The following is a 72089-nucleotide window of genomic DNA, read 5'->3' on the forward strand; positions in this document are numbered from 1 at the left end:
AGGATAGACGGGTGATGATTTATACCACCCAATTTCACAGATTGAAAAAGTTTGCGTATCCTTGTTGTATGATGGTCAAATAAAGAGTCTATTAGATGTATTACATGTGCCATCCATCACAAAGAATTTAGTGTTGGTCAAATGGTAGAGCAAGGGCTGCAGGTTTGATTTAATGTAAAAGGTTGCTTTGTGGAAAATTTCAATGATAAGTGCAGGTTGGTCACAAAAGAAAGTAGAGTTGGCCATATGTTTATTTTAAATATTATAATTCCTACTATGAATGCTACTATGTATGTTAAAGGAAAAGGAATGGTTATAGACATTGAAAGATATCACAAACGTATTAGACATGCAAATATGCAAAATTTGAAATTAATGCAATCTAAAGGGTTAGTTATAGGGTTAGCTACTTTTAGAGTTGCGGAATTTCATAAATCGTGTGAAGCATATCAGTTTGGTAAGTAAGTAAGACAATCTTTTTTGCATGATAGAAATGTAAGCAAAAATATACTTGATGTTGTACATATAGACATTTGAAGATCTACATATCTCATGGTGATAGCAAATATTTAATCACACTTATTGATGATCGTTCAAGAGAGATGTGGGTATATTTCATGAAGGAAAAGAGTGATGTATGCACTGCAAAACTTTCAAGGTTGCTATTGAAATAGAAGCGGGCTTGAAAGTTAAGTGATTGAGATCAAATGGATGGAGAGAGTACCTCTCTAATGAGTTCAATGACTTCTTGAGGTCTCATGGGGTAAAGAGATAGCTTACTTGCAAGTATACCCCATAGCAGAATGAGGTTGCAAAAACAAAAAATAAGCATATTGTAGAAGTTGCATGGGCATTGATAGCTAAAAAGAATATACCAAAATATTTTTTGTCTAAATCTATTCATAGTGCTATCTATATTATGAACAAAACTCTCATAGCTAGAGTGCATGGGATGATCCCCAAATAATGCTTTACAAGCAAGAAGCTCGATGTATCACACTTGAAAGTGTTTGGTTGTAGCATATGTTTATGTGCCAAATGAGCTATGAAAGAAGCTTGATTCAAAGGCTAAAAAATGTATTACTCTTTAGAATAAAAAAGATGCCATTATTATAGCCCTATCATCATAAGTGAGTTCAGAGTGAGCAGGAATGTTATTTTTTATGAGATGAGCAATTGGTATACATCTAGTGGTGATGAATGGATGAAGATAATCATGATAGTTATATGTAAAAAGAGTAGCAAGAATCACAAAGTCTTAGTGGACTATAAACATCATGTGGTACTACATCCATAGTTAGCCCTTTGTCTAAGAGACTAAGGAGCAGTCACACATCTTCAGGTGCATCTACTAGTATTGCAAGTAAAGACAAGGAAAGAAGAAGTGTTAAATTGTAATGATGCATCTGCTACTCATTTCGGGTTTGATAGAGACTCTATTGATTCAAAGAGTTTGGATAATGAGCTTGGTATTCCTTTAGTCAAGATATTAGGTTTACAAAGATCACATGGTAATGTAAAGGCTCCATTGAGTGATCCAATAGTATGCAGTTCTAGCATGGTTAGATACCCTATTAAAAATTTTGGTTTTGAAGGTTATGCAACTCACCATGATGTTTATATGATAAAGGTGGTTGAGGATATTGAACCCACTTGTTTTGAGGATGTTGTTGGTCATGCTAATTAGGATGCAGCAATGGATGAGAATATGGTGGCATTAGAGGCCAATAAGACTTGGGATCTAGTATCATTGCCTAAGGGCAAGAAAGCTATTGGATAATAAAGTGGATCTACAAAAATAATCATAATGCATATTGTTCTATTAGCAAGTATAAGACTAGGCTAGTTATAAAAGGCCATGCTCAGAGATATTCAGTCTAGTTGTTACTATGATGGCAACTATTAGATATGTAATTGCTTTGGCAATAGGCCAAAGGTTGGAATTTATAACAACAAATGGATGTAAAGAATACCTTTTTGCATGGTAAAGTGCAAGAAGTTGTATATATGGAGCAGCCACTAGTAGATTATGAGGATTTAGAGCATACCACATATGTGTGCAAGTTAAAGAAGGTGCTCTATGGGTTGAAGTAAGCACCTAGAGCATGGTATGACAAGATTTGAGAGTATCTTATCAACATTGGCTTTTATGTTTCTGATACTAATCACTCACTTTATGTGAGAAATGGAGATGTAGGTCTGGTCATCATAGTCATCTATGTGGATGACTTGATTATTATAGGTGATAGTGACAATGGGATTACTAAAGTTAAGGACCTTTTGAAAAATAAGTTTGAGATGAAGGATTTGGGCTAAGGTACTTTCTTAGTACTGAGGTGATCAAATGTAATGATGGTATATGGCTATACCAAAGACACTATAGCCTGGATATGTTGTGTGAGTATGGTATGATAGCATATAAGCCACTTTTAGTACCATTGGAGCAAAATATAAAGTTGAGTACTAATGTTGGGAATGAGATAGAAGACCCTTCTATATTCAAGAGGATAGTAGGGAGTCTAATCTACGTGATTATCACGACACTAGACTTGATTTATGCCATTGGTCTTATCAATCAATTTATGTAGATACCCAAAAAGCCCCATTTGGATGCAATTAGATGTATATTGAGGTATGTGAAGTCCACATTGCACTATTGAATTTTTATGAGGCAAATAAGAATATACATGTGTTTGGATACACAGATGCAGATTGGACTCGTAGCATGTCTGATAGAAGTTCTACCAATGGATTCATGTTTTCCCTTGGTAGTGCAGTAGTTATGTGGAGTAGCAAAAAATAACCTATAGTTACTTTATCGAGTAGAGAGGCTGAGTATGGAGGTGTTGCTATAGCAACATGTGAAATGGTATGACTATAGAAGTTATTAAGTGATTTAGATGTGTAGGAAAATGGTCCAATTGTCATTTTGTGACAACATGAGTAGTATACAATTAGCTAAGAACCTAATGTTCCATACTAGGATAAAATACATTGAGATGCATTACCACTTTATGAGACAAAAGGTACTTGCAGGAGAGATTGACTTGGTATATGTCAACACACAAGATCAAATAGCTGACAGTTTCACAAAGGCATTGGGTGCAAAGAAGCTTTGAAAAATTTGAAGCTTACTTGGAGTTGCAAAGATATAGTTGAGCTTGAGGGGGAGTGTTGACATAGCAAGCTCAACTTGTGGAGACATTGATGACGAACCTCCTAGTTAGATGGGTTTACACATCTACACTTAGCATCTCAATGGTCATTATAACTTTAACATGGCCAATAACTAATTACTTATTATATTTGGTTTATTACACCTATCTATAGTTAGCATAGTTATAGTGCCAATCAATTAGTATAGTCAATTATGCACTATTTTACTTAGTAAGCCGAGCTTGGATTTGAAACCTATAGCTCAAGATTTAACTATTAATTCTCAAGAATGTATGTATCAGTCCTATGCTTTATAGGCCTCTTCTTGGCTTGTATGGGCTCCTTCCTGGCAGCAAGTTGACCCGATTGAGCTTCAACAAGCACTCCATACTAACCAGCAATAGCACCAAAACCCTCAGTCCCATTAGCATGGGCTATTGTCTATTTTTGGGTAACACTCCCTATGCTCCATAGCAACCTACTCTCACATGTATCTTCACTTAGACACTTGGACAATCATTTGACAACTTCCCATGCATCTTTGGTTCCATTGAAGTACACTCTTGAGTAGTATATGCTCAGACATTTGTTGAATATTCAAACAAACATGTTGTCTACAGGTCTAGATAGCTTGTAACCCATTTTCACATACTTCTATGATGCTCTTGTGCTTGGTTTTAATGCTTGGATGCTTATCTAATGCTTGGGAGAATTTTTTGGATTGGATTGAGCTCAAATAGCTTAGTTTTAATAGAGATCTACTATTGTACATAGTTTTGGACAGTGAGCTTTGACAGGGAAAGCTTTATGCCTATCATGTATTGATGTCATTTGATTATGCTACTTACTTACAATGATGCTTAATGTTGAGCTCCATGCTCAGATGCAATTATGGTTTCCTTGGCATTTGGATTGAGATAGATTTTATTTATTTGAGCATTGGCCTTATGATTTGGGTGCTTCAGTAATTCAACTTACATGTATGCAGATGCCTTTTATGTCTACAACGAAGCAAATACCTGATACCTTACAAATTTGAAATCCATAATAATCACAATTTGCAATCTGTATGTAGATGCCTACTCTGTCTACAACCCAACAAACACCTAGCACCTTACAGATTCAAAATATATAACTTATACAACCATAAATGGCTAACACAATGAAAACTGTAGTATATCTAAAAATTGATGTCGAGACCACGCAGGTCTAGAATGGAGGCCAAAATGACCTCAAATGCCAAAAATCATAGTGAGAAAGTCCTAAAAGGATAATCTGTAGTATATACATTGTTCTTCCTACTCTCTAAGTTTCATTGCAATTAGAGATTGCAACCTTATCAACCTCAGGAGCCTCTTGCGGCTATAATCCTAGGCAAATTAAGCAAGGTGGAAGAGCTTCTTACCTATAATTTGGTTGCTTACTTTCTTGCTCCAATGCCTTCACCTCAGCCTTCAATTAAGCTCCATGCATCCATGGGACGACTCTAATACCATGAAAACAAGAGGGGAGAGAGATGAAGAACCCAAGAGTATACACACAAAATCAATGGAGACTTGAAAATATAGAGAGATAGGGATGAAATCTTCTTCCTCTTCTTTCTTCTTCTTCTACTAAAAAAGAATTGTCTATGATATAATAAAAGACTAATATGAAAGTATCATAGCGTATGTACATGAAATCACTAAGTGTGAACCCCCTAAGAAAAGAAGAGATGGCACAATAAATGTGCCATAACCAAGGGTGGCGGACTACGTGGGTATAGTCCACCAGCTATAGAATCACTAGTGTATCCTCATGTTGGTCACCTAATATGCCAGTAAGTAATATCTTATCACATCACCAAGGCACAAAGTGGATCCTAGCTCATGTCGAGCTCAACATCTTAACAATCTATAATAGCCTATTTGTCTTAGACTGTGCTTTTATTTATTGCATTATGGCTGATGGATCAAATGAAAGTGCCATCTTTAATATTGACAGACTAGATGGCACTAACTATAACTATTAGAAGGCACAAATATAGCATGTTTTGATACAAAAATTATAGATTAATCCATTGAGACATAAGGGTGTAAAGACTAAATGTTTCGTTATAGAATATTGAGTTGAACTAGATGAGATATGTAAATCTATGATCATTTTGTCACTCTATAAGCAAGTTTTCTGTAATGTTGTCTCTGAAAGGCAAACCGCATGGGAGTTATGGAATAAGATTTGTAATGTCTATGACAAGTAGAGCCCTATCTCTCAAATGTATGGCTAAAGAAACTCATGAACCTTTGTATGAAGGAGGGGACTTCCATATCTATCCACTTACATGAGTTTTCATTCTATTTCCAACCACGTTTTCACAGCAGGAGATTGAATTTAAAGATAATATTTCTCCCTTATTCTTGCTAGTTACATTGCATGAATCATGGAATACATTCTGTACTACTGTAATTGCAAATATACTTGTTGACATGCTAAAATTGCAAGATATAAAGGGTGCATTATTGAATGAAGAGGTTAACAAAAAGAATATATATGCTTTTTGCACCTCTCATGATTTGATAGCTCAAGGCAATAATGGTAAGAGCGGTAATGACTACCATGGGAGAGACTCTCAAAAGTTTTATTCTCAGTCACATGGATAGTCCCATAGTAAGTCTCCTAGCCAAAAGTCCACATTGACTTGTCATTATTGTGGAAAGAAATATCATATTCAACCATAGTGCTATAAAATATGTGATGACAAGCCCAAGGAAAAGGGAAAGGGCAATGTGTAGGAAAAGAATGATGATTGTAACATTGTCCGTAGCAAGTCCAACATCAAGTTTGAAGAGATTAATATCGTGCAGACTAATTTTGATGATGATTACATACTTGCACCTTCTTCTCTTGATGTTTCGTAGTTGACTAATGCCTCATCTGCATATGCTTACTATCGGCTAATTGATTCAGGGGCTTTATTTCATGTTACCCCTTATTGAGAGGAGTTTCACTCCTATCACAACATGACAAGATCTGTTTGACTTGGCATTGGATATTGTTGGTATTGGAGATGTACAGATGTAGTTTACTTCAAGTGATATGTCTACTTTGCATAATGTACGCCATGTCTTAGCTTTGACTAAAAGCCTACTTTCTAGTAGACAGTTGGATAATGCATGTTATGTTGTATCTTTTGGGGATTCTTCATGGAAGATTTCCCATGAGAATCTTATCATGGCATGAGGTGCCAAGTCTGGCATTCTTTATCCCATACTTATATTTAGGTCTATTGACCATGTTTTGGCAATGACTGCATTACCACATCTATCATTATAGCATCATCACCTTGGGCACATGTTATTAAAGGGAATGAAAATGCTTACCCATTTGTGGTATCTTTCACCCTTGACTATAAATGTTTTGATTCTTATGATCGTTATCTTTATGGTTGGCAAACATGTAGTTCATATAAAAAGTCTAGCATTATGTGCATGGGTGAGCCTATGGCTCTTGTTCACCCGGATGTTTGTGGATCTATGCCTTGCAAGTTGTTATGTGACATGAAGTATTTCGTTACTTTCATTTTGATGATTACTTACCTAAGGTCTAGGCATATCCCGTAAAGTAGATATTAGAAGTATTGGCTATATTTGAACATTAACTTATTTTATTGAGAACCAACCTAGCTATAGGCTAAAATGCATATGATTTGACAATGGGGGTGAGTATGTATCTAAAGCTTTTGAGCAGTTTTGTGATGAGGGAATATTAAGCATCAGTCGATTGCCTTGTACATCCCACCCCAAAATGGTATGGTTAAGTGCTTGAATAGGATGATTGAGGAGTGAGTCTAATATGCTTAGCCAAGCAAGCTTACTATAACACTTTTGGGATGAGGCAGTTACTACTGCTATACATTTGATTAATCGATCCCCATGCATTGCTCTTGATCGGATTGTAGAGGAGGTATGGTCTGGAAAACCTCCATCATGTGCTCGTTTGCATATCTTTGATTGTGAGGCTCTTTACTATGTTGCCAACAAGGATGAGCGCAATAATTTGGACCTTAAGTTTGTAAAATGTGTCTTTCTTAGTTATGGAGATATAGGTGAGATGAGCTATCGCCCACAGGATCCACATGCACTCAAAGGTTATCTACAGCAGCCATGATGTTGTTCTCCATGATGAGAAAATGCATAAGTAGCCTAAGCAAGTCATTAAGGTATGTAGGGTAATATTTCAAGAGGAGCCTCCTATTATTGTATAGCCAATTAGACAGTCTGCACCAATCAATGCTCTAGTGGCCTAAGACCATGATCTTAAACATGACATATAAGCCCACATCCTGTTTTTGAGGTGGTCTACTAGAGATACATATCAGCTTGAGTAGTTTGCACCCTTCATTGATTATTGTATAGTGATAGATGCTAGTGAACCTCTTACCTATGATGAGGCCATGCAAATAAGTGATAGTCACTCTTGGGAGAGGGCCATACAATCAAAGTAAGACTTATTGCAAAAAATTCATATGCGGAATTTAGTTCCTTTGCCTAGTGGAAAGCATGCTTTGCCATGCAACTAGGTGTACAAGTTGAAGAGTACCCCTAGACCCTAGCTAGCCTATAAGGTAGATTAGTTATTGAGGGTTTTAAGTAGGAGTATGGTGTTAAGTTTGATAAAGTCTTCTCTCATGAAGTCAAGATGACTACCCTATGCTTGGTGTTGGCTTTGGTTGCACAACTAGATCTGGATCTCTATCAAATAGATGTCAAGATAGCTTTCTTATATGAGAACTTGTATGATGAGATTTATATGCAGCAACCTAAGGGCTTTGAGAAAAAAGGTAGGAAACACCTAGTGTGCAAGTTGAGGAAAAGCCTTTATGACCTTAAGCAGGCACCTAGAAAATAGTACCATAAGTTTGATGCTTTCATGCATTCGTAGGGAATATACTTGTAGTGATATGGATCCATGTTTATACACAAAGAAGGCCCGTGATAGTAGTATTCTATGTGGATAATATGTTGATTGTTAGGAGCACTTATGATGAGCTGGATGTCTTGAAAAGTCAACTCAACAAGAGCTTTGAGATGAGAGACATGGCATAGGCCTCACATATTCTTAGAATGCACATCATGCATGATGGCTCTAAGGGACTCCTTTGCTTGTTGTAGAAGGAGTACATTTAGAACGTCCTTGAGCAGTTCCATATACAAGATGTGCCCCTTATGTATCCACAATGGACAGTTTGATGTATGCCATGATAGTGACTCATCTTGACATAACATTTGCAATGGGAGTTGTGGCACACTATATGGCTACAATTGGCAGGTGACATTTGGATGCCACAAAAGATATCATGAGGTAACTTAAAGGTACAATAGATATATGTATATGTTATGGCGGCTAGAATATAGGAGTCATGGGGTATACTAATTCTGATTATGTAGGACATGCAGACAGTATGAAGTCCACCTCTAGTTATGTCTTTGCCTTTACTAGAGGTGTTGTTTCTTGGATATCCAAGGTGTAGAAATGCACAACCCTATCTATTACTAGAGGTAGAGTACATTTCACCCACTAAGGCTTGCAAGGAGGCCCTCTAATTAGGCCATTTGGTTAGAGACCTTGGTATTACTGAGGTAGTCCCTACATTGCATTAGGATTCTATGAGTGCTATTCAATTGTCCAAGAAGCTAGTCTTCCATGCGAAGAGAAAGCACATTGAGGTGCATTACCACTTTATTAGAGAGGTTGCTGAAAAGAAGTCCATTGAGCTTGTCAAGATCTCAAATTGACCAAAATCTTGTAGATCTGCTCACAAAAAGTCTCTCAATAGAGGTTTTTTCCTTCCTTAGGAAGTTGATCGGCATTGGATGAGATGATGTCTTTTCTCATCTTGTTGTACTTTATGTACATTTGTACTTTGTCACTTTTTTCTTAATTCTCTCCTCACTAGAGACACATTTGCTGTTAAGTGGGAGGTTATTAGAGGTAAAGGTACTTATACCTACACCACCTATGTATTCATTACATTGATAGTATATATACACTTGTACAGTGCAAGTGGTAGGCACCCATAACTGCCCTTTCATTCTTTATTCTTTCAATGATTAATAGAATAAGGGAGGCAGGTTACACATTGTGATTATTGGAGTTTCCACATCTTGACTCTCTCCCTCCCCCCTCGCCCCCACCTCTCTCTCTCCATCTGCCATAGACCACATCTCTAGTGCTTCTGCTTGCTTGTGCTCTCACTTGGACTTCTTCCTTCACAAGCTACAATGTTAATCAAGTAACAAGAAAATTGCAATCTTACTAAGCTTAAGTTTAAGTCCTAGTCATTGTCATCTCATGTGGTGCTTGTCATCATTGTGTCATCTCTTATGTGTGCTACTTTAGTCCTTCAATGGAAAGGATCAAGGTACCAAGTACATGTAAACCTATTCATATCGTCTCTATGCATAATTTGTGGTGTGCTAGCTCGTGGAACATGAAGGAGAGGATATGAAGAGAAGGTAGGAAGGTGGGGTGATATGGAGAGAAGGCAAAGAGGTGGGGTTGTGTTTGCATCCTTTTTAAATAATTGTATCTTCATCAGTTTTTTGTTCGTTTTAAATGCCTATTTATGTTCTTGTCTAGGTGGTAAAAAAGAAGAGGATGTAGGGAGGAGGTAGGGAGATTGGGGACAAGGAAGCTAGCCAAAGAGACAAGAAGGGGAGGATATAGATAAGAGATAGGGAGGTGGTGAAGGAAGATAATAACATAGAGAGGAAGTATATTTAATAGTATTAACATGAAACATGTAGTTGATAGTGCTAGTAGAACATACTACTAGTATTTAGTACATTGTAGTAAACTAATATTGTGTAATTACTACGTTTAATAGGATTATGATATCTATGTTGTTGTATAGCAATAGTATGTGATCAATATGTCTAGGAGTATAGTTATATTGATACAATTTATATATAATATATCTAATATTTGAGTTATAATATTATGTTGGTTGTTAGTTTATTAGAACATAGTACCTGCTTCAAGTGGTTTTGAACATGAAGCTAATGAATTTTCTACTTAGAATTAATTAGGCTTGCTCATTCGGTTTTATCTCATCATTGCAAGGTTTACTTTAGCAAAGACAATTGCAATTTTCATAGGTACAGTCTTTCACAAGGTTAGAATCTACCTTCCTTTTTTTTAAATGATAGAGAATAGTAAAGCAAAATAAAGAAAAGCAAAGGAAATTGTATATTCTTGAAAGACAAAGGAATGATACCTTTCCCCATAATTATAAAATGACGAAGAGACTTGTGTTAGCTTTTCAATATGCTCCTTGTATACGATATCCATGTGTTTTTTTTTGTGTTAGTGTTATGTGTTTACAAAGTTATAAGTTAATTCTTTATGAAAAAATTGTGAAGTGTCACAACCATTACATCTCAGACTTTGACCGAGCAATTGCTTGGCTTTTGGTTTTATGTTTTACAAGGCACCTTTCATTGACAGAAAAGCTCAAGTTATATGACCATTTCCAAGCAAAGTCAATTAGCTTCAAAAACTTGTAAAGAGTATTCGTCATTGCATGCATAGTTTTAAAGACATGGAGGTGTGCTCATTTTGCCTAGACACGGTTTTGACTTAGGCCACCAAATCTTGTACATGTTTCAAATGATAAGCTATCCTAAACTTTTTTTTTTATAATGCACAGAGAATATCAATATTATGAATAAAAGGTATTTACATAGCCTACTAAGAGGCTTCTTCAAGATATAAGAAAGCTATCCTAAACTTGAGAGCGAAATATCTAAGAGCCTTCAACAACTTTGCTTCTTCTTGGACATCCATGAAAGAGAATTCCTTACCTTCGGTTGATTTTATATAGAGCTGCGTTTTGTCAAACATTGGAAAGAAAAGCAGATACCAAAACATCTATACTACATTATTATTTGAGCTACAGGTTCGGGAAAGTGTCGAACCACCACAATGCTCCCGAACCTGGCTCCCAAACCAAACCAAAGTGACCATTAATGTCACATGATTAGGAGCAGAATGAAAGGTAAGTGACCATTAATGTCACATGATTGGGAGCAGAATGGAACGTGGTCTCCTTCCACCACCTTCTCTTCTTCTCTCACTCTCACTCTCATTCTCACTTTCACTCTCACTCTCACTCTCACTCTCACTCTCACTCTCACTCTCACTCAGGAGGCAGCAAGTGCAAGCAGCAGGAGGCAGGCCAGCAACAAGCAGTAGGAGGTCAGTCCTCTCTCTCTCTCTCTCTCAGCATTTTTGTGTTCTCTCTCTCTCTCTCTCTCTCTCTCTCACGTTGACGTCTGATAGACGTCAGAGAGTCTGTCTCTCTCTGACGTGTGTGCCAGTCACGTCGTAGCGTCGAGATGCTCTGACGTGTGTGCCAGTCGCGTCGCAGCGTGGAGACGCCAAGAAACACATCAGAGGGTTGGGCGGGCCGGGGGGGAGGGCGGGGGGTGCGGGGAGGGATTATCCTGAGGCAGCCGCACGTCGTGCAAAGCGTCTCTCTCTCTCTGACGGGGGGGAGGGCGGGGGGTGCCGCACGTCGCACGAAGCGTCTCTCTCTCTCTGACGTCCGTCAGAGAGAGACTCTCTGACGTGTCGTAACACGTCAGAGCGTGAGAGAGAGACTCTCTGACGTGTCGTAACACGTCAGAGCTCGTAACACGTCAGAGAGTCTCTCTCTCACGCTCTGACGTGTTACGACACGTCAGAGAGTCTCTCTCTGACGGACGTCAGAGAGAGAGAGAGCGTCTCTCTCTCTCAGGGACTCTCTGACGTGTCGTAACACATCAAAGAGCTCTGACGTGTTACGACACGTCAGAGAGTCTCTCTCTGACGAACGTCAGAGAGAGAGACTCTTTGACGTGTCGTAACACGTCAGAGAGCTCTGACGTGTTACGACACATCAGAGAGTAGCGTCTCTCTCTCTGACGTATTGTAACACGCCAGAGGGTTACGACACGTCAGAGAGTCTCTCTCTGACGGACGTTAGAGAGAGAGAGAGCGTTCTCTCTGAAACGTCCGTCAGAGAGAGAGAGAGAGTAAAGCTGTGTTTACTCACCGTACAGTTATTGCTACTTTAAAATCATGAAAGAAGACTTCTCACAATGACCATATATTGAATGTATACTAATGGCTAGGTAACAAATGACAGATGTACAAACTAAACCAGTGCCTAGCTGGCCCCTCCTCCCCATCATCATCATCATCGTCTTCTACTACTTCCCCTCCCTCCCATCGGCTAGTGGCGTTGACAAGGGGAAAGTAAAAAAATATGAAATTATTTTAATTATTTTTAGGGGGGTGTCCTATGGGACGCGAGAGTAAACACAGCTTTACTCTCTCTCTCTCTCTCTGACGTCCGTCAGAGAGAGATTCTCTGACGTGTCGAGTCAGCTCTTCAATGATTATAAAGCGCAATTCTTTTTTTTAGATTATATTGGTTTGAACAAATTAAAGCGATGCAAATTAAATGGACCTTTGCTCTCTCTCTCTGACGTCCGTCAGTCAGAGACTCTCTGACGTGTCGCACGTGAGAGAGAGAGAGAGAAGCGCATTTATTGGTTTAGTTTGATGTATTTATTGGTTTAAATAGTTAGTTTAGTTAGTTAATTAGATTGTTGGTTAGTTAATTAGGTTATTGGTTTAAATAGTTAGTTTAGTTAGTTTTGGTTGTTTATTTTAGTTTTATTAGTTTGTTTTGTTAGTTAGTTAGTTTGTTTGTTTTGTTAGTTAATTTAGTTAGTTTTGGTTGTTTGTTTATTTAGTTAGTTTATTTAGTTTATTTGGTTTAGTTAGTTTATTTAGTTTATTTAGTTAGTTAGTTATTTAGTTTAGTTAGTTTGTTTAGTTAGTTGATTAGATAAGTTAGTTTGAATTATTTTTGTGTGTTAGTTACTTTGCATTTAGTTTAGGGTTAGTTTATTTTATTTAGTTTACTTGGTTAGTTTAGTTAGTTGTGTTAGTTTAGGGTTAGTTTATTTAGTTAGTTAGTTAAATAGGTTAGTTTGATTAGATTTGTGGTTAGTTGGTTTAGTTAGTTTTGGTTGTTTATTTAGTTTAGTTGTTTTATTTAGTTAGTTATTTAGTTTATTTAGTTTATCTCTGTTCGTCATCTTTGATTGAATCAACAATCCTGTTTAGTTAGTTGTCGAAATTAGTTAGTTTAGTTAGTTGTGTTGGTTTAGGGTTAGTTTATTTAGTTAGTTTAGTTAGTTAAATATAGTAAGTTAGTTAGTTAAATAGGTTGCTAGTTAGTTTCATTAGATTTGTGGTTAGTTGGTTTAGTTAGTTTTGATTGTTTATTTAGTTAGTTTATTTAGTAAGTTAGTTAGTTTGGTTAGATTTGTGGTTAGTTAGTTAGTTAGTTAGTTTAGTTAGTTTATTTAGTTAGTTGATTAGATAAGTTAATTTGAATTATTTTTGTGTGTTCGTTACTTTACATTTTGTTTAGGGTTAGTTTATTCTATTTAGTTTACTTGGTTAGTTTAGTTAGTTGTGTTAGTTTAGGGTTAGTTTATTTAGTTAAATATATAGTAAGTTAGTTAGTTAAATAGGTTGTTAGTTAGTTTAATTTATTTAGTTTAGTTAGTTATTTAGTTTACTTGGTTAGTTTAGTTAGTTGTGTTAGTTTAGGGTTAGTTTATTTAGTTAGTTAGTTAAATAGGTTGTTAGTTAGTTTGATTAGATTTGTGGTTAGTTGGTTTAGTTAGTGTTGGTTGTTTATTTAGTTTAGTTGTTTTATTTAGTTAGTTATTTAGTTTATTTAGTTCATCTCTGTTCGTCATCTTTGATTGAATCAACAATCCTGTTTAGTTAGTTGTCAAAATTAGTTAGTTTAGTTAGTTGTGTTGGTTTAGGGTTTGTTTATTTAGTTAGTTTAGTTAGTTAAATATAGTAAGTTAGTTAGTTTGATTAGATTTGTGGTTAGTTGGTTTATTTAGTTAGTTTAGTTAGTTTATTTAGTTAGTTAGTTAAATAAATATAGTAAGTTAGTTAGTTTGGTTAGATTTGTGGTTAGTTAGTTTAGTTAGTTTTGGTTGTTTATTTAGTTTAGTTGTTTTATTTAGTTAGTTATTTAGTTTATTTAGTTAATAGTTTAGGTTTAGTTTGTTTATTTTAGTTTTAGTTGAGAGAGAGAGAGAGAGAGAGAGAGAGAGAGAGAGAGAGAGGCCATTTGCATATGGTGCTTAAAAACATTTGCGTACGCTTTAGTGTAACATTGTTATTCCACGTACTTACTTATACCGTTGCATTGCCGATGTGATTACCAATGGAAACTATGGAAGCATTCCCGGCTTCGCCTTCTTATGTTTTTCTCAACGAGGAAGATTTTGTTAATGATTAGTCAAAAAGCTTTGTTTCTATTAGGCATCTTCGAGACACTATCTTTTTTTGTTGGCATCGGCCATTTGCCTATGGTGCTTAAAAACACTTGCGTACCTTATACTTGGCCTTTGTGGCTTCGTTTTTCAGTATTGTGCTGTTGTTTCTAATTATCGCATGTGCAAGCATATAATTTCTTACATTTATGTCGAGAGGAATGTTTGTAGGTATGGTGCATGGAATAGATTGTTTTTATGTTTGGCATTTTGTGTTACATTGGTTTGAAACTACTTTTAGTTTTAAGTTTGGTGTGTGTGTGTGAGACATAGAGAGGGTGCTTAGAGAGAATTGGAGAGAGAGAGAGAGAGTGTGTGTGTGTGTGATTGAGTGAGTGTGGATACAGAGGGGGGAGGTGTAAATGGAATCAAAGATAGAGGGGTTGTGAGTAGAGGAGAGTAAAGTATGTGATGTTTTTGTGATAGCATTTCCCACTGTGCGATAGGGAAGTGAAGCTGCCGTGCGATACTCGCACCGCGAAGCGGGATAGCGTTCCTTGCGCGCTTTTTGCGCGGAACGCTTGTTCAATATAAAGGACGAGCAACTGATGCAATAAAACTTGTTCTGGGTTCAAACCCTCAATCACTAATAATTAACTATCAGTGTTCTCCTCACCAGAGGACGATCGACTGGGCCGCAGTGCGAGGGGAGAAGGCGCAAGGTATTCGTCTGTCCTATCGATTGGCTTGCCAAAAAAGAAAAGAAAAAACCGAAACCCCTTTGATCATTGGACGACTGGTGGATCTAAACCTCTACTCTCATCTACGATAGGGAGTACTCTGTGATGAAACCCAAATTGTCATAGCATTGTCTGTATATGCAGTGTAGCTGGACTTGCCATGCATCATCGTTAGAGCTGTAGAAGACTAGCTGTCTAGTTATCGGTTGGACCCCCAAGTTCTCAAAATGTGACGTGCATGTATGTGGATTGTCTTTTTGCTGTGCTGTTGGTCCATAATGATCGTTCTTCTTAAGGGTTTTAGTGGAGTTAAGTGTAACTATTTTTGAACTTCAAATCTGTATAATTTTCTCTTTTGGGTGTTTGAGAAACCAATATTCTCATCATTTGACTGTACAAGGACTGCAAAGAATGAATCAGACACATTGTGAAAACATGGTAAGCTGAGTAGATTAGAGGTCCTGCAGACTAAGGCAGTCATGTCAAGACAGTTGCAGGGATAAGGCAAGTAGGACCCCCAAACAAAGCATGATGTTGGGACTTCCTACTTGTTCACACTGACTGTAACTTGTCTGTGAAAAACTGAGTATAATTAAGTGTTCTTCATATGATCACTTGGTCGTTGTTGTTGGTCCAATCTGAACCTGAATAGCCTTGTAAGGTAGTTTCTCTAGGTGCCAAATGTCAAGGGATGAAGTTGCAAGCTTTTTGCATGTAACCTCTCTCCTCATTTGACTCATTGATAGGCTGAATGTGAGTGCTTGCTATCTTAGAGATGCCAATATGGGTCTTCCTAGTGAACCCTATTAAACTTACTTCCAAGCAAACTTTAGAACATGTCGTGAATGAGAGTATAGGATAGAGACACACGCACATGTACACGGACAAGAACAACTAGGTGGGGATTGTCCAATACCTCCTTTGGTGATGGTGATATATAGGGCTTCAACCATGAGACGTGGAATACATATTGCATATAGTACATATGATTTGATTTGACTTGATTCACGATAGCCCTAGCTAGACATTTGAGGCTTGAGCATTTGTACTTTGTTGTATTTTCTTCCAAGTAATATCATTGGCCACAACTTTTTTCACCAAAAAAACGTAGTGTTACTTTGTGGTAGTTGAAGCTTCATGGAGACATTATTGATCTTGTTGATATGGGAAAACATTGGAAGTAGTGGAAAGATAACTTGGGGCATCTCTATCCCACCTTCTTTAATTTGTGCTCCATAATCTTGAGGAAAACCGAATCCCCTTTCTCGTAGATGGCATCTCTCTTGTTCTTGTTAGCCCTAGTGTAAGACCTTGAGTTGTTGCCAACCTATCCTTCACTAACTCCAAAATCAGCAATCTAACTAGCCTCTAGAATTGAAGACATTGACTGCATCATCATAAAAATGCTGTCCAAAAGCCACCTCATACGAACATTTAGAAGAAACAATCATTGGAAATGGATTGACTAAGGGGTAAATACGACTTTCACTCACTTTACTGGTCATGAACATAATGTTAGAGTGTAGTGAATAGAGAAGCGTATGGCCAGACTAAAAGAAAATAAACATGGAGAGAAGAGGGTGTGAAGAAATACCCTAACGCAAAAACATAACTGAAAGTGTACCACAAAGCATAAACTCAAAAGAACACAGTTAGAGTTAGGGTAACTCGGAGACAATGAACACATTGGAATTTGAATGAAGGACTAAATAAGAAGTATACAATGCTCTTACAGTAAAGTAACATGGAACGGGGGAAGGAAAACGGCTAAAAGTAGGGAACTAGGACAGGGGAGGGGACAACATACATAAATAGCATTTGAAAATGTATGCATGTGATATGGTGGATGGATGTGTGGGCATAGTAATAGGAGATGCCCATTTTGTAGCTTCCAGTCCCAGTCCCAGTGAAAAAAATATCCTAACATAGAAACACAAATAACACACAGACTGATAGAAGAACACAGTCAGGGTTAGGGTAACTCAGAGACAATGAACATAGAGAATGGATGAAATGATATGACTATTGAATATACAATACTTATGCCACAGACACACTATGCAGTGAATGAATACTGTATCTTGAACTTCCGTATCTCAAGGATCAGGGTAGGGGTAATGAGTTGGAGAGTGTGTCATACTCCGAATGGATCCTGAATCGCAGCAAGGTAACCTCTAGATGTCGAACACCAGCAAACGCAGCCAAGGAAATTTGGATTTGATGTGGACGGTAGTGCAAGAGAGAGAAAGACTAAAAACGCAGGTGAGGAGAGAGAAAGACTAAAAACATAGGTGAGGAGAGAGAAAACAGCAAACACAGGCTGTAGGAGAGAGAAAACAATAGTGACAGGTTGAGGAGATGATGGCGATGGTTGAAGGAGAGAGAAAATCTGTAGGGTGGCAGTTGGGGCCTGCAAACGTAGCAATATGCTAATGTGGCAAGCTGTACAATAGCTGGATGAAGGACAACAACAAGCGCTTGGCTAGAAACAACAGCAAAATGATAATGGAGGGCTGGAAATATGCGTCAAATGAGTGAAGACTACAATGGACAGCTTGAACTGCTATGCCCTTTGCGAATGGGTTGTGGGTAGCAAGCTGAAAATACTTGAGTCTCACACAAAGCCTAGGCTCCACAATCACCACAAGATACTCATGTGAAGATATGCTAGGGTTTGTATTGAGGAAACACAGCATGTACGACCAAGACTGAAACACAAAGACTCGGACATAGACAATCAAAACTTAGACCCTAAATGCAAAATGTAAAACTCAAAACTCAAACATAGAGAGAAACATAGAGAGATGAAACTTTGAAGTGAATGAATGCTGTAGATGAATGTAAGAGTGTACAAAATGTCCAAGGATAGAGCAAATGAAGTGTTGGAGAGTGACGTTCATTTGAGACAGATCCCAAGTGTTGTGACCACCAGTCGGAGTGCGGAGACAAGGAAAACACTGAACACTAATCACTAGAGGGTCAGATGATTGAGATGATGGCATGGAAGGTGCTTGAGACAGTAGGTCGCAATAAGAAGTAGCACATGCAGCTATAGGACGGTTGCTAATAGGTAGAAGATGGTTGGCAGTAGGTAGAAGATGGTTGCCAGTTACCGCCTTTAGGAAGAGAAGGCCAAATGCAGGTTGCAGGATTCATGCCTAATGCAGAGGGAGGGCTGTCACCTGTCACTTGGTTGCTGGAGAGTCGAATGCAGGAAGGAGGCAGTTTGTGGGCTGGCGATGGTAGATGGACTAAACATAGCAAAGGAGTGAGAACCTGTACAAAAGGGATGAGGCTGAATGGTAGGCAGCTTGTCTATTTATGGATGTTGAAGGGTGCCCCAAAATTAAGGTTTTGGGGGACCACTGAAACTCTCTCAAACCATATATCAATTTTGCGTTTTGCATTAATTAAGCGTGTTTTGGGGCTGTTTAAAGATGCTAATCAGTTGTAAAGAGTGTTTTAGCTCAACATCCTTAAATGTCTCTATGGAGACGATGTGGGCTTTTACAGTCCAATCAAACAAGCCTTTGGTGTTGAGAACGTTGTCAACTGTGATGGTTGACCGATGGCGGTGTAGGTTTGGCCTCGCCACTACCCTTATTGAGGGTTGTCACCACCCTACCTCCCTTATTGGGGGTTACTTGACTAAGGAGCGAGGGTCTGATTCTTAGCTTTTGGTGATGTGCCTCTTGCCTTTGAGTGAGACTCGTTGTCAAAATGACCAGCCTTCTGACAATGTTGACAATGCCAATTTTTCTTTGGTACGTTCTGCTACTTGGGGTTAAGAGATGATTGGGAGTTTTCTTTGGGTCTCATTAGATTGGTTTTGATTTTGATTTTGTTTACCCTTCCGTGGCTACCCCTTTTGAGAAGAAGTAATGAGAGTCCCCTCTATAGAGGTCAAAATATGAAATTGATCGAATAGCCAAGCATAATGCAATAGAGCTGACACTTAAATTCATAGAATGTGACATGGTGGGTTGTGAGATCAGTTGTTGCACAAAATGGAAGTATTTTCTTGGTAGCTTGTTCAGAAACAATGTGACTTGATCGTCCGAGGACTTAGGAGTCCCCTTGGTAGAGAACTTGGCAAGAAGGCGTTTATACTCAGCAAAATTGATTTTCAAGTCATCTCGATTAGTGATTTTAAAGTTTTAGAGCTTATGATCTAAATTGATGCGACGGGTCCTGTTGTGAGCCGCATAGCGATTAGTCAAGTGTGCCCAATGCTCGGATGCTAAGTCAAAATGCTAAAAGCTGTGAATGAAATTCAAGTTATAAAACTTGCATCAGCTCGACAATAGCGAAGGCATTTGTCATGAGGACGTGAAATTTTATTGCTTTGATTAGCATTTGATTAAAAATCAAATGTGCTAATGTCACTTGTACATATTTGAGATGCAAGTTAAATTGTTTCATAGTGTGGGACCTAGGATCCTGAGATATCAATTGGTGCCAAAGGCAAAAGTTGTAATAAGTCATGCTTGATAGGTACTAGGTGGAACCCGATGTCAGATTTGGACTTAGACAAATTTATTGGCCACTAATGCCAGTGCTGGGCATTAATTAAATAATCATTGCGACTCTAAGGGTCAACAGGTGCTCAGGGATACTTGGAAGATAAATTGATCTAGCCAATTTAATTATTAGTTGATGAAATTAATTTTTTGAGCACTAGAATAATTATTAAATTAATATTCAGTTTTGAAAGTTAATCTAATAAGCTGGATAATGCTAGAAAATGGGATTAGAAGGCTTGGTAAAACTTGTCCATGCAAGTGGTAAAAACCTTTTTAGGGGTTGGTGGAAGTCTATTCAAGCTATTGTGAGAGAGGAGGTGGTTGTTAGAGAGCAAGGAGAGGTTGTTGACATGATTTGTAGCCACTGGGGATCAATCCTATAGCATGTGACAACATTTTGGAGCTCTCTAGGAGCAGGTGGTAGCTACCCGAGGTCCTTTTGGTGCAGACGACAGCATACTAAAGGAGCGATAGTCTTTCAAGTGGTCCCAAGTTGTAGGTGACAGCTTCCATGGCAGTTTGAGCAAGGCAGTAATAGCTTTTCAGCATTTCTCGCGATGAAACTCTGAAATTTTTTTCTCTACGGCATTCTCTCGCATCCCCCAACCATCTCTCAAGTTCTCTCAACATTTTTCAGTAGTTTGGGCCATTAGAGGAAGAGATTTTAGTCACTCTTTGCTATAAGCCCTATTCGCAACAGAAATTAGAGTTTGACAGCCACCTCAAGATGCATACTCAGAATAGAGGGCCTAGGACTTGAATTTCAGCAGCAGCAGAAATTGAGGAATTTTAGGGAGATTCAAGAGGCCAGCTAGCCAATACCAGATTTGGGGCTTAATTTATCTTGAAGGAGCAAGGTGAAGGCCACTCCCGAAGCAAACCAAGGGAAAAATTGGTTTGGAGGCTTTGTGGCCAGTTTTGATAGCAAGAGGCACTTGGATTAGCAGGGGAGACTAGATGATCTCAATTATACTCCTTCCATATGCAATATAAGATAAAGAAATACCGCGAGGGGTTCTAGTTTTGGAGCCAATAGGGTGTCCAATGTCCAAGTTCAAAGTAGTAAAGTGTGCATTTTCAGTTTAGGTGAATTTTATGCTTGCAGTAGTTAGTGCTTAATCAGATTATTTACCACTCTATGTAAGTAAGAAGGTTGGTTTCACATTTCTAGCTTTCCATGAGCGGACAATCTTGTATGGAAAAGTGTGGGATCAGGTTGGGTGTCACGAGGACGTGAAAATTTGAAGCTTTGCTTATGTTTAATTGACATTTGATTAAAGGATTAATCAAATGTGCAATTAAAAGATGCACATATGTTGTACATGTGAGGTGCAAGCTACTTTTTCACAGTTGAAGGCCCAAGGACCCTGTGAAAAAGATGGGTGTCAAAGGCAAAAGTTTTACCAAGTTACACTTGTTAGATTCTAGGTAAATTCTGGTGTCAGTTTGCCCCTAGGACCATTAATTGGCCATTAAGTGTCAGTGGTGACACTAGGGAGTAGGCATTAATTAATGGATTAATGCTTGTCCAAGGGTCAATCAATGCATGGGACCACTCTGGGTTGCAAATGGCCTAGCCAATTAATTTTTGGATGGGCAAGATCAAATTTTCTGGCATGGATTAAGGGCTGAATTAATTAATTCTAAAAATTAATTAAATGGTTGAAAATTGTTGAAAATGGATTAAGAAAGCTGCCACTTGGCAAAACTTTCCCATGCAAGTGGGGGAAAGGCTAAATAGGGCTGAAGGGAGAGGGAAATCTCGTTTTTTCATTTTGGAGCTATTGGAAAGAGGTGTTGGACTGTTGCTGCCAGCTTTTGGGGCCATTTTCTAGCCATTGGAGACCATTTTGGTGGTGGAGATTGCATATTCTTGACCTTGGGAAGCTAGCAATTGCTGCTGATACACTTTCTCTTGAAGATCATAGTCTCTGATGCTCCTATTGTTGTTGGTGCATCCGTTTGGGGCTGGTACAGTAGGGCAGCAGCAGATTTTGATCAGTTCTTCGCGACAAATCTCAGAATTTTCTCTCTCTACAGCATTCTCTCATCTCCTTCAGCCTATGCTTAGCCATTCTTAGCAATTCTCAGCCATTTGGAGGAGATTTCAGCCATTTTTTGTGGGCTGATCTGTAATTTCTACAGTAAACCCTAATTTATAGAAGAAATTAGGGTTTAGCAGCCACCTTGGGATCCATGCCAGAGATTGAAGGCTCAAGGGACTGAAATCAGCAGTTGATAATGGAAGATTATCAAGGGATTTCAGGAGCCAGCCCATCTCGAAGATTTGGGGCAACATTTGGCCAACCAAGTGTCAAATTGAAGAAGAAGTCCTGGGTGAATCAAGGGGCAAATAACCCAAAAGGCTTGCGAGTCATTTATAATAGCAAGAGCAATTGGTTAGCAGGAGGAGATTGAAGAATCTCAAGTTGTACTCCTTCCAATTGAATGAAAGCTAAAGAAATACCGTAAGGGGCGCCAGTTTTGGGGCCAACAGGGAGTCTACTGTCCAAAAATGCTATGGTAAAGTGTGTATTTCATTTTATGTGCATTTATTTATTGCTGTAATTAACTCTTAAATCAGGTTATCACCACCCATTCCAAGAAGGAAGGTTGGTTTCATTGGGTTCCAACCCCTACACACGATCCATATGTTTTGGGAGTTAAGGACATGTCTCATCAGGTTTGACCAAGTAGTGAAGTTCGATCCATCAAAATGAACCTTATCATTAAAGGCATGTTTGGTTGATAAGGATGAAGAACCATGAGGTGTCGGATAAGTGGAATAGGAAGGAGGTGGGGGGGGGGAGGTGGGTAGGCAAAAATAGGCTAATAGTGTCCCATGTGTGCCGATTGATGTAGAGGCACTAGAATATGAATGTTTCCATAAAGTGCCGATGGAGGCGGAGGCATCGGGATACATAAGCCATGTCCAGTAAATGCTCAGGACACATCAAAATGACTAGAAGGCCCATTAGGTAATGCCATGGAGGCAAACTGTGGTACCAAATTGATCCACACTCCGGGGTGGTCAGATAGCATTTCCAAGCCATGAAAAACCCGAAAGTGAGGGGATGGAAGGATGAACCTCTATCATGGGGGCACCATGCGGTTGAAGAAAAAATGAGGTCCTAAGAGATGTGCCCATGGGCGAGGGACCCCTCGGTGTGATGTGAGAAGATGTGTGGTGCACTTAATGGAGGTTGAAAGGAAGGTGCGATGGAACTAATGGGTGGGAGATTAAATGGATTTGTTATTTGAGTTGTTGTGGAAAAAGTGTTAGGTTTTTTTTGTTCATTAAATGCAAATGAAGAAATAGATGAATCACAAAATCATCACAAAATCATATTGACCATGAGATGTAAAAGCTGAAGAAGGAGCACTCACCATAGATTATTGCAATTTTTGTTTGTCTTTTCTTGAGTGCAACCGAAAATACCTTTCCTCTTCAAGGCTAATGTACCAATACTTGGTATAAAGAGTTCTTGCATCATGAGCATCTCTGATATCTTGTGGAAAAGGAGTAGAATCTAAAGATTGAGAAGTAGCATATGTGCCTGACATGGGAGTGAATGAAGGTGAAGTAGAAAATGGCTTATACTCCATGCGTGTTTCCACATAAGGGTGATTAGTCCTTTGTGAAACTTTAGTCCTTGCAAAATCATTAGATCGATGCACCAGATCTAAAGGGGAAAACTCAAATTTACCTTCAATTTTCCATTGAGCTCGATACATGAGAATGAGGTTGTATTCGGCTCGTGAAATCTCATATGGTCCATGGACTTCATGGTAGTTTGACGTCTCTCGGGCCATGTCGGATAGAGGAGCAAGCTGTGAAGCCCACTTTGTTGCGTGACTTGATGTGCAAGGCTTGGGAGCATCACGATGATGTGGTGAATTTGAAGTCATCTTGCCCTCTTGTTGTTCTTGCTTCTTGCAAAGGGCTTTTAGATCAAAGACTGAGGCTTCGTGAAAGAGAACCTTGCTTTGATACCATGTGAAGAACCCTAACCTAGAAACATAAATGAAACTGTACGACAAACCATAACTCAAAAGAACATGTTAGAGTTAGGGTAACTCAGAGACAATGAACACAGTGGAATCTGAATGACTGACTGACTACGGAATATACAATGCTCATGTAGCAAACAAACTGTGCAGGAATGAAAATTGTACCCTGAACTCTTATGTCTCATTGACGAAGGTAGAGGTGCTAGGTAGGGGAGAGTGTCGTACTCCTAACGAATCCCGAAATGCAACAAAGGCAGCCTGTGAGAGTTGAACACCAGCAAATGGAGCCAAGGAGACCAGATTTGATGCAGATAGGGAGTAGATGAGAGAGAAAAGTGCAAATGCAAGATGAGAGAGAAAAGTGCAAATGCAAGTACCTAAAGGGTGTAAACAGCATGTGCGGCAGCAATAAGGACCAAATACAGCAGTGTGAAGTGTGCAGAGTATTGGGTGGCAGTCGGAAGGACCAAACGCAGGTGTAGGAGCAGTTGCCAGGCAGTTTGCAGCAGTAAACGCAAAGTGTACAGCTGCCGGATGATGAGTTGAGTCTAATGTCCAGCAGACTAGTTAGATATGTCCTTAAGAGTTGAGAACAATACTGGTTGTGATGGCTGAACAGTGGCAGTGTGAATTTGGCCTTGCCATTGGCCTTCATTTTGATTGCCACCACCCTATCTCCCTTGTTGGGGTTACCTGATTGAGGGGCAGGGGTTTGATTCTTTGATTTGGGTTGGATAAAACCAACGTTCCTCCTCGGATAGGGTTGTAAATAATCTTATTAAGCACTAATTATAGCAAGCACGAAATTCACGTAAATTGAAAATGCACACTTTACCACTTTAATTTTGGACATTGGACACCTTGTTGGCTCCCAAAGTGGTGCCCCTTGCGGTATTTCTTTATCTTATATTGTAAATGGAAGGAGTACAATTGAGATCCTTTGATCTTCTTCGTTAATCCAAGTGCCTCTTGCTCTCAAAACAAACTAGCAAGCCTCCAAACCAATTTGCCTCTTGGTTTGCTTGGGGTTTTGGCCTTCATTCACCTTGCTCCTTAAAAGACAAATTCAGCTCCAAATCTAATATTGGGTGGGTGGCCTCTTGAATCTCTTGAAATTCCTCAATTTCAGTTCTTGGAAGTCAAGTCCAAGGCTCTCAATTCTGAGCATGCATCCCGAGCTGACTATCAAACAGTAATTTCTTTTGTAAATTAGGGTTTACAGTTGAGATTGACTGAAATCTCTTCTCGTGATGACTCAAATTGCTGGAAAATGTTGAGATAACTTGATAGATGGCTAGCAGATGAGAGAGAATGTTGTAGGGAGAGAAATTTCAGAGTTTTATCGCAAGAAACGATGAAAAGCCATTGCTTCCTTGCTTAAACACCCATGGAAGTTGTCACTTATAGCTTAGGACCACCAAAAAGACAGGTGCCCCCCCTTGTACATTGTCACTTGCACCAAAAGGACCTTGGGTTGCTGTTACTTGCTCTTGGAGGGCCCCAAACTGCTTTCACAAGTTGTAGGACTAATCCCTGGTGGTTGCAACTCACATCAGTACCCTCTCCTTGCTCTCTAACAGTCTTCTTCTCTCTCACAATGGTTGGAAGAGACTTCCACCGGTTTCCTAACAGCGTTTTTTCCACTTGTATGGGCAAGTTTTGCCAAGTGGCAGCCTTCTAATTCCATTTTTCAGAATTATCCAGCTTATTAAATTAATTTTTAGAATATTAATTTTAAAAATTAATTTAATACTTATTCTAGTGCTCAAAAAAGTAATTCTACCAGCCAATAATTAAATTGGTTAGGCCAATTTGTCTTCCAAATATCCTTGACTAGTTATTGACCCTTAGATTGGCATTAATTAATTAATTAATGCCTAGTCTCTAATGTTACTACTACTAACATTAGTGGCCAATAAAGTGATCTAGGCCAAAATTTGACACCGAGTACTACCTAGTATCTGTCAGGCATACCTAATTACAACTTTTGCCTTTGGGACCAATTGATGTCTCAGGGTATCGAAGAATACACTTGACAGCCTCCCAATGTGCTTTGCTAGGATTTGACATAAACCTGCTAACAACTCCCACTGCATGAGCAATGTCTGGATGCGTAGCAACCATAGCATCATAGAAACAGGGAACGGCCATTCCGGCCTAGGAACGGCCTAACGCGTTCCAAACCCTCCAAGGAGGTGAAACGGCCAAGGGACGTTCCCTGCCGTTCCCCCTGCTGTTCCCTGTTTGGAACGGCCATTCTAGGCCTGTTGATTGAAAATTGACGTTTTTTCCCGTTTTTTTTTTTGCTTGGGTCACAGTCCTTCTACCTCATATTTACCCATCTCCATTGCCTAATGTGCACACACTAATCTCTCTCTCTCTCTCTCGGGTTGAAGATTCAAAGTGTCAAGACAATCCACAAGCTAATTAGGAGTCCATGCAAAGTTCAAATTTGATGCATTATGAACTCTTGCAAATCAGAATCAAATTTCAGTTGATCCTCAATTCCAAGGTATTCATCCATTTATATTGTCTAATTTCAAGGGAAATTGGGATAATTGGGGCAATTCAAGGCAATTTGGAGCTATGGGGGTAGTCGAGTCAATTTTGGGACATTTGGGTCAATTTCATGCATTGACGGGTATTGGGGCAATTTGGGTCATGCAGGGCATATTTGGGGCACTTAAGACATGTGCCGTTTCCCCCGTTCCCATTCCCCGACCTTGGACGTTTCCCCCGTTCCCGTTCCCCGTTCCAGGTAACTATGCATAGCATACATAAGAGAGCCACAAGCTGATGCATAAGGAACTCCCTTCATAGCATTTGCTTCCACTCCATCTTTTGGGCTGTTGGCTTTGCTAAGCTTGAGATAAGGAGATAAGGGTACCCCAAAAGGCTTAGCTTCAGCCATGTTAAATCTGTCTAGTACCTTTCCAATGTACTTTTCTTGAGATAAAAACAACAATTTCTTCATTCTATCTCTATGAATCCTCATGCCTAAAATATGCTCCGCATTTCCCAAATCTTTCATGGAGAAAGCTGATTTCAGTTGATTTTTGAGAGCATCCAAGCTAGTCTTTCTTTTCCCAGCTAACAACATATCATCCACTTACAAAACAAGTATGATGGGGCTGCCATCTGTATCCTTTTTCATGTACAAGCAATGATCTGTATGGTTGCATGTAAACTCATCAGATAGCATAAAAGTGTCAAACTTTTTGTACCACTGCCGTGGTGCTTGTTTCAGCCCATACAGATTGCATTTTAGATTACACACCATTTGCTCTTTTCCAGGAACTACAAAGCCCTCGGGCTGTTTCATGTAGATTTCCTCATCAATGTCACCATGCAAGAAAGTTGTTTTTACATCCATTTGATACAGCTCTAAATCCAAAACAACAGTAAGAGCAAAAAGCACACGTAAAGTGGTCATCTTCACAACAGGTGAGAAGACCTCTTGGAAGTTAATCCCTTCCTTTTGTGCATAACCTTTGGCAACTAGCTTTGCCTTGTACTTGGGTTTCCCATCAACTGTCTTGACTTTGTACACCCATTTGTTTGGAAGTGGCTTCCTTCCCTTTGGCAATGACACAAGATCGCAAGTAACATTTGCATACAGAGATTTAATCTCTTCCTGCATATCTAGCTCCCACTTACTACTGAACTCACATTATTTGGCCTCTTTGTATGTAACAGGCTCACCCTCATTTGTAAGCATCACATAATGCAAGGAGGGGTCAAACCTATGTGGTTGCCTTCTTACGCGTCTAAACTTGCGTACCCAGTGATCAACATTTTCAGGAATTGGGTCTATATCTGGAGGTATATTATTTTCAGCATTTATTTGACTGCTGTTAAGCATGCTGTTCATGCTGTACAGCACCTTCATTTTCATTTCCAGCACTTGCATTTTCATAATCAGTAAGCCTATCTTGCTGTCCATGACCTCCTTATGCTTCTATTTGCTGTCCATCAGCATTTGGCTCAAAAATAACCGGCTGATCATTAGTTTCAGCCTGTGGTACAGCATCTTGAGGCTCATTTTCTGAAGTAATGGGTGATTGCAAACTTTGAAATTTCACCTTTTTCAGATCTTCATTAGATGCTAAAGAGCCTTTCAGCGATTTTGCCTCATTAAACACAACATTACGGCTGCGAATAATTTTCTTGGACTGACGTAACCACACTTTGTAGCCAAATTCACCCTCATCACCATAGCCCATGAAAATGCCTTTGGTGGATTTTGGGTCAAGTTTGTTCGTCAGTTCATCCCTAACATGTACAAAAGCATCACAGCCAAATTTGCGTAAATGGTCATGTGAGGCTAATTTGCCAGACCAAACCTCCTCATGGATGCCATTATTTAAGGACATGTTTGGAGAGCGGTTGCAAATGTAAACCGCGGTTTTGAGTGCCTCTCCCCAAAATGCATGAGGGAGATTAGCAGTGGACAGCATGCGCCGCACTCTTTCACATAAAGTCCTATTATATCTTTCAGCCACCCCATTTGAAGAAGGGCTGTAAGCTCCCTCTTAATACCATGTAAGTCACAAAATGACTTGAATTCAATTGATGTGAACTCACCCCCATTATCAGTTCTCAAGTATTTCAGCTTTCTACCTATCTGAGTGGTCACAAATGCATGAAAAGTTTTAAAAACAGCAAACACTTCACTTTTCTTTTTCAGCAAGTACATCCAAATCTTCTTTGAACAATCATCAATAAAGAAGACAAAATATGCAGCACCACCCAATGATTTCACGGGCATACTACATACATCAGAATGCATTGAGTCCAAGACATTGGACTTACGAGAGACACCAGAGTAAAATGAATTTTTTATTTGCTTTCTAAACTGACACCATTACAAAAATCAAGTTTAGAGCCTTTTCCATCAACCCTCTTAAGAGAGGTAAGGACATCAAGTTCTTTTTGGCTCATATGGCCTAATCTCTTATGCCATAACTCCAATTGACTGCAAATTTCAGCAACTGCAAGAAACTTGCCATTCAAGGCTTTACAGTGCAAACAATACAATGTGCCCTTCTTGGTTCAAATAGATAGTAAACTCTTTTTAATGCCAGACACATATTTGACATCTTTTAACACAAGCTCTTGACCATTGTCTAAAGACAAGTGTACGGTACCAATCCCATCAATGTTGCAAGCATGCTTATTTCCAAGGTACACCTTTCCATAACTGCCTGCATTGAACATAGCAAAACACTCCAAGCAAGGAGTTACATGGAAAGAGGCACCAGAGTCTACAATCCAAGTCTGAGTGACACCATTATCAACTGACAAGAGTGCTTCAATCACATCAGCCTTGGTAATCTGCATATCCTGCATGTGACATACAAGGGCATCATAATCAACTGCACATAATACATCAGCCTCTGTATCTGAAAGCTCTTCTATGGCTAGAGGCCACATTGGCCTTCTCTTTGCCTTTGGTTGTCTCCGTTGCATTTGTCTTTTCTTCCTTCTTCTTTTTATCTCCTGTATTCTTCTCTCTCTCTTGTTCCTTCTTATAATACCTGCAATCAGGTCTCTTGCAGCCCTTCCGACCACAGTGATAGCAAATAATGTCACTCTTATCCTTTCCTTTGCTCTTGCTCTTGTTTCTGTGCCCTGCATTTGCATTTTTCTTTTCAGCTCTGCCTCTTACATTATAAGCTGAGTTGTTGCCTTCTCCACTAGATATACATCTAATTTCTTCATTCAAGATAGAACCCCTCACCCCATCATATGAGAGATGGAGTTATTGCTGAGTGAAACCACCAAGGTTTCCCAAGAGTCAAGCAGTGTCATGATCAAAAAGATCACCCTCAACTTATCATCAAAGTCCAAGTTTGCATTTTTGAGCTGATTTAGAATCTCTGTAAATACACTCAAGTGCTCAGCTACAGGCTTTGACTCATCCAGTCGCATATTCACCAACTTGTGCATTAAATGCACCTGATTAACATGTGTGGTGATCTCATAAGTAGTTTTCAGCTTCTCCCATATTGCATAACCTGTGTCTAAACTCTTAATATTTTGCCAAAATGTCATCAGTGACACCCATCTTTATGTAAGCCACAGCCTTTTTATTCACTCAGGCCCAATCTGCATCAGACATTAGTGCGGGTTTATCTTCCTGCAAAGCATCCTCACAATCCTTTAGGAACAAAAATGCCTTGCATACGGTCTTTCCAAAGGTCAAAGCCATGACCATCAAACCGTTTGATCTTCATCAAACTCTTGATGTCTGAACTAGAAGAAGTTGCATCCATTTTATCACGAACACAAGAGTAAATGCACCAATCTGCAAGAAACACAAGCTATACCAGCAAAATGCACTGCTGTTCTTTCTCAACCAGAAGTAAATTTCTGCTGTTTGTACATGAACCAGCCAACAAATGGGCAAAAGATGCAGAAATTTACAAAATTCTACACAAATCCCCAGACTTTCAAGTCCAAAATTGCATGAATGTCAGTCAATTTCACCCAGCTGAGTAAAGCTTTGCCAATACATGAAAAGCCCCAAATTTCTGGGATCCAATGTCAAGAAATTTTGCCTAGAAGAGCGAAAATCCGACAAATTTGGTAAAGTTCCCAAATTAATTTGGGTCACCTCTCACAATGTTTGCAATTTTTGACTCAGAATTTACTGTTAGGCCTAGATGGGATCAAATTTGGGAAAAGCCCCAAATTCTCTGGCCAAATTTGCACAGAATCTGAAACTGTGCCTCTGCCGTGTGAACACTCGCCAAGGCAAGTGGTAATTGAAGAGATTGAAGGAAAAGTTTTCGATTAAAAAAAAAACACTGATTGGGGGGAGGGGGGTTTCGTTGACCGTCGCATTAGTCATGCAATGTGGCCTGACCGATGGTGGCCTAGTTGGACCCATCACCACGTGTGCCTGTCGTAGCTTGCCCGTCGCTAGCCCGTGACTAACACTTGTCTCCTCGTTCGCGTCTGCTGGTCGTGACCGACTGGTCCACTCTAATGCCCAGTCGCCTGCCGCTTGGTCGCTACTCCCCTGCGCTTGACTATCCTGCATACAACTGCCTGTCGATTCCAGGTCGTCGACCTGCCACCACTGCCTGTTGGTTTCTCTGGCGCCTAGTCAGTTGGACCCCTCTGGCCTTCTGTCTCAAGCTGCCTCCACAACCTGTGAGCTGTGCCTTGGTCTCGGGAAGCATGCAGTACCTTGGGCTCTGATACCAGTTGTTGGAAGCGATAGGGACGCAGCTTGAGGAGTGAACGAGTGAGTGTGATGGCTTGAGAGAGTGTGAGCAAAGTGAAAGTACGAGATGATAAGAGTGTACCAACAATGTGTTGGTACACAAAGAATAAAATGTATTTATACTTAGGGCACGTAAAGCGTGTGTTCACATGTACAATGTGCGTGTACTATATACACGGAGGTTACTGGGCCTTTTTATCCCAACATCTGCATTTCTTTTTAAATAAACAAGGTATCTTCCTTAATTCAGCATGTTTTGGGGCTGTTTGAGTGAAGCTATTGCTTTTTAGCTCAACTTCCCCTAGGAATTGCCATGCTAGCAAATTGTGATATCAATTGGTCCACACCTTGGAAAGCTTGGATATGTTAGCCTGCTCTTTATCATTCTCAGACTGTCATCTCCTGGTTGTGAGCTCCTGTCAGAGTTTGACAGGAGACAGAGGAGCTCTGTCAGTTCGTTTAGTGGCTGTCCTTGTCAGTCTGCAGCCTTTGGGAGTCATACAGCCCATACTGGGCTGTTATTCTGCAGTCGGCCCAGTTTCCTGGGCAGGTCGGCCAGATCTGGCCAAAGTTGGCCAGATCTGGCTGGTCGGCCAAATCTGGCCAGGTCGGCCAGATTTGGCAGGTTGGCCAGCCCCCCCAGTCATTCCAGCATTGTACTCTGCAGGTTTAGCACTGTCTCCGTCATCTCGGACCTGGCCAGATTTGGCAGGTCGGCCAGCCCCCCCAGTCATTCCAGCATTGTACTCTGCAGGTTCAGCACTGTCTCCGTCATCTCCGTCTCCGGCATTGGTGCTGCCATTGCTTCCAGTCTGTTCTGGTGCACTCACTGACGCTCCGGGCTGCGTGCAGGGACTGCTCTGTCCATTTCAGTGTATTCAGCATTCATCTCAGTTAGTGTAGACTTTCTTCCTTCATTCCCTGCTTTGTCTCTCCTCTCCTCTGTGTTCGTGTTCTTCTTCCGTTGCGCACTCTCACATGGTATCATCGCCTGATTGAGAGCACGGAGGACATACCCTCAGGAGTGAGATACCTTACTGCTGCTGCCATCTGATCAACAACTGCCAGGCGGCTTCTTCAGGAGGCCTTTCAGCCTGCGTTTTCCTGTCCACGCTGTCTACAGAGGCTGCCACGTCATCCAGCGACGCAGAAACCCTGCGTTTTCCACCAGGCTGTCCCTCCTGCTGGCGACTCATCTACAGGCTGTGTTTTGCTGTTCTGCTGGTCGCTTCCACTCCAGGCGGCACATTTCCTGCTGGCGACTTCTTTCCGGGCTGTTTCCTGGTGCTGGTGGTCTCTTTTCTGGTGATCGTCATCAGTTATCTTTGCGTTTTGCAGATCCAGGTGTTTGTAGGCATTCTCTGCCTGCGTCTTGGTGGTTGGTGACCACATTGCTGGTCATATTTCAACATCGGCACAACTTTCTTTGGTATTTTGCAGATTGGAAGATGTCTTACCAGTTTTCAGGCTTTGATGACTCAGAGGATGAACTTCTTTCTCATCATTCCTCTGAGCGGAGGCGGAATTATCACGAGGTTCGACGTCGGGAAGAACCTCCTCGCACTCGTCCTTTTTCAGTCCATGCATCCCAGAGGGTTCCATCTACCGCGAAGGTTTCTTCAGTGAAGATTGCTTCAGATGTGCGGATGCCTTCCTTGATTCCCTCTATTCAGGTGCCGATTCTCCCTTCCTTTCCGAAGGAAGATAAGTTGGATGGTTCCAACTACTCCCTCTGGTCATGCAAGGTGGCCTGCATCCTCGATACATTTGACCTTTGGGAGCTTGTTTCTTCACCCATCGACCGTCCCCCCGCGGATTCGTCCTATGGCACCTCTATGGACCGTGCAGCCTTATGGGATAGGCTCAACTCTCGAGCCGGTTCCTTTCTTTTTATGAGTCTCCATGATTCTGTTCTTGTACATGTTCACAGGTTACAGACTGCGGCGGAAGTGTGGAAGAAGCTTGCGTCTTTGTATCAGCACAAGACATTTGCCCACAAGATTTCCTTGGAGAAGAAGTTGCGGATGCTCAGTCTTGATGATTCTCCTTCCATGAAGGAGCACATCACTAAGATGGAGGATATGCGAGGCGAGTTAGCCTCTCTTGGTCATCTGATATCGTCTGAGGATATGGCAATGATTCTGTTGACTCAGCTGCCATCACCCCGTTATGATGTCTTCTATACTAGCCTCATCACTTCGAGGACCCGTGAGACACTCCTATGGGAGGAGCTTTCCCCGCTTGTCTTGGAGCATGACGAGTGACTCAAAGAGGTGGGAGCCAGTGGCCCCACCAAGGCATTTACGGCCGGCACAGGTGGCGGCAAGAAGAAGAAACAAAAGAAGGAGAAGGCCAAGGACAAGAAGGAGGAGGACAAGAAGAATGCGAAGAAGAAGAAGCCCAAGTGTCCCCATTGTGGGAAGGACACTCATCCCGAGGAGAAGTGTTGGCAGAAGTACCCCCATCTGAAGCTTAAGGAGAAGGACTCGAAGGCGGCCCCAGCCACAACAGAATCTGCGTTTGTGCATGTCTTTGTTGAGGAGGATACAGCCCTAGCTTCTACCACACAGGAGAAGCCTTGGCTCGTCGACAGTGGAGCATCTTCACATATGACCTTCCGTCAGGATTGGCTTCAGGATCTTCGTTCCAGAGGGGGTACCGTCACCATTGGTGACAATTCTACAGTCCCTGTTCGAGGCGTGGGGACCTTACCTATGTTTTCTGGCAGGCGGTCTTCCTCCGCCAAAGTTCTCTATGTCCCTGATTTGGGTTTTAATCTATTATCTATGCATGGCCTTACTCAGCTAGGTACCGGAGTCATTTTTACACAGGATGCAATCACAGTGAAGGATGCTTCTACAGGTGATGCTCTTTGGACAGATACACAGGAGGGTGGGCTTTATATGCTCACAGCCTTGGCTACGCGGACTTCCCATGAGCTTGGGTTGCTTTGGCATGCTCGGTATGGTCATTTGAACCTCGATTCTCTTCGCCAGGCTTCTAGGAGGAAGATGGTGGAGGGACTTTCTGATTTCCCTCCTCTTCACACTTTGTGCCCTAGCTGCTTGAGGGGCAAGCAGCACAGGCAGCCACACCCTCAGGTTGCTTCTAGGAGGGCTACTTCTCCGCTTGAGTTGGTTCACACCGACCTTTGCGGACCTATGGGCATGGCCTCCCTTGGGAAGGCCAGGTATTTGATGCTGATTGTGGACGACTTTAGTCGTTATGTGTGGCCTTATTTCTTGGAGTACAAGAGCGAGGTGTACTCCCGTTTCTGTGAGTGGCAGGTGTTTGTGGAGACCCAAACAACTTCCAAGGTTCGTGGCGTTCGAGCTGATCACGGTGGCGAGTTCACTTCTCACCTTTTCTCTCAGTTTTGCAGGGATCATGGTATTCGGATGGAGTATTCCCATCCGAACGTACCATCAGAGAATGGTGTGGAGCGTGTGAATCGGACCATGGTGGAGATGGCCCATAGGAGTCTTCCTCATTTCCTTTGGGGTGAGGGGGTGGCTACAGCGGTGCATATTCGCAACCGCTCTCCGACTTCGGCGTTACAGGACATGACTCTGTATAAGGCTTTCTTTGGGAAGAAGCCTTCCGTGTCCCATTTTCGCATCTTTGGGTGCGATGCTTTTGTCCATGTGGACAAGAAGAAGAGGAAGACGAAGTTCGACTCTAAGCCGAGAAAGCTTATCTTCGTTGGTTATAGCATGACCATGAAGGGATATCGGCTCTACGACCCGACGACGCGGAAGGTTGAGGTGAGCAGGGATGTGATCTTTGATGAGGCTTTGGCCTCTGAGGATCCGATTGATGGTTTCCTTACAGATGTTTCTTCGTCATCGATGGACCCTCCCCCTCCCCCCACCTTCTCTCCCTTCACTTCCTTCCAGGATATCCCTGAGCACCTCCACTATTCCTCCTCCTTCGGCTTCCCTTTCCCCTTTGGTGGATGTGCCTCCGTCTTCTACGCGCTCTTCCATCTCCACTTCGGGATCTTCACGGGATTCACAGCCTTCTTCTGATGCGGAGGATCTACCTTCACTCGGTGAGGGGGAGTCCCTCTCTGATTTGGGTGCTTTGCAGGTTCCGGAGACCCCCCGGTCTCCCTCTCAGCAGTAGGAGTCTCTCAGGATTCCTTTATGGTATCGCCGGCTCATGCAGGATTCCGGTGTTACTCACTTTCCTGCTTCTTCTACAGGTCCACATCGATCAGCACGTGTACAGGCCTAGCGGGATAGTTCACTATGTGTGAACTATGCTCTTATGTCACAGATTCTTCAGGATTTCGAGCCTTCCACTGCGGAGGAGGCTCTTGCACAGGATATTTGGAGACAGGCTATGCAGGCCGACCTCGATTCCATCGAGCGAAACCATACGTGGGAGCTTGTTCCGCGTCCCGCGAAACGGAAGGTGATAGGTGTGAAATGGGTCTTTAAGACCAAGTATCTTGCAGATGGCTCCTTGGACAAGCATAAAGCTAGGCTTGTTGCCAAGGGTTTTGCACATCGTGCAGGCTTGGACTATTTCGAAACTTTTGCTCCTACAGCCAGGATGTCCACCATTTGAGTTCTTTTGGCTCTTGCTGCTCACCACCGTTGGCCTGTTTATCAGATGGACGTCAAGTCTGCTTTTCTGAATGGCGTTCTTGAGGAGGAGATTTATGTTTCACAGCCTCCTGGTTTTCTTGTGCAGGGGAAGGAGGATCATGTCTACAGGCTGTGGAAGGCTCTTTATGGCTTGAAGCAGGCTCCTCGTGCTTGGTACCAGCGGATTGACCGCTTCTTTCTACAGAGTGGCTTTGCGAGCTCCGCTTATGATCCCAACCTCTACTTACGGGTTGTGGATTCTCTTTCTGTGTTCCTTATCTTGTATGTGGATGATCTTATCATTACAGGGAGCGACACTCAGCAGGTGGAGCATACACGGTCCATTCTTCAGTAGGAGTTTGACATGACGGATCTAGGGATCCTTCACTTCTTTCTAGGCCTGGAGATCTATCAGACAGCACAGGGCATTTTTATCTCGCAGCACAGGTACATCTCCGAGCTTCTTTCGGAGTTTGATATGGCTGCGTGTCGGCCTATCTCATGCCCCATGGACCCAGAGTCCAAGCTTTTGACAGCTGGAGTTCCCCTTATAGATGCCACTCATTACAGGTGCCTTGTCGGCTCTCTTATCTGGCTGCTTCACACTAGGCCGGATATCTCTTTTGTGGTGGCTTTATTGTCTTCTTTTATGCAGTCTCCTACCCAGGATCACTGGCAGGCAGCCTTGCGGGTTCTTCGCTATTTACAGGGGACTCGATCCTTTGGGATCATTTATGGAGATGGGATTACCCTTTCTGGATGGAGTGATTTTGATTGGGCAGGTGATGTGGATTCGAGACGATCCACTACAGGTTATGCTTTCACCCTTGGATCCGGTGCTGTCTCTTGGAGCAGCAAGAAGCAGCCTACTGTGGCACTTTCTTCTACAGAGGCTGAGTATCGGGCCCTATGTTCGACCGCTATGGAGGCAGTTTGGCTCCGTCGCTTACTAGCGGAGATTGGCTTTTCCCAGACCGGTCCTACGGAGCTGCGCGTGGATAACCAGAGTGCTCTTGCTCTGGCCAAGAACCCGGTGTTTTATGCTCGCACGAAGCACATTGAGGTTCAGTATCACTATGTTCGAGAGCGGATCATGGATTCGGAGCTGGTGGTGGTCTATTGTCCTACGGCGGCCAATGCAGCTGATCTCTTTACGAAGCCTTTGCCTCAGGCTTCTTTGCTTCATCACATGCGGTTCTTGGGTCTTCAGACTCTCTGAGGATCTGAGAGGGGGTGTTAGCCTGCTCTTTATCATTCTCAGTCTGTCATCTCCTGGTTGTGAGCTCCTGTCAGAGTTTGACAGGAGACACAGGAGCTGTGTCAGTTCATTTAGTGGCTGTCCTTGTCAATCTGCAGCCTTTGGGAGTCATACAGCCCATACTGGGCTGTTATTCTGCAGTCGGCCCAGTTTCCTGGGCAGGTCGGCCAGATCTGGCTGGTCGGCCAAATCTGGCCAGGTCGGCCAGATTTGGCAGGTCGGCCAGTTTACTGGCCTGGGGGCTATATATAGCAGCCCCCCCAGTCATTCCAGCATTGTACTCTGCAGGTTCAGCACTGTCTCCGTCATCTCCGTCTCCGACATTGGTGCTGCCATTGCTTCCAGTCTGTTTTGGTGCCCTCACTGACGCTCCGGGCTGCATGCAGGGACTGCTCTGTCCATTTCAGTGTATTCAGCATTCATCTCAGTCAGTGTAGACTTTCTTCCTTCATTCCCTGCTTTCTCTCTCCTCTCCTCTGTGTTCATGTTCTTCTTCCGTTGCGCACTCTCACAGGATAGGCACCCCATACTGTGAATATCCCAAAGGCGTGTAAGGTGGAGAATAAACCTCCCTGATAGGTGCATGAGCACCACTTGGAAGTGAAGGCATAGAGGTTCTAAAGGCTATGTTTGTGTTTGAAGAATCCCCTGGTGTGGTGTGTGATGTGACATGTGGTGTTTGAAAGTGTAGATGCATTAAATTGATTTTATTGATTTAATGATGGAAATTGAAATAAAGATGAAGATATGTAGTGCATTGAAGATGAAACATCAAAATCATTTTGACTTTGAGACACATAATTTGAAGAATGAAAAGTGGAAGAAGAGTTATCAAACTTTTTATTATAATCCCCTATACATGTGTTAACGTACAAGAATTGATATTATAGGGAACCTTTTTCACGATCAACATATTGAACTCTATCTTCCTCATGATCTTTACCAAAATGTTGCAAAGGAGTAGAAGTGAAAAAAGAAGGAAAATAAGTAGAAACTTGTATACCTTGCGTTGGAGTAGAAGGAAGAGGCCTATCCTTGATGGAGGTTTTGATGGCCTTGCAACATCATCAAATTTATGTGCAACATCTAAAAAGAAAGAATCATAAATATCTTCATTAAGTAGCTGTTCTTTAAGTGCAATTCTTTTGTTAAACTCTTCAATCTTTTTTGCTCTTTGATCAATGACTAAATCAATTACCAATAGCAGCAAGGGGCTAGACAGCAAGTACCTGATGATAGATAGCAGTGGTCAACAACTCCAATCAAAATATCCTCTATGAATAGGATGTGGAGTGATAAGGCACCTACAAGGTGCAAAAACGAGATTAAGGGAGTGGTAGACAGGTTGTCTATTTATTTATTTTTTGCAAATAAAGAGTGGCTAATTATATTACTTTAGGGAAAATCCCTTTGAATACAAGGAAGTGCTCATGCTCAATAGACTAGTTGGAGGTGATGCAGAGTTGCAAATATATCAACTGTATAAGCCTCTCAGGGCGGTCTAGGGGGGATGGGGGCAAGAAGCCATGGAGGGGGGTGTAACGCCATTTGGTGCTACCTGCTTGTATCTCGAAAAAGAGGTCTTGGCCACCCCAAGTACGCATGAAGTGACAACAGAGCTCGTGACGAGCCTTGGACTCGTCCTGCACCTGATCCCATTGTCCACGGAGGGAGTGGATGATGGAGGTCCAAAGCTCTGCTAAGGTTGCCTGTACTGAAAGTGTAAACGCCCCGAACAACGTAGTATGCTTAACAATTATGATATTCGCTTGTTTTCGAGATTTAATATAAAAGAGAATGAACACTTAAAGCTGAAAATGAAAATTACTCACAAAATTACAGCCATGAAAATGTAAAAGTAATGGAGACAAGATTGAGGGTTGAAGATGGGCAACCCCCCCCGAAGGAATGTATTTCTGCTCAACCCAAGTCCCTTAGGGAAGAGCTCAGTTACAATCAACCTGAGAGTGAGGAGAAGTAATTCTCACTCTCACAAGATCATGCAAAGATGTACAAACACACATGCATTATCTATTATGCAATGATAAGAACTGATTTCTTTACAGTATGAGAGAAGAAAGAGGGGAAATCAACCTTTCTCCATCGTTGAATAGTAGTACATGGATAGGGCTTCCTTTTTGTTGCTAAAATGGAAGAAAGAGCTTGAGAAGGAGGTGCTGTAATGAATTTACAGGCTTGCTGTCCTATAAAACAGCAGTGATAGAAGAGGGAATATGGAGGAATTTGATAATGGAGAAGTGGGGAATGATGATGGGGATAGATGGGGCCAGTTTCTGGCTATTTGGGGGTGCTGTACATGAGTTTACAGCAAAGAAAAATGATGCTGAATGAAGAAAAACGAGCTCTTATTTATAGGAGAGGGAAGAGCTAGTACAAAAGGGGAAAGTGAAGTAGCACAAGACAAGTGTTCAGCCACATGTCATGAGATGTGACAAGTGGTGGGACACTTGGAAACTTGTGTGACAAGTGTCTTGACACTTGTCTCTTCTCTATGGCCTTCCTTTTTGGGTTGAATACTGTCAAGAATAGAAACAACCAAATTTAGTAAGCACAGTCAAAGTACAGAACTTTACTATTTTTAAAATGACATCCCTATTTTTTAGGACTAGCATTTTTAGGCCAATTCGAGGCTCCTAAAATTTAGGGATCTCCTAAAATTTAGGGACCTCCCCAATATGGGTGTCATATGAAAGTTTTTTCCGTGTACATCGCAAAAACGGTATCAGAATCTTCATGTGACTTTCCTATGCAAAGAAATGTGCATTTCAAGCTTTCAGCCCACACATGCACATTATACAAGCATTTTATGATCATGCCATCTTGTTGATTGTAACTGTCTGTTCTGGTGGATCTAGCCCACACTTCAAGGCATCAATCTTTTCTGTGTGCAAGTCTAACCCTGATATGCGTGAGTTCTAGTCACAGGCGCCCAATCGGCCATATAGGTGGAAATGTGAACTATCTTTTCTCTAACCCACCGCGTGGGTCCATCATAACCTGTGACCACTCATCAGTGGCCAGCTCCAATGCACTTTTCTTTATATTTAATTCGTGCAAAGGAAATAAATTTAATAAATCATTATATAGACAAATTAATGAAAAATGATGCAAATTCTGTTTCTATAGAGTTGTGACAGAAAGTCTCTCTCAAACCTCTTGACACCGCACCTTCTAGATATGCCATCCAGTAAGACTCTCTATGATCTTCCATACTTCAGAGCGGATGTCAGCTGAACAAGAGATATTGATGTGCCCCTTCCTTTTTGGTCATGGGAACCCTTTCAACGGCATGCAAATGTTTGAACGTGGGGCTAATTCAACTTTAGGGTACCTTCAAGTTGTGCTGAGTGTTTTCCTATGTAAAGGCATGGTCTTGTACAGTCTTCACTTCAGCTAGTATGACTTTCTTCACCGCTCAATCTGATCTCTTGTGCATGTGTCTTTCTCACCGGTGATTTCCTGGTTTCCATAAACTTTATGAAAGTCTGATTCCGGGTTTCAGGTTTCCATAAACTGATCTCTGATTTCTTGTGCATGTGTCTTTCTCCCAAATGATTTCCAGGTTTCCATAAAATTTATGAAACTTTCATAATGTTTTCTTCAAACCTGACTGTCAAACTGCATATCTTGCATTTACATTCCCTAATGTGAAGAACTATGTTCTTAAGAAAGGGATGCAGTCCATTCCCCCATTTTTTAGGGGTTAAGAGAGTAATTCAGCACACCAGAGAAATCAGACATCATCGAGACAACTTTTTGGACATGAATATGTAAATAAAATTACCTATTGTGGTGGAGTCTCTGCAAAGGTAGTAAATAAGTCTATTGTTTGACCCAAATGAACAGGGGATGCTTTAATACTTCGTGGACTTTTGCTGTAATATGGAGGAACAGAAGCAGGTTGCATCAGATGTTTTGGCAAACAGTCGAGCAGCTTGCTATAAGGTCCAGGATCCAGAGCTTTAGTCATTGTGGTTCTTTGTTTTTGCCATTTTTATGACTTTATCTTTGGGTACTTTCAGGCCCGTGACAACTTCTATGCTTGCTTAGAGAAGGACAGAAAGATTACTCCTACAGAAGTGGCCTCTGTAGGCTTGCTCTATCCTGTGTCATGCAAAAAAGCTCGAGCTGAATTTGAGAAAAGTTGTCGACCTACTTGGGTATATCCTTATTTGCTGCATATGTGTGCATGAATGTGCCTGCACAAGCACTTAGTGCTTTTACCAAAAAAAGATTGTGTGTGTGCTTGCTTAGTTCCCTGTATCTGTTTTTTCGTCTATGTCTAAACATGATAGTAAGTAGTGATACTTAATGAACTCATGTGTTCATTCATCAGGTCTTTGAAATTGAAATTGAGATTATACCTGTGCAAGCAAGAAAGTTGCTCACTTTTCAAGTAATGATAATGATACTTAAATGGACTCAATGTGGGTTTGTTCATCTTTCCTTGATGTTGTTAGCTTGTTCATTCATCGGATCTTTGAAATTTGAATTTGAATTGAAATTGAGATCACCTTTGCAAGAAAAAGTTTCCCACTTTTCAAGTAAGAGAAGCATCTAGCTTCTACAAATACCCATCATAGCTGGAGAGAATCTCCAAGCTTGGTGGAAGCATTGACTAGAGACATTAGAGTTAAATGCACTTGTCAAAGACGTGAAGGCAAATGGACTAACAGTGTACGGTATGTCACCTTATGGACCCAAGGGTTTCTGTGTATTTAGAGTGTATATGCTGACTCTGCAACAATATGCAACATTAGCTTTGAAGCACTTTATCGAGATGGGTGGCTAATCAGGTCAAACAATTTGATTGCAAGGCAGAAAGATGGCCCCAAGTTTTTTGTTTCTATTAAAACTATCATAAAAAAGGCAAAGTTTAACCTCCAAAGAAGAAGAAAATAGATGCATCAATACACACCAGAAGACCTGTGAGTGTGTCTAGATAAGGTGTTTAAGAATCATTGCACCCTCAATTCTTACATTTGTCAAAATCATGTTGGTGAAATTGGATTTATCTGCTGCATTTCCTGCTGTGCACAACCTAAATGATCAAATGCAGGTGAAGCACTTTGATCGTCAGTATTGTGCAACCAGACGAGCAAAACGCCTCCTGGATAAAGAAAATCCTCGAGGTCCCTTAACCCTCCCAGAGCCTTTGGGATTCAAGCAATGACAGGTACAGCAGCACTTATTAAAGGCCATGATGAAAAATGTTCAAGATCATTTTCTGAATGCGATGTTGTGTGCTATTTTCAGGATCCACGAGACACAAACTTGCCTCTCACCTTAGGAGAGATGTTATTATATTACTAGATTGGTCAAATTTTTATCTTGATATTGTGGAAATTACTAGTAGCACAGAGGTCGTGATGGAGCTGCAGTAATGGATATTGATTATCATGAGAAGGCTGTTGTTCTATCCTTGATAATGTATCTGCTGATGCAATAGAAAAATGTTGAGCATTACTCAAACGCGGTTGCCAAGAAATGGCTCAAAATTTTGAAACATGGATCTACTGATAACTAAAGACAGCAGTAGTTTTCTCTTGATGTTTGTAACTTCCTCTTGAAGTCATTTTGTCACAAAAGGGGAACACCTTACAGGCATTGGACAACATTGCTATGTGTTGGCCCTTCCAATTCTACTACGTATTTGTGAATAGTTGTAGATAGTCATCATTATTGGAGTTTTCTCAAGGTTGAAATATCGCATAAATACATCATATGCAAATCCAATCATCCACAGCTCTCCCCCAAAACTCTCCCAGCAATTCAATACTATCTTTAACTGCGTATTGACTGATCTGATTCTACTAATTTATGTATAATGTTAGTCACTAATTTGTGTAAATCTGATCATCCACAGCCATTGCTCCAAACCATACCAACACCTCCACACTGTCTAGCTAAAGGAACAGCAAGAACAAGGTTTTCTACCATACAGTTTAGATATGTATGTTGCACACTGCTAATCATCCCATTTTTGTGAACTTTGTCAATGTTTTTGTCATATTTCTCTTCATTTCATTCATAAATCATAGATGCGTGGCATTTGTGGGAATGATGATTGCTCACTATGCTATCTTGATGCATGGCAAGGGAAGTATGATTAATAGCCTTCTAGGTGTCAAAGTTATTTGAGTCACTTAACTCTCTTTCCAATTGGAATTAGAGTTAAATGTCTACTCACAATTTGCTATTTGTAAATCGTTAATCATTAATCTTCGTCCTAGAAGAATATATAAACAATTGCATAAGACCTTCTGTAAAGATCATGAACTTGTCAAATGGAGGAGCTCTAAGCTGCCTTAGTGATTTAAATGGTTGATTTTGTTCAAAATATGATCTTATAGTAGCTTGTAATGATAAATGTTGAAATGCATGTTTTTGTGCAAAATCCCCACAAATGGATTATTGATTGGATTCTTAACACTAGGGTTGTATTACGTAATTTTTACTGAATCAAATCTCCAAAAGTACCTTGATAATTTGTATTGACTATTTTTTCAAAAGAGTTGCTCTATCAACCCAAGTGGCATCTTTTGTAGGTTAATCCATCACTTTATTGTATTTGCTCAAGAAATTTTAAGATGATAAAGATTAATCTTTATATTTTTTCATCTTGAATTCTTGTGTCAATATCTCGAAGAGATCCTTAAAAGCAATTTCCACAGTTTTCCATCATGAATTCTCATGCCAATATCTCAAAGAAATAGATAGTCAATTCCTATGTTTTTCTATAGTGAAATTTTATATCAACATCTTTTAAAAATTAGTAAAAGCAAGATCTTCAAAAATCCTAGATGTTTTACATTGAGCCACTTGTAATATCACAATTAAGCAACATAATGTGCATGCTAATTGGCATTTTTTGTTTTCTTTGTTGAAAAGTGATTCTAGATTGCTCATTTACCTCAAGAAAAGCAACTTACAAATGTTTTAATGAAGGTTTTACGCAAAAGGATTGCTCAATGTACTTTTAAAAAAAGTGACTTATATATGATTACAAAAGTAAGATACACACTTTGGTTAGCATTTTTTTGTTTTTATTTTTTAAAAGCAATATTCAATTGCTTATTTTGCCTCAAGAAGAGTTAGTTTATAGGTGTTTTATGAGATTTTAGATAGAGATTGATGCTTTATGGACGCTTCAAAGTAAAAGGGCCTCACTTGCATAATTGCTATATTGATGTATAAAGAAGACATATCACTTCCTCTCATGAGTGGCTATAATTTGGGTAGGGCACGATGTGGGGACCAACCATATACTTGAAAGCCTCACACATAGTAGTCGAGTTTCATTTGTTCATCAAATGCTAGTATTTGATTAGTTGAAGCATATATAAAGCCATTGTTTATTTTCATTTGAGAATTTCTCTAGATAGCAATGAACATAAGTAGGCAACATTACCCCATGGCATTGGTAATGGTTATTAGAAAAACTTGACACAAAACAAGGTTATGTTGAGATTACATAACTTTTTTTTTGGGGGGGGGAGTATCACTTTCACTCGCAATAAATAAGAATTAGGTCTTCTAAAATTAAGAGTAAAACTTCAATGCTAAAACAATGTGAACCAAAGCCTTAAACCATGGATACATTTATGTTAGTATCTTGGGTCTCTTGACTCCAAAATCTTCAAAACACTAATCAACATGTGGAGAAATTTCCATGCACTATGGCATGCCTATATGTATGATAATGGAGCAAGCTTCTTAGCTCCAAAAATCTCTTGAAAACATGAAGCAATTGCTAAAGAGACCAAGCAATGGCCCTTTATGCTAACAATCTATGTGTAGGCTACTACCAACCATAATAGTGTGAACATAGAGTTTTTAAATCAATGAATTGCATTGAAGTGCCTTAAAGGCCACCTTCATGAGTCCCCTCTACTTTGATTTAGTTGCAAAGACTTTAAACAATGATACTTTATGAATAACATGACATAGTTAAATTATGTGATGCACTTTTTTGACATTATTAAGGGCTATTTTATTGAAGTGTAGAGAACAAGCCAAATAACTTTAATGACATTTGTTCCATGTCATTGTACAACATGGTAATGTTATATGATCATCCCACCATGATTGTTGTGGCAAATGCAAAATATGTGCCCTTGGCCTTGCATGTACTTAGGTTGGAGCTATGCCTAGCTCTTAGCACTAGACTTTTCGAAGTCTTGAAAGTAGGCTGCACATAAGTGTGTCGTGTCCTTTTGCCTCCTTGCTTACTAAAAATGGGGTTACCCTTACCTACTAGACTCTCGGAAGTCTAGCAAAGCACATAATTTATAGGACCCAATTTTTATACATTGAATATATGCGACCATTTCAAACACAAGAAAAGGGCCAAATTGTTGTGGGATTGGCCATTTCACACTCTTTCTTGTGCATTCTCACACATGCGTTAGGTGTTAAGGGATTGGTACTCCTAAACTAGCTTTTTGCTTACACATTTTATTTGTGACATTTCTCACAAGAACACTTGCCACCCTCAAAAATGTGACAACAATTTGCATCTCTTACCAAAATTTTTCGCATCTCCATTTTTGATATTAATGATATATCAAAATGGCAATCCCCACAAACCCGCATGGTTTTCATGACATGTATTGGTGCCCCTTCACGTGTATTAACAAGGGCACATGCTATGGCCACTTTCTCATTATGGCCACATAGCATATCTTTCCTTGGATTATTGAATAAACCTTGTGATGTCAAAGAGAATGAGGAGGAGCCTTCTTGTGATACTTTATAAGAGAGATCTAATAGCTTTGCATAGATGCTTTTGTTTTGAAGATAACTTTTATCCTCTGTAGAAAATGAATGGACACTTCCACTTGCATCAGTCCACCAACAATGACCTGGTTTCTTCCATGCCTTGTTTTTAACTCTCAAAGCTTCAACTTTGTTGGCATCTTCTTGCATGCCAGCAGCTGCATAAATATTTTTCATGCAAGCATAAGCTGCAGCGTCTTTGTCATCCATTTGTATTACATGTTCAAAGGCCAATTTTCCAAGTCTCACATTTCCCCACTTTTGGCAAGCACCCAAGAGAGCACCCCACACTGGAAGATATGCAGAAGAAGGCATCTCCTTGATCATTGCTACCGCCTTGTCAAAGTGGCCAGCACGGCTGTAAAGATCAACCATGCAAGTATGGTGTTCTAAAGTTGGAATGATGCCATAATAATTACGCATAGTCTCAAAGAATATGCAGCCATCATTTACTAGACCTGAGTGCCTGCATGCATTGAGGACAACCATGAATGTGACCCCATCTGGCTTTATGCCTTCCCTTGTCATTTTTTTGAATGAGTCAATAACAATGCCATCCATTCCAAACTGGGAATATCCTGTAATTAATGCATTCCAAGTGACTACAGTTCGAACCGGAAGCTCATCAAACACTTCTTGCGCTATTGCAAGTGCACCACATTTGGCATACATGTTAACTAGTGCCGTGCCAACCAGCACATCTTTCTCCAGCAACCCCTTCCTAGCAATATCAATGTGTACATCTTTGCCCTTGTTAGTTGCCCCAATATTACCACAAGCTTTCAAGACGCAAAGGAAAGTGACTGTATCCGGAGAGAAACCCTTGCATTGCATTTGCCTAAAACAAGTTAATGCTTCCTCAGCATGTCCATATTGGATATATCCTGAAATTAGCACATTCCAGGAGACTACATTTCGAATTGGAAGCTCATTAAACACTTCTTGTGCTTTTGCAAGGGCTCCACATTTGACATACATGTCCAGCAGTGCAGCACCAAGCAAAACATCCTTTTCCAATAGCCCCTCTCGAATGATCTTAGCATGTATAACTTTCCCCTTGTCGGCTGCTCCTATACTACCACAGGCTTTCAGAACACAAGCAAAGGTGACAGCATCAGGAGAGAGACCCTCTCCTTGCATCCGTTCAAAACAGTTCAGTGCTTCCTTGCCGTGTCCATGTTGGATGTATCCTGCAATAAGTGCAGTCCATGAGACTATGTTCTGAACTGGGAGCTCATCAAACACTTCTTGTGCTTTTGCAAGTGCCCCACATTTGGCATACATATCTACCATTGCAGTGCCAACCAAAATATTCCTTTCAAGCAAACCCTCTCTGAAAATCTCAGCATGTATCTCTTTGCCCTTGCCAGCTGCTCTCATGCTGCCACAGACTTTCAAGATGCAGACAAGTATGACTGCGTTTGGGGGAAAGCCCTCACATCGCATCTGTTCAAAACAGGCCAGTGCCTTCTCACCATACCCATGTTGTGCATATCCTGCAATTAATGCAGTCCATAAGACTCCATCACGAACTGGAACCTCATCAAACAGTTCTTGCGCTTTTGCAAGCACACTGCATTTGGCATACAGAATGACTAATTGGTTGCCGATACCAGTGCTCCTTTCAAGAAATCCCCTTTCAAGAGCATGGGTGTGTACCTGGCTGGCAAGATACAAATCCTTTTTCTCGGTGCATATCTTCAGCAAAGTTACAAGGGCACTCTCCTCTGTAGGTTGCCGATCAATGGCGCTGCTTAAGCTGAACTCTTCCATGCGATCATTTGATCTCACAAGCCTTGTTTCCAGCTCTTTGAGAATCCAAGGCACATTGTACCAGCCATACATGCACAGTGACTTCTTTTGTGTGAATTTGTCTATGTTGTCTTGGTTGGTCTGTGAAACCCTACTGTCGCAGGATTCTTATTGATTCAGCTTAGTCCAATCTTGTCTTTTACTTATGGCACAAACAATGGATACTCTGTTAGAAGCAGGAGGGCTGATACTATTGGAGGAGTGCTTACCCTGCTTTTGAGATTGTGGTGACATTGAGAGGGCTCCTCCCACAATAAGTTCATGTGTGATATTCGATGCCTCTGGTGGGTGACAGACCCAATTTTCCTTTGTCCTGCCATAGCTTGCCGCCACTTGCCCAAGCCAATGAGAGGTGAGGCTTTTAGGTCTTTCTCTTGATACACAATTATAACATAGAATCGTTTGGGGTGAAGGTCGTATGTTTTTCACCTTACATGTGTATACATATATAATATATATATAAATACACGTGTACAAATTATATGTATCTGCCATTTTTATAACTATAAAATTTGTAAATTCAAAGTTTTGAACTTTCTTTTTTACAAATTGAAGGTCTAAAGGTTTATTTGAAATTTTCATAATTTATTTTGTTACATGAGGTTTTTTAAATCATTGCCTTTGCCACATTACTTGATATCCTTTGATATGCTTTTCTAGTAGTGCAGACCATGTGAGGATATTGACCACCTAGAACTTCTGTGTGTGCGATCAACAAAAGTCAAGAATATCTATTTAGATTAAACTAGACTAGCATTCCTCGTGCGAGGAACACTATCACAAGCGAGGTGCAAGGGAAGTGAAGTTGCCATGTGACTTTCTCTCTCTCATGCATGTATAAAAGGCTAGACATGCATTTGCATTTAGGTGTAAGAGACTCATATATATATGCAATGCCTTTTATATACTAGACTTGTAAACTTCTATTCATACTTTGCATGGCATCCAAAAGTAGCTCTACATTATCCTTAGATGTTACAATTAGAAATAACATTGCACCAAAGCATAAATGAAAGATATAAAAAATGCATATCTTGTATCCTTGATTGTAAGAAATCACATATTTGCTCACTATCTTCTCTTTTTGAATCTCTCCCTCACTATTTTTTGCCAACCTCTCTCTCTCCCTACCCCTTTTCACCTCTCTCCTCTCTTTGTGACTTATTTCTCACGTATTCGTTACCTCTCTCTTTCCCCCCTCCTTCCTTTTCATCTCTCTCCTCTTTGCAACCTCTATCTCATCCTCTCTCCTCCCCTTTCCACCTCTCCTTCCCTTGCCCCTTTTATCCCTCTTCTCTATTTGCTACCCCCCCACCTTCTCTCTCTCTCTCTCTCTCTCTCTCTCTCTCTCTCTCTCTCTCATATATGCATGTATAAAAGGCTAGACATGCATTTGCATTTAGGTATGTAATGCCTTTTATACACCAAACTTGTAAACTTGTATCCATACTTACTTTGCATAACATCTAGAAGTAGCTCCATATGATCCTTGGATGTTACAATTAAAAAAAACATTGCTATGTTGAAATGGACCATGAGTGAAAGATATACAAAATGCACCACAAAGTCTAAGCTTATCCAAGCATTACAAAGAGACTTCGAGTATTGATAAAAAATGAGGCTGTCTCCAATCGAGCCAACTAGAACAAAACTTTTTTCATTTTCGAGGATCTATTTTTATATTCAAGGATAATATACGCAAGTGAAGTAGAGCCTAAAACCAAAGTTTCTTCTAGAGACTACGCTAACAACTTTGCACCACAAAGTTAAATATATGATATTTAAAATCAATTACAAACTTCATGTCTTTTATGCACCAAACTTGTAAACTTGTATCCATACTTGCTTTACATAACATTGATCCTTGGATGTTACAATTAGAAATAACATTGATATACTAAAATGGACCATAAATGAAAAATATATGAGATGCACCACATAGTCTAAGCATATCCAAACATTACAAAGAGAATCCAGGTATTGATAAAAAATAAGGCTTTCTCCAACTTAGCCAACCAGAACAAAACTTTCTTCCTTTTCGAGGGTCTATTTTTATATTCAAGGATAATATATGCAGATCAAATTTCAATAGATACATCTCCACAAAAAAGTAATACATATCATTCCACTTTTGAAAATACATCTTTGTACACATCTCTGAAAAAATCAATACACATCATTCCACCTTTCGAAGTACATCCTTGTATACAATGTTCATCGTGACATTCGTAGCCTCACCATTTTTATCCATCAAGACTTTCATATCATATGAGGATTTCACCCTTGAAAATGCAACATATAACTTTCCATGTGTAAATACGTATGCCTTTAAATAGAGACCAACATTAGACAAAGTCTAGCCTTGCAACTTATTGATCGTTATAGCAAACACCAATTGAATAGGAACTACCTCTGCTTCATAGTAAATGGAAATTGCCAAGTGCTAGGAATAAAAGTGATTCTAGGAATGAAAACTCATTCCCTCACATTTGTTTGTGTTATTATCTCAGTATCTATCACCTTTCTATTGAATGTCTTACATATTAGTTATGTGCCATTACACAAACCTTTTCCTGGATTTAAGTTTCTAAGTAGAATAGTAGCTGCATTCATCTTTAGCAATAATAAATATGGAGGAAATCCACCTCCAAAATCAAGTGTATTCAAGTACTCTACAGAGTACAAAAATGAGTTATAATCTATCTCTACAATTGAATCCACACTACAGTATTGCATAACCTCTCTTGACATTAATTGCAATGCATGATGATTCAAAGAAGCCACCTATGTATTCTACGATGCAAGTATAGCATGCTTGCTAAAATATACTCCAAGCTCTCTCACCGTGGACACTTCATTGTACACACTATTAACCAAGGTTTTTATAGAGTATCCTTTTAATACCATGCTAGATGGAATACGTAACTTATCACAATTTTCTGTAATACCCACTTTATCCACTATCCCTTGAATCTAAGTAATGAACCCACTATCCATCACATTACCAAATACTTCACGGGAACCTTTCATCATGATGGGTAAGATCTGTCTAAAATCATCTCCAAGTAAAGTGACGTTTCCACCAAATGGTTTATCACAACTCATAATATCCCTCAATGTTCTGTCAACTGCTTCAAATGCATATTTGTGCATCATGGAAGCCTCATCCCACAAAATAAGGCTTGACTATCTCAAAAGTTGATCAAGATTTCCCCGAATAGGAATATTATAGGTGGATTGGTTACCTAGTTCTAATGGGATTTTAAACCTCGAGTGAGCTATATGACCACCTCGCAAAAGCAAAGTAGCAATCAGATGCTATTGCTAATGCTATACAATGATCACTACATAGCTTAGCAAGCAAACACTTATAAAGACATGTCTTCCCAGATTCACTGAGACTATCTAAATATATATATATCCCCAGAGTTTCTACCGACAACATCTATAATTGCATTATAAGGATTAACATACAAATGCGAAATTATTCAATGAGGTTCTCGCGTCCCATCAAACTAAGACAATATTTGCCCATGTTGGCATAAAAGATCTTGAAGATGCAACAAAGCCATCTTAGATGGCTCTTGTTATAGAACTGCAAAAGATACATGCACATGTTCTAGCTGTAATTTATATAGAACATCCTCTACCATTGGTGTCATAAAAAGTTGACCATGATGACTAGGTTCACAGAAGACCAAAATTACAACATACAAAGCTTGAAACTGGGCACCAGTTTGCACAAAGGTAGCTTCTTCCAAGCACATAGCACACTCATCATTGCTCGGTTGTCATAATGGCATGATTTAGAGGGTTTAAAAGGGTGCTTCAAAATGAGAAAAGTATGAGAATGCGGTAGCCCCCACTTTTGAAACTCAGTCACACTAGCCCACAACATTTCCAAACAAGTTTTTTTTTCAACAATGTGTGCATCATATTAGCATGCTTTTTGTGAAAGACTCGAGCAATCAAATCAAGGTGGTCTTAAGCACTCTGTCCAGGTAACAAAGCATCAATTATCTCTGACCACTTTGGGTTACATATCATTGTTATAAAGAGATCTGGTTTTCCCTTACTCCGTGCTATAGCCATGGCATCTTGATACAATTGATACATGTGCCTTGACCCACCCATAAAAGAAGATGGAAAAACTACTCTTTTACCAATAGAAGCACCAATAATTTGTGATGGCCCATTCTTCATCGCTTCCACCATATCTGCCAAGCCTTTATAAACTTTCAAGCATAAAACTAATTGATTCTAAGGACAACAAGCCAACCTGCATTGCTTTATACTACAATAAGCATCAACAATAAATTGTTGCAACAATTGACTACCACACAACATGCACACTTCAATGTCTTCGTGCACTTGAAGTTGAAATTTATAAAATTGTATTTGAGTAACAAAGTCCTTATTGCACAATTCATGCATATTAATTGGAATATTAATATTACTATAAGGTACCTTTACATGCCAATTATCATCACCCATAGGAAAAAGAAGGACATATAGTATTGGCATATATGCTCTATGTAAATCTAAAATAGCAATACAATGTCCATCTCGACTGTAAACATGTATGTTTTGACGATCAAGAGTACCCTCATCACCTTGTCTTGGCATGATAGTCACAACCTTAGTTCCAATGGACTTGAGCATTGTCTATTAGTTTGTTGAATTTAAAATATAGTCATTATTAAATCATGCAAGGGATTGTTTTGCAATTGCATACCCACGGATCTAAAAGCTAATACATATACATGGCGTCAATGCATCATAGACTGAAGCTTCCCAAGTAAATTTGGTAACAAATCAGGCATAATGCCCAATCAATTAGATAACTTATGCTCGGTATGATAAACATAAAGTTGTGCAAATCTTGGTCTTTCTTGCTAATACACAATAGGAAATAGAGAGCCTATATGATGATAAATGGAGCCATGCACTGATCTAAAGGTATAAGCATTTTCTGCAAACAAAAGCTCGTCAACATTGGCACCAAGTGACACAAATGCAAGAGCACTATTATATACCCGTATATTATTTTTAAATACTCTACTTTGAAGATGCGTACCATGCAACAAATCATACTATGGTTGTAATGGATGTTACAATGATGGCGACATTACTTTTCCATTTCGACAACAATGTTTGCCAAACAAAATTGATCCTTGCATTTGATTTCACATCTCCATAACTAAGCTGAACATCGCTCATATGATCATACATATTGCACTTTATAGGCAATTAGCTCTTGCCTTTCCACTATAAATTCCAATAATTCTTACTGGTGGGCACCTATATGTGTAACAATCCCTACTTGTATAAACAAGTGATAGCCCAATTGGTTGGGAGTGTGGGTGAGCTATGAGGAAGCAAAGGTTTGAAACCCACAATTGAATAGTTCCACGAGGTCTCATCTTTGGGTAAAAGATGTGTGCCTCACCTTCGGGTAAAAGAATTGAAACATCCACTACACCTAAAATGCAATGCTATGTGGCTGTCATGGGATGATCCCAAACCTACAAAGCTTGATTGATGTCTTTAATAAGAAAACAATTTGGCACATAAATTACCACTTGGCATGCACATAGTGCATCTCTCTCTCCACATGATGCATTCAAGGCATATCCTAAATGACCTCGAGAGTCGAAACCTCTCTCTCTCTCTCTCTGTGCACACGGTGTCATTAAATGCACCGTTGAACATATGACTATTAGGTGAGGGATGGCAACATTTCTTGCATGACCTCCTTGTTGCTCTCTAGGAAATCAGCACCATGTCCTGCATTTTAGAATCAAATTGGTTGGCTCTAACTACTCGAAGGTCCTCTCTGGAAGACTATGGGTAGTGCTTAAACGCTATTGGTGAACGAGAGATGCTGCTGACTAGCAGTGCGTGAGGAGGTTGCATTGCTGGACCCTCGGGACATTGCGACAGGAGGTCAACACTTACTCGAAAGTTGAAAAAGAATTACCATGGTAAGAAAGGGGCCATTGGCCTTGTTTTTAAGAATAGCCCATTACTTTTTTTGGGCCATGCTATTGTGCCTTGTTTTTGGGCATTGCTTTTTTTTGGGCATGCCGCCATGGTAAGCAAGGGGTCATTGGCCTTGTTTTTAAGAATAGCCTATTGCTTTCTTTGGGCATGCTGCCCTATGCCCATAGTGCCCAATGTTTATCCCCCTTCCACTCGGCTTGGTGGGGTTTCTCTACCTCGGCCCTCCCTTCATGCACACCTCTTAAGTCCTTAATGCACACCATGCACCTAGTTCAACTTAGCTCCTGTGGGTTGGTTGGCAGTGGCAAGCCTCTACACCTTGTGCCTCCCCCCTCCTCGGCTTGGCTCTTAGTGCGACATCTTAGGCCCTTTTCCCACAGCATGGCATCTAAGCCCTTACCCCATGCATCTAATCTCGACTTGGCATTGTGCCTCCCCCCTCCCCAGCTTGGCTATTGGTGCAGCATCTTAGGCCCTTTGCCCACATTGTGGCATCTAAGTCCTTACCCCATGCATCCAATCCGAACTTGGCCTTGTGCCTCCCCTCTCCCTAGCTTGACTCTTGCATCCAATCCCGACTTGGCCTTGTGCCTCCCCCCTCCCCACCAACTTGGCTCTTGGCAACGTGTCATACTAAGCCCTTCGCCCACAGCATGTCGCCCACAGCATGGCCTCACCCAATCTGACTTAGCCTTGTGCCTTTCCCCTCCCCAACTTGCCTCTTGGTGTGGCTTCCTAGGCCCTTAACCCATGGCGTGGAATCTGAGTCCTCACACACCTTATGCACCCCTAATAGCCCCCCTAATGGCATCAATGTTCAAATGCCCTATCATGTGGGAAGAGGCCCCACTATCCCCACCACGAGCTAAGGCTTCTCCTCCATGAAACAAGCAAGAGTTATATCCTCCTACAATAACGTACACAAAGACGGACTATGTCATTGGTGGGGGTTGGGGTAGCCTTCATATCCTTGGCTTCAAACGGGGGTACTTTTGCTAGCACTTCTTCTTCCAATGAGTGCCCTTCATACAAAGGGAACACTTGGGCTTGCTATCCTTTGACTCCTCCTTGGCCTCAAATGGGGGTACTTTTCCCAACACTTCTCCTTTGGATAAGTGCCCTTCCTATACAACATGGATACTTGGGCTTTTTCTTGTCATTCTTCTTATTCTCTTGTTTATTTGCCTTTGATTTTTCCTTCTTTTCCCCTCCTCCTAAACCTACTGTAAAGGCCTTTATGGAGCTGAATCCATTGGCTCCATGGCTAGGTGGAGGTTGGGTGTAGGGATTGTGCCGCGGTTTTTGTTGAGAGAGGGTGTGTGTGCCATATAGTGCAATATATTTGAAGAAGTATCATTTAGGTCCAATGATGTGAAACATACTAACCGGGTTGTTTAGCTGATCAAGACTTTGAGATGCTAGGCTACACAAAGGGAATCGAAGAAGACTGAGAGGGCCACTTTAGTGACTCAAGAAAGACTCCAACTTTCAAAAGGTAAACCTATTAGGTTGTCGGATCTATGGATAAGGCATGTCTTTGGTGGGAAAGGGTGGAAGCTATCTGGATCATTAGAGGCACACATAAATGGGTTGAGATATGTCATTATGAAACCACATGAGAAGGTTGATATTATGTATAGGAATATCAAGAACGCCTTCTTTTAGCTAGTTGAAAAAGGATATGATTACTCTCAACAAATGAATTTAACCTTATTGTGAAGAGAGGGCACACACCCTCTCTCCCTTTCCAAAAACCTTGCTCTATCCAATCTCAAAAAACCCCACAACACCCCACCATATGGCACACATCCCCCCTCTCCTTCTTAAAAAACCCTTTGCATCCAACCCCAAAAAACCACGCTCTCCCACCACAAAATGGCACGTCATCTCCTTCCCTGTTAACCCCAACATGAAGAAAGCAAAAGGAAGTGGAAAAGACGCAGGGCGAAGGCGGAAAAAAGTAGCCCGACTAAAGAAAGAAAAGGAGAAAAGGCCAAAAGCGCAAGGGCAACCTTAAAAGTCCAAGGCAAAGGCAAAAGGGGAAAGGCGCATTTTAAAATAAAAAGGCGCACCCTGAAATCTTGTAAAAGAGCGTCGGGCTCTCACCCATGCAATTTGTAAATGTAGACGGACGGTGGATAGGAAGCTAGGAAGATAGAAGGACAATGGGAAAAAGGGCCTAGGCTATGGCCGGCCATGTAAAAAGGGGAAAAGGGGATGACCGCCCAAAAGGAATTTAGGGTTTTGTATATAAAGTTGAAAAGTGAATGAGAAACTCATTCTTGTGTGTGGCCAAAAGTAGCTCTCCTCTTCTTCTTCTTCTTCTTGTTCTTGCTTGCTTGAGCTTGTGCTTGAGAGAGGGAGTGTGAGAGTGTGAGGGAGTGAGTATGTGAGGGTGAGGGACCGAGGATGAGAAGCTCTCCATCGTCTCCTCTCTTCTTCTCTTCTCTTCTCTTCTCTTGTCTTGCTCGCGGCAATGGAGCTTGGAGCGTGGAGCTTGAGGATGGAGCTTGCTTGAAGCTTGCACTTGGATCGTGGAGCTACCGGAGTGCGCGGGAGAGGAGGTAACTCGAACGGCATCAAGGTAAGCTCACTACACCCGTAAGATATGCATTGCGCGTAGGCTATGTGAGAGGTAGCCATTAGTGCTCGGCTTGGAACGCTTGAATCAATAAGCGGTCCGTGGGTCTTAGCGGTTGAGTGAAAGCTCCCACATTTTGGTTCCGTTGCCGGGACAAACGGATTCAAGCCTTGAGCGCTTGCGCGCTTCGAATCGGGCATTGGAGTAGGGTTTTCCCGAACCGGTGCTTGAGGTAGATAGGTAGGAAGCGAGGGGGTTGAAGGGGGTATTCGATCTCCTTGGCAAGTAGGTTTTTTGCTTTCTTGAGATTTATGTTGTGGAATGGAGCAGTGTAGGTATTTAGTTTGTGATTTGGATGCATTTAGGATAGGAAAAAACAAAGAAAAAAACAAGCAAACAGTAGGGTTCCCTGTTGCTGCATAACAGGCGAAAACAGGGAAACAGGGGACCAGATTCAAGTTTCTGGGTGAGACAGGGACAGGGAACTAGCAGTAAGGTTTTGCAATGCTGGGAAAGGACCTTAAGAGGCCTGGGAGGCTAGGACAGACCTCAGTTCCTGGGTTTGCCTTGTGAGAGAGAGAGAGAGAGAGAGAGAACTTTTGGTTCACAGGACGAGGGAGCGCTACCCCGATTTCTAGGCGCCGGCGATTCGTGCTGCTCCAGGTGAGTCTGGTGTTTTCCAACAAGTGCTCTAGTTAGATCTAGAAAGTCTGTGGTGATTTGTGCAGCAGACAGTAAGGAGGGGTCAAACGCGCAGGAATCGCGCCCGCCACTGACGCAGTCAGACCAACTCGCAGTGGTCCGATTCCCAGAATTGGACCACCCGAGTTCTGGAGTCGGACTGTCCGATTTTCAGAATCGGACCGCCCGACTGAGAGTGAGTCGGACCAGTCTGGTCCGATTTCCAGAATCGAACTAGCCCGATCGGACGTGCCATGTGGTACTCAAACCACTCAGACTCGGACCAACCTGTCCGACTCGGACACTCGGACCACTCAGACTCAGACCACTCGAACCAACCCGTCCGATTTTGAGAATCGGACGCTTGGACCAACCTGTCCGACTCGGACACTCGGACACTCAGACCAATCCATAATCGGACCACTTAGAATCGGACCACCCTGTCCGATCCGATTCCCAGAATCGGACCACTTTGAAAATCAAACCACTTTTTGATCCGACTCCCATAATTGGACGTGACCAAAATCGGACCACTAGGCCGATCGGACCAACCCAAAATCGGACGTCTGATTCTGATAATCGGACTCCTGAAAATCGGACATCTGAGAATCGGACAAAAAAGTGTCAAAATCGGATAGGTATCTAGAACACAAATTTTGACACATCTAAACCCCGAGATTGACCCCAAAGGCTACCTAGAGCTAAAGGCGCATGATAGATCCATCACTGGGCTAAAATTTAGAGCACTTAGTTCAAAATTTGGCTATAAAAGGTTCTCCAAATTGTGCATGGCTTTTACCGTAACGGCCCTGCGGGCCGGGGGGACTGCCCCCCCCAGACCCCCGCAGAGGGGCCCCCTCCGCATCTCCCCCAAGTAGGTTGGAGAGAAAACCCGCGCCGTGACAGGTCCTCCAAATTGAACCCTAGTGTAGTAATGGCTCTACACGAGCATGTATCCTCACTTGCAAAAGAGTAACCAAAAGCCCATACCTGAACAGAGAGAAACAGAGACCCTAGAACATCAATGGGCCAAACTAGCCATCAAGGGCAAAAAGGCCACGCCATGAGAACACAAAGACACTGTGTTCAGACCGTGTCTAGTCAGAGCAAAATGCAACTTCAGTAAGCTACAAATGAGAATATGACTAGACATGACACTCTTGACGAGAGATGTACCTTGAATAGCATTGCACTGATGATCCAAGACAGCAGTGGAGAATCCACATATGGTCGTGCAGTCGAGAACTCAAGGGCATCTGTCAGAAGGCTTAAATTTACAAGCCAAGACCCAGAAGATGAAGATATAGTACCACCTGCTTATCTTAGGGTCAAACTCATCGCGAAAAGGGAGCATATTATCGATGCTCTAATTGATGAAGGAGCAGATTTTAATATCTTGACCTATGAATCATGGACCCTACTAGGACAACCAGAGCTCACACCGACTAGTGCAACCCTTATCCCTTATGGGGGACATCCACAAGCACTCATAGGGAAGTGCAAAATCCTTGCGACAATTGAAACAGAAAGCTTGCCTATCCTATTTCATGTTCCTCCAAATAGTGCTAGCTGCGGGAAAGAAACCCTCCTAGGAAGACCCTTTAAAAGGGCGACCAAGTGTGAGGCCGACTATGTAGCACAGAGGATACACCTGACACTACCAGGTGTGAGGATGGTCACAACCTTTAGCAAGGGTGACCTCATCAGACCTCAAGGGAAAGGCAAGGAAGCTGCTGACATAATAGTCAAGCCTACTAACGAGAGCAAGGACTTGTTGGAAGAGTTAATACAAGCACAGGTCGAACAACGAGAACCAGTGAGTGAGGCCAGGCCTGAAACAAGAAGGTCAAGAGACAATGCCAAGGACGGGCTTTGGACTTAAAAATATCGTAGAAGACTCCAAAAGAAGCCCAAGCCTTATAGACGAAGGCATCGATGGAGAGTCAACACAACGCCGCGATGGATATCCAAAGCATTGCTACGTGCTCAAGGATACTACGCAGGTAGCCAATGGATTTGGGTACCAAAATCCCCTGCTAAACCGCCTCTATCAGCTAAAGGCCAGAGTGCCTCAAAAGCATGGCACAGGAGGAAATCTAAGAGAAACTCTAGGTCTCAAGGTAAGAAACCAGACATGATTGTTCGAAGGAAAGAGCCCGAGCCTAGCATGCTAAATAGACAGATGTCATACGTAGCCATTGAGCAGGCACAAAAATTGTTAGTTCCCAAGGAGCCTTTGATTCCCCAAGGGGAGAACAAGCATCATAGGCACAACATTGCTCAAGGCAAGGCTAATCGCTCAACAAAGCAAATGGCACAATCGTCTAATAGCCTCGAGCAAATCATTTAGCGAGTGCCAAGTCCACCTAAGAGTCCTAGATCTCCTACATCCTCTTTTTCCAAACGGACACAGGAAGCACAACAACGGTTGTCAAGGGAAACTGCTCAATTCCAATCTCTATCTCTATCTAAGCTTCAAAATGTCCAAGAGGTGGGACATGGCTCCATCTGTAGCTCTCGACCCAAGGATATGCATGAGCAACCTAATGTGACCAGATCAACTCATGCTCGATCTACACAGATGAGTGCTTAAAGGCCAACAAAAGACACAACCACTTCTGATCGCCCTAGGGACTTGACACCGCAATCCACCAAGGGTAGCCAGCCCACTAAACTAGCTGCTACTACTTCCAATCAGGGACCACAGCAGTCATAGCCCTTGGCTGTGACAATGCCCCTTGTGGAATGTGTCCTTAGTAGTTTACCTGTGGAGGAGGTGTCGCAACCAAACTCCCTCGACAACTCCAGCACTTTCAAAGTGCCTAAAGCCTAGGACTGAGGAGTTAAACGCAAGGGAGTTGGTTGAAAAGCTAGACTCTCCGAAAAGAGCGGCAGTTGTGCCCTCACAACCGGGCAAGGCTATTCAGCAAACCACGGCTATGTCCCATAAAGACACACTAGAGAAGGGAAATGCTGAGGCCCGACCAAGCACATCAATGGTCGATATAGCCCAGGGTCCTGAGTCGTTGAGAGAGACACCTTCATTGACCAAGAAAAAGAGGAGAAAGCATAGAAAAGAGCATCATTTGCAGGTGGTTGTGGACCCCAAGAACATTGAGACGAAGGGCACTGGAGAGCTGATGAATAAAGCATCGAGTCCATCCACCAATGAACCCATTGATGCCTCTCCTGATAGCTGTGAAACCTCAGACACATTTGTGTGCTATGACAAACCAAAGCAACAGTTGCCATCAACAGTTGCTTGCAACACTCTATCCACTGACAATAGAACTCACATTGATCAATCAAGAGTGGATAACAACGCTGTCACAACAGGGTAACAAATCTATACCAGTCACATCCGAGAAAAACCATGATGAAATAGCAGCAAAACCTCAGGAGAAACGTGAGAACCCCAAGAGCATAAGAAATCCTAGCGTTGACCAATCTTGCTCATCTAGGCCTGAGCCCCCAGCCATGCCAAAGCCTAAGGAAACTCTTAGAACTTTGCATGAGATAGCAACCGAGCAAGCCCTCGTTGAACATAGAAGTGTCGCAGAATGCTTAACTGAGTTGGAGGCTAAGCTCAAAGTGATCGCGCGTGTCTACGTCCTTGCGGACATGGGCACCATCCCCAAAGAGCAGCTTGGAGATTACTTGACCTTTCCTCTATCATGGGAAGAACAAGAACATCTTAACGGGCACTACGACAGGCTCCTGCATGAACATATGCGACTCATCCCTGACGAGGAGGCTGACGAACTGCGCTTAACCGTCACGTTCAATGAAGTGCTCTACCGACCGAATCTCGTAGACATAGAGCTACTAAAGCGACTGTCAGCAGGCCAGAGTCAAATTGAGCAGCGTTGGTGCAAAAGCCGTGTTGTAATGGCCGAACTAGGGGCTCAGATCATGACGGTCTCAGAAGAGCGATTGGCCAAATGGCGGTCTCAAAGAGACCTAACCTACGTGGCACCAACTTCCCTTCGAGTGCTGACTGCCATTCGGGGTATGGACTTAGCTGGAACTAGCCAAGAGAACGCTCTGTTTGATAAGGTTCTCACTGAGGAGGAGTTACATATAGCCAGTAGACTCGGACAAGGTTCCATGCTACTCGATGTGGCAAAATATCTATCGGTATTAAGTAAGCTGCCACAAATACTAGATGTGTGTGCCACGCTCCGGTACAACCCCGAGTTCTACACTTGGTTCTTATCTGCGTGAAGTGACATGGATTCATAAATATGTATATAAATAAACACTGATTTTTGTGTCACTGTGTATAAACAACGTCAACATACACAAGCAATGATAGTAAGGCGCAGGGAGAATAGTGGGGTCAGATAAACTAAGCTCCTCAAGTCCTCCTCTCATCTCGCATTTAAAAGTGTGTGACCAGCCCCACCTCCAGGTGAGAGCATGCAATCCACATTGCCGCCATAGGAAGCCTTGACCAACAACTCTGATGGTGTAGGCAGGGTGTAGTCCTTTCCAATACACCTACTTCCCTTTTTGGTCTATTCTTTCGGGGATGTGCCCTGTTCCACTCCACGACAACCAGTCCACGTGACTTAGCATAAACTAATATCCACTAATTACTGGAGGCCACACGAACATCAGCATGGGGGCCATTCCTCTACAACAAACACCGCATGCCTCACCCCTCCCCTTCTTGTCATATGCTCTTCATAAACCACACTAAAATCCCTTCCATGCAAACATTTGTATCCTATATCAAGGTCTAACCCTTGGATTGCATCTTGCAGGTTTCCTTTTGCGGCGGAATGCATGGAGAATCATGGAGATCTAGCATGCAAAGACGCTCTTCGCAGAAGGCGGGAGCATGTGGCACGCGTCCCTCCACCGGAGCGCTATGTGCCCACCATCAAGAGGTATGCTAAGAAGCGAGGCCCTAAGCGACACTGCCCAGGGCGAAGGCCGAAGAATCCCCGAGTCAAGAAAGTCGAGACTCGAAACGCGCAATGGGTGGCAGCACTAGTGGCACGAACTCCCAGCTCTCGCTCGGGCCCTAGATGCTCAAAGGCAGAAAGGGCAGCTTGGAAAATAGAAGAATTTAATGAATTATTTAAAGACATTCTAGAGACGGTAGCGGGCCGAGATTACACCATTCATATCCCGGCCGACATGTTCCCTGCTCACCCCCACGGGAGCTCCACACCAACAGAGCCCCAATCACCCGGCCACCCAGACTCGCCCCGCCTCGTACAAATCGAGTAGCCCATGATGCATAAAGGGCTCATCAAATGATAACTGGCCATAACTTTTTGTTTTTAAATGGTTAAGTGTTCCCGACTTGTTAAGTGTTGACATGTTCCCGACTTGTATGAACTTTTCATATCTGCGTTTAATATATTTTACGCCTTTAGCAAAAGAAAAAGCTAATTAAGCGCAGGTGATAAATGTCTAAGTCAACACCATAGAATTCAGATTAGTGATGTCTCCTTGCATTGCACTGGCTTATTATAGTTGCTACATATGCCATGCTCGTACTCTCATGAAGTGACAAGTGGATACAGGATGGGACAGATCTTTGGGCGAAAGTGTTCAATGCTCGATCACCGCAAGACCATCGACCCCCCAAGGAGCCGCGGCAAAGCCACCCTGTCGAAATCACAAATCACCCTTGCCAACTGCCCACATTGCATGGCCCAAAACACATTCCTGGGCCACGCCCCCTTTCTGGGTCAAGCTCTATAGTTGGCTCAAGGCAGTCGTTACCTCAATTGTACCCACATCGCATGTGCCGCAAGGAGGGTTGCAATATCTCAAGTGTATCTCCCCCTTTCACCAACTGCTTCTCTAACAATGAGGCTAGGGCACAATCATCATTGTACTATCCATTTTTTGAGTCTTCGAAGCTTGACATTTTCCAACCCATTGAAAGGCTGATAGCCTGTCCCCATGTAAGAATGCCATCTTGACATCCATCTAATACAAGTCCAAGTCAAGTTATGCAATCAAAGAAAAAACCAAGCACAGGGTGGTCATCTTAACCACAGGAGAGAAGACCTCATCAAAGTCAACACCATGTTCCTTCTTAAAACCCTCTGCTACCAATCTAGCGGCCTTGTATACTGGCTTAGGGTGTCCAAGGGTACTTTTCAACTTGTACACCCACTTGCATGGCAGAGCCTTCTTGCCACTAGGCAAGGAAACCAAATCCCAAGTATGATTCTTATGTAATGATTCTATCTCAGAATGCATAGCCCTCTCCCAAGAGTGGCTATCACCCATGCGCATAACCTCATCATAGGTGAAACTGGTAAACATCCTAAAGAGTAGCCCCCCTCGGTCGTATCCATATATCAATAGATATAATCCCAACATGGACAATTAAAATTTACTTGATCATTGGGATATGATGGAGTAAAACCGTGAACAACAGTTTGATATCGGGAAAATTCATGTTGCTCTCTACCCACCCTAAATTGAGAAACACCATGCTCAGGTGAGAATACACTATCATAATCATGGTGCTGATGAGTATTGTAATGGTTGTACTTAGGCAAATCAAAAAAAAGAAAAAAAAGAAAAGAAAAGAATGGAAAGATAAAAAGCACCCACGATTACAGCACAGCACCTATGGGTCCTCAAATTAGGTACGTTTGGTGACCTTGGTCGACTGGCTTCATCCCTAGTCCCCTAGCCCCTTACAATCACCCACAATTGTTCAGGGCACATCAAGGGTAGGACATATCTGGGGAGCTTGTCTTGCCTAGGGTTAGACCTCTCACCCTGACCCACTTGCACAATTTTCTTTTGCACTCTGCCTTAGTACCATTGCAATCAGTGGCAATAAGCACCGGGCAATTGGCCATGAAAAGTACACCGTACTCATCAAGCAAGTCCAATAGTTTCCAGCTACTGAAAGTGCGGTGTCCTTGTATTCAATTATGCTATATCGTGCAGTCACAATGCAAAGGATGTCTCATATACCTTCATGTGTACTCCTTTTCCACATGGACAACTTTGCTTCATCCACGTATTGTTATCGGAAACTAGCCCACGGTCTTCTAACTATGTAATATCTAAGTATGCACGAGCACTCACATAATAATCTGCACCAAAGTATATCCACAGTTTGGGTCCTCAAGTGCAGGACAATACTCTAGGCTTGCTTAGAGTTTGACCTATCTCCCAAACTAATCAAAATATGTCTTGTGCACGATGAGAAGCCTAGCACTATCCCTTAAGGAGAGACCACATGTGAGGTTTTCCAATTGCAGGTATAAGGTGTTGTTCGCTCTTCATCAACACTCAACTTTGAATGCTTGTTCCTTACCATCCGACAAGCCCGCAAAGAATCGTCATGTGCAGAATCCCCAACAAACCAACACTTGTACTGGCCATCAATGCAATCCCCAACACAGCATAGCCCTACCACCAACTCCAACAACCTTCCACCAGCCACCTTGGCCACCAACAGGCCCCCAAGACCTTCTGCCACACCACCACCAACACTCCTCCACGGAAACCACAGGTGTCCTTGTCACCCACGTCTCCGGTGCATGCTACAACCTGCTACCTACGACGGTGAGTGCCATGAGACTGGCACTCGTCTAGGAGGGGGGTAATGTTAACCCCAACACGAAGAAAGAAAAAGGAAGTGGAAAAGACGCAGGGCGAAGGCGGAAAAAAGGTAGCCCGACTGAAGAAAGAAAAGGAGAAAAGGCCAAAAGCGCAAGGGCAACCTTAAAAGTCCAAGGCAAAGGCAAAAGGAGAAAGGCGCATTTTAAAATAAAAAGGCGCACCTTGAAATCTTGTAAAAGAGCGCCGGGCTCTCACCCGTGCAATTTGTAAATGTAGACGGACGGTGAACAGGAAGCTAGGAAGATAGAAGGACAATGGGAAAAAGGGCCTAGGCTATGGCCGGCCATGTAAAAAGGGGAAAAGGGGATGACCGCCCAAAAGGAATTTAGGGTTTTGTATATAAAGTTGAAAAGTGAATGAGAAGCTCATTCTTGTGTGTGGCCAAAAGTAGCTCTCCTCTTCTTCTTCTTCTTCTTGTTCTTGCTTGCTTGAGCTTGTGCTTGAGACAGGGAGTGTGAGAGTGTGAGGGAGTGAGTATGTGAGGGTGAGGGACCGAGGAGGAGAAGCTCTCCATCATCTCCTCTCTTCTTCTCTTCTCTTCTCTTCTCTTGTCTTGCTCGTGGCAATGGAGCTTAGAGCGTGGAGCTTGAGGATGGAGCTTGCTTGAAGCTTGCTTGAAGCTTGCTTGAAGCTTGCACTTGGATCGTGGAGCTACCGGAGTGCGTGGGAGAGGAGGTAACTCGAACGGCATCAAGGTAAGCTCACTACACCCGTAAGGTATGCATTGCGCGTCGGCTATGTGAGAGGTAGCCATTAGTGCTCGGCTTGGAACACTTGAATCAATAAGCGGTCCGTGGGTCTTGGCGGTTGAGTGAAAGCTCCCACATTCCCCCCTCAAAAAACCCCACTTCTCTCGACCCCAAAAAACCCCACTCTCCAATGACATGGCACACCTCCCCCCTCTTCCCAAAGACCCTGCTCCACCCAACCCCAAAAAACCCACTCCCCCATGACATGGCACACACCCTCTCTCCCTTCCCAAAAACCTCACTCCACCCAACCCCAAAAAACCCCACACCACCCCATGACATGGCACACCCCCTCCCCCCCCCCTTCCCAAGAACCCCACTCCATCCAACCCCCAAAAATCCCCCTCCCCCACCACAACATGGTTGCTGCACAAAGGGAATGAGAGAAGACTGAGAGGGCCACTTTGTGATTCAAAAGGAAAACCTATTAGGTTGTCAGATCTATGGATAAGGCCTGTCTTTGGTGGGAAAGGGTGAAAGCTATCTTGATCATTAGAGGCATACATAAATGGGTTGAGATAGGTTGTTAAATCTATGGATAAGGCCTGTCTTTGGTGGCAAAGGGCGGAAGCCATCTCAATCATTAGAGGCATACATAAATGGGTTGAGATATACCATTATGAAACCAGATGAGAAGGTTGATTTTGGTCATTTTGTTGTGTCCTAGCCGACATTTGGACTTCCTTGTCCCAATGGCATTTCCTAGTGAACCTTTTGGCCATTTTATTGTGTCCCAACTGACATTTGGACATGGTGTCCGTGTCCTAGTGCCTCCACCTCCATTGGCACCTTATGCAAACATTCATGTTCCAATACCTCTGCATCAATTGGCACTCTTTGGACACCCATGGCCTATTTCTGCCTACCTATCTCTACCCCCTCCTCCTTAAGCCCCAGCACCACCATCACAATCTTATCCTCCACCCCCATCTTCTCAAAAACCCCTTTGCACCACCACCACCACCACCACCATCTTATTCTCCACCCCACCATATGGCACACCTCCCCCTCCTTCTAAAAAACCCCTTTGCATTCAACCCTAAAGAACCCCGCTCTCCCACCACAACATGGCACGTCGTCTCCCCCCCCCCTTCAAAAAGCTCTGCTTCGCTCAACCCCAAAAAACTCCACTCTCTAATGACATGACACACCTCCCCCCTCTTCCCAAAGACCCTGCTCCACCCAACCCCAAAAAACCCACTCCCCCATGACATGGCACACACCCTCTCTCCCTTCCCAAGAACCCTACTCCACCCAACCCCAAAAAACCCCACACCACCCCACAACATGGCACACCCCCTCCCCCTCTCCCCCCCTCCTTCCCAAGAACCCCGCTCCATCCAACCCCAAAAAATCCCATTCCCTCACCACAACATGGCCGTTGCACAAAGGGAATGAGAAAAGACTGAGAGGGCCACTTTAGTGATTCAAAAGATAAACCTATCAGGTTGTTAGATCTATGGATAAGGCATGTCTTTGGTGGCAAAGGGTGGAAGCAATCTCGATCATTAGAGGCATACATAAGTGGGTTGAGATATGCCATTATGAAACTAGATGAGAAGGTTGATATTTAGCCATTTTGTTGTGTCCCAGTCGACATTTGGACAGGGTGTCCGTGTCCTAGTGCCTCCACCTCCATTGGCACCTTATGGAAACTTCACGTTCCAATACCCCCACATCTCTCAGCACTCATTGGACACCCACAGCCTATTTCTGCCTACCTATCTCTACCCCTCCTCCTTATGTCCCACCACCACCACCACCACCACCACCACCACCACCACCACCACCTCCTTATCCTCCACCCCCATCTTACCCTAGTTACCCTACACCTCATGGTTCTATGGGATGATGTATACAATGCATGGTAAGATGGGAATTCCAAGACGAGATTAATATGGCATGCACTGACAAGTGTTTGATGCCTCTTTGGGACTAGCTTATGTCGTAAGCCGTATGGGAGTTGCTAAGTCATGGTCTCTTTGAGACTTGAGGGAGAGGAGTAAAATAGTGATTTAAGTGATGTGATGTAGAAGGCCTTCTAGTGGCAACGGGCCTACCTATGTTGCTTGCCCCTCAAGGAGCTAGGGCAGAGAGTGTGTATGGGAGGGAAATCAAGAAGTTCCTCCACTATCTTCTTTCATGAAGCCCACCTAATAGCATCAATGTTCAAATTCCCTATCATGTGGGAAGAGGCCCCACTATCCCCACCACGAGCCAAGGCTTCTCCTCCATGGATGCTAGCCACCTCATTGAGCTTAAAAGCCCCTTCTCCTCTTCATTCAGGCTTGGTCTCTCCCTCTTGTGTTCTCTCCAAGCCCCCTGCAACTGCAGCCTCTCTCCCGACTCTCTTTTGCTAGCCCCCCTTCACAACCCAAAAATTGCAACTCTCTCTTTCTTTCACAATGCAGCTACCCAAGCCTTGGCTGCGCCCTCCATCCTGAATTAGCAACCCTTCTCCCTTCATTTTTCTTCCTCTTCTCGAGCCTTCTCCCCTTTGTTTTCTCTTCTACCACTTTCTTCCACCACCACCACCTTTTTCACGTGCCTTAAGATTAGCTTCCTTTTTAAGGCACCTTAGAGATAAGCCTTTAGAAACCCTATCTATATACACATCATAGTAGCATCCACTTCTCACATTAGGCCCCAATCATTTCAATTCCATAACATGTTTTTATCTTTATCCCTTTCTTGACCCTTATGCCATCTTTTCCTCTGGTACTTGCTTGGCAACTTGAGCCTCCATTTTGTAAAGTTCCTGTTATGCAATGTCCCCCATCCTACTAAAACAACATGCTTGAAAATACATTTATTGGTATGCTCAAACACACTTGAAGAAAAGGATGCATCCCCAAAATCATGCATGCATCTATTCGAACACATTGTGACTTTCCATGCATTCTCTTTAAAAAAACTTGGGAATTTCCAAACTCAACTTCACTTTGTTTTGATGTGTAGGCCAATGTGTTTGGCAGAGTCCATGTCTATGACTCTATCGAGCCGCTGACCAGCATCCAACCTACCACACCCTGCTAGCTGCCTATCAATCAGTGTACCTTAGTTGTTGTTGATGCGAATGGAAAAAGTAGGCCACTAATGATCAACAAGACACCCTGCTAGCCGCGTATCAATGAGTGTACCTTAGTTATTGTTGATGCAAATGGAAAAAGTAGGCCGCTGATGACACGACTAGTAGTGCAAAACACGAAGACGAGGACGTCTGGACTAATGTTGAAGTCGCTAACTGTTGTGTGGAAGGAACGACTGTAGGAAGCGATTCGGCAGCTCTTCAACATGTGACGATGCTGATTCAGATTGTGCTGGATAGCCATAGATTTGCTAATTGGCGACATATCCTGGCCTGTGGTGGACAGGTAGATGCAGGCGGTTGGTGACACGTCTTGGGGGTGGCTGGAGCGGGAAGACATGGCAGGGATGATGCCTATCCGGTGGTCCTGGCTGTAGCTAAGGAGGAGACGAAGGTGTTGCTAATGTAGTGACGGATTTGCTGTTGAACAGGCTATTATATGACGGTCTCCTGCTGCACGATAGTGTCTATTTGTTGTGGTTGTGATACTTATACTTATTGCTGCAAGTGCGGCTGTGGTTTCTGGCAAGCCATGTGATCGACTTAGCCACCTTGGCAGCCCGTCGTTGTGTTGCCAATTATACTGGTATTCTACCACCCTGCTATTGTATTGGGCGCTGATATATCACTACAACAAAAAGGGTTCATAGACGCGCTTGTAGATGCAATATTTGAATTGTGAAAAAAAATATTGGGCGCATTTATTAACGCGTCTATTTGCGCGTCTACAAAATCACGTCTAAAAGCGCGTTTATAATGAGCGTTACACGTACACTTAGACGCGCGTATAAACACGCTACGTAAATATATAATCATATTTTTAAAAATTGGACATATTCATATTGTGCGTCTATACAAGCGTATATCTACACGTCTAAAACCGTGTTTATTTTGAAAGTTTTTGACAAAAATAGACGCATATTTATGCTACAATTTAGACGCGCTGTTAGACGCATAAAACAGAGGTATGAAATCCCCCCATCAACATCAAATTGTATGCTTAGGGATAACAGAGAAAGATTATTTCGAAGATTGGATACTGAAAACAAAACAATGTATGCAGTATATGAAATTTCATATATATAGAGGAAATGTTTTTACATTATGAGTTCTAGTGCTTGTGACGTCATGGTCGCAAGCACTAGCTGAAAGTAATACATATCAAAAATGAAAATTACAAGCCAAGGGGAGGCATGCATGCATGGGGCTCCTCTATATCTCCTCAGAAGAGGTATCATCATCGCTACCACCACCACTGCCTGTGCCACTACCGTTGCCGCCACCGCTATTGCTAGTCCCCCCTTCGCTATCCTCAACTGCATCAGGGTTCGCCTATATAAATGATTAAGGTATATAAATACCATTACAAATAATAAATTAGAGTTATCTATACTTTTTATGTAAAAAATAAAACATACCTCTTCTGGTGGTGGAATCCTCATGGTGCGATTATATTGCTCCTCTGTGATGAGTCCCTCCTCGTAGAAATGCTGCCAAGTGGATGCCCGGTTATGACCTCGATGGTAGCCTACCTCTCTAGGAGTAGGCATCCTACCAATGATATGATACTATAAAACAATTTGAACATACAACGTATTAAAACACACTACACAATGAAGTGAAACAAATTACAAAATTTAATTTAAAAAAAAATCAAATAATACTTACAAACTCAGCCTCCCATGACTCCCTGCCACCCGATCCATAATGTGACGATCCCATGGTTGCCATCTAGATACGTCGCGCCTCTGCATGTGCTGGCGACTTGTCATTTTCTCCGTTGTTCTCTTCTTGGCCTCTTTCCACTCCTTGCGGTGGCAATTGGGTGGTTGGCCATATCCAGGGCACCCCTGCTCTTGTCTCCGCAATGACTCCTTGGAGCGCGTCATAAGGTGAGACCTCTTGTTATGAAGCGCGTCTCTCACCTTTGACCGTCCCCAATCATCTGAGAATCGTGAATTCTCGGGATTAGGGTACCTTTTATGTACTGCCCGCAGCACCTCTTGCCACAAACTATTTTTCTGGTGCTTGAAGGGAATCATTCAATCTTTGTATGTGGCATGCACGACACTCCTCATGTAGGCTATCACTTTCCTCCCCTTAAAGTCATGCAAGATACCACTAACATCAGTGATAGAGTAGTACATTTGTGGAGGCTCACCTCTCTCATTTTCCGGTGAGGGTGATCAAGAGCCACCACCTAGGCAACCCCCACAAAGCCCTCGACCTCCTCGTTCTCCCGCACCACTCTCCCTTCTCCCTCGACATGCACTACCCTCTACCTCACTCGATACACATGCTTCTGCAGATGCACGTGCTTCGGCCGATCCATGTACCTCAGCTGATCCTTGTGTAGGCAAAGATGTGATAGGTGTCCCAGACATCACACTGAAAACCTCATCTGCAGTGGGAGGGCGACCAAGATAATTGGTCATCTCCCCCATGAATTGCTCCTTGTTGAATGGGGTATTGGAGGATCCAGGATTCCACATCTACACAAGAAAAATCATATTACCCTGTGCAGATAAAACATATTACATACAGCGTCTATACCTGCGTCTCTGTGCGCGTCTATATCTGCGTCTCTGTCTGCGTCTGTCAGTGTGTCTCTGTGGGCGTCTGTCAGTGCGTCTATTTCCGCGTCTATAGCTGCGTCTACACTATCATCTGGACGTGCTGACAGACGCGCACAGTCGCACCATTTCTTCTTAAACTTGCTTAAAAAACAAAGCTAAAAAACCTCCATAGATGACAAGATCCAGCATGTGAAGAGAGAGAAGAGAGAGACAAACAGACAGAGAAACCAAACAAGATTGAGAGAGAGAAGAAGAACTCACATTCTTTGCTTGTTCCAACGGGTGGCGACGCCTAGGTTGCAAGCTCCTTGTCCTCCTTCTCCCTTCCCTTGGTAAGTTGCTTCAATCTTGTTCTCTTCCTTGCTGTTTGGCTCTTCTTCTTTACTCTTTGGCTCTTCTTTCCTCCTGTCCTCTTTTTACTCTTATTTCCTTGCCTCATTGTCTTCATGAAGTGATAGATAAATACGAGTAGTGATGTCGAGCTCGAACTGCAGAAAACGCGCAAAAACCGTAGGAAAGCACAGGTTTGAAAACAAAGCCACAACTTTTTTTAAAATTTTCTATACTTGCATGGCGCGTCTGTCAGCGTGTATAATAGCGCAGATAATTCCTGTTACACGCACGTACAGATGCGTAGAAACAATTTAAGAAATCAATGCATGCATTTAGGGAATCAATTGACCTATGTGGTGACATATATAACAAAGCTTAAGGATGAGAGATAACACGTTGGCAAGTCAATTGGCACATATATATGTAGTGACTTACTAGACCATCCCACTTACAATTGCATATTACCCCACTTACGTATCAATAGGTGGATAAAGCACGAATGGTTTTTAGCAAGAGAAAGATAATGCAATGAAGGTGTATACGAAAGAGATAGAGAAAGGCATATTATCCATCAATCAATCAAAGATATGTGAGCTATAAGTGCACCTTGACATGATTGGAATAGCTTGCATGTGCATAAGCCAACTGATTTACATCAATCTACTCATGCTATGAATTGGCATCCACAATATTTCCCACTGCATCCACAATCTCAGCCAACTTATCATCAGTAAGATCTCTAACATCATCCTCCATTTGAAATCGGCCTGTTTGGAAGGTTTTGTTCCACTAGCTGGCTATTATGTTTTTACATTTATCATTGATCTCCACAATAACAACAGCCTTCAAAATTATACCCAATTTGTGCAATGCCACTTCTTTCCCACCAAGGCTCGAGAATAAGGACAGAACTGTTAAACCTTGCGGATATAATTCTTTCAGTGGTGAAAGACTGTACGCAATAGTATTGACCTGAAATGAGTTGCCCAATGCATCATACCGATCTAAAAGG

The 72089-nt window shown here is 42.0% G+C and overlaps 2 protein-coding genes across 3 annotated transcripts; one reads left to right on the forward strand and one right to left on the reverse strand.

Annotated features, from left to right (window-relative positions):
- Nucleotides 1–15071: 15071 nt before the first annotated feature.
- LOC148036142 (Cytochrome c oxidase, subunit Vib family protein) lies at nt 15072–42453 on the forward strand. Its single transcript, XM_087678149.1, has 5 exons — nt 15072–15211; nt 40712–40810; nt 40888–41025; nt 41925–42041; nt 42122–42453. The coding sequence occupies exons 2-4, from the start codon at nt 40748–40750 to the stop codon at nt 42036–42038; spliced, it is 315 nt and encodes a 104-aa protein (XP_087534275.1). The 5' UTR covers nt 15072–15211; nt 40712–40747; the 3' UTR covers nt 42039–42041; nt 42122–42453.
- Nucleotides 42454–44835: 2382 nt separating this feature from the next.
- Nucleotides 44836–47856, reverse strand: LOC148036143 (pentatricopeptide repeat-containing protein At1g11290, chloroplastic-like). 2 transcript variants are annotated; one of them, XM_087678150.1, is made up of 2 exons: nt 47665–47856; nt 44836–47546 (listed from the first exon to the last, which is right to left on the reverse strand). In XM_087678150.1, exon 2 carries the CDS (start codon nt 47486–47488, stop codon nt 45323–45325), a length of 2166 nt encoding a protein of 721 aa, XP_087534276.1. In that variant the 5' UTR covers nt 47489–47546; nt 47665–47856; the 3' UTR covers nt 44836–45322. The 2 variants fall into 2 exon arrangements, with proteins under 2 accessions (XP_087534276.1, XP_087534277.1); XM_087678151.1 differs by having other exon boundaries at nt 44836–47549.
- Between the last annotated feature and the right edge of the window lie 24233 nt (nt 47857–72089).

This window comes from Lygodium microphyllum, chromosome 5 (genome assembly GCF_053477565.2).
Source record: "Lygodium microphyllum isolate KBCC chromosome 5, Lygodium_microphyllum_v1.1.10, whole genome shotgun sequence".
Taxonomy (NCBI): Eukaryota; Viridiplantae; Streptophyta; class Polypodiopsida; order Schizaeales; family Lygodiaceae; genus Lygodium; species Lygodium microphyllum.

Coding starts and splice junctions, on each gene's coding strand:
- LOC148036142 (XM_087678149.1), top strand. CDS start 40,748: ATGGAGGAACAGAAGCAGGTTGCATCAGATGTTTTGGCAAACAGTCGA. Junction 40,811..40,887: donor GTCGAGCAGCTTGCTATAAG/GTCCAGGATCCA, acceptor GGGTACTTTCAG/GCCCGTGACAACTTCTATGC. Junction 41,026..41,924: donor AAAGTTGTCGACCTACTTGG/GTATATCCTTAT, acceptor GATCAAATGCAG/GTGAAGCACTTTGATCGTCA.
- LOC148036143 (XM_087678150.1), bottom strand. CDS start 47,488: ATGTATGGCTGGTACAATGTGCCTTGGATTCTCAAAGAGCTGGAAACA.